This window comes from Zootoca vivipara, chromosome 6, assembly GCF_965207765.1.
Source record: "Zootoca vivipara chromosome 6, rZooViv2.hap1.1, whole genome shotgun sequence".
NCBI classification, from domain to species: Eukaryota; Metazoa; Chordata; class Lepidosauria; order Squamata; family Lacertidae; genus Zootoca; species Zootoca vivipara.
This window is the reverse complement of record NC_142589.1, coordinates 47,221,232-47,293,049: the sequence shown is the minus strand read 5'-3', so window position 1 is coordinate 47,293,049 and position 71,818 is coordinate 47,221,232. Positions and strand designations below refer to the sequence as shown.

General features: G+C 44.5%; 2 protein-coding genes across 2 annotated transcripts; one reads left to right on the top strand and one right to left on the bottom strand.

Annotated features, from left to right (window-relative positions):
• Positions 1 to 16,388: 16,388 nt before the first annotated feature.
• PLA2G15 (phospholipase A2 group XV) lies at positions 16,389 to 40,638 on the bottom strand. The gene is made up of 6 exons (XM_035119537.3): positions 37,453 to 40,638; positions 25,570 to 25,726; positions 23,699 to 23,817; positions 22,428 to 22,526; positions 21,519 to 21,743; positions 16,389 to 20,891 (listed from the first exon to the last, which is right to left on the bottom strand). Exons 1-6 carry the CDS (start codon positions 37,619 to 37,621, stop codon positions 20,380 to 20,382), a joined length of 1,281 nt encoding a protein of 426 aa, XP_034975428.1. The 5' UTR covers positions 37,622 to 40,638; the 3' UTR covers positions 16,389 to 20,379.
• Positions 40,639 to 52,581: 11,943 nt separating this feature from the next.
• Positions 52,582 to 55,165, top strand: LOC118086121 (leukotriene B4 receptor 1-like). Its single transcript, XM_088672040.1, has 2 exons — positions 52,582 to 54,489; positions 54,525 to 55,165. Exon 1 carries the CDS (start codon positions 53,007 to 53,009, stop codon positions 54,015 to 54,017), a length of 1,011 nt encoding a protein of 336 aa, XP_088528166.1. The 5' UTR covers positions 52,582 to 53,006; the 3' UTR covers positions 54,018 to 54,489; positions 54,525 to 55,165.
• The last annotated feature ends 16,653 nt before the right edge of the window (positions 55,166 to 71,818 follow it).

The window sequence follows — 71,818 nt, the reverse complement described above, 5'->3', positions numbered from 1 at the left end:
ACTGCAAGGGAATCAGCTTTTTTCTGGGACCAGAAATGTGAAATGCTTTAGTTTTGTATTTGCATTTTGCAGTCTGTATCGCCATCTAGTGTTGCCTTCCCATATATGCTGCAGAATGTGTTTCCAGTTCCCTTCCCTGTTTTCATCAAGGGAAAAGCAAGCCATCACAATGCAAGCAAGTCTAATTGGCTGATCTGCACAATGGCACAGAGGTATTGTGACTCCCAAAACGTTTTTCACGAGGAGATCCCTCAGCCCGTTATGATACCCACACCCGGTGGCATTATTTGTGTGTGGTGGTGCAGTGGTTAGAGTGTTGGGCTGAGGGTTCATTCTAATTTCTGTTTGTCCCTCCACTTTCCCTGGGGAAACCATGCTGCGTAGTACTCAATCGAAACAAATGGTAATTGGGTTCTCCACTGGTTTCTATTTGTTCCAATTTAGTGTTAAGGAGCAGAGGGGGAGCGGGGAAGCAAAGGCAAAACCACTCAGACTCATGCCAGAAAGCAATGTTGGTTGGAACTCGGAGCCTCTGTTCTGCAGTGAACAAAGTCTAATGAATCTTATTTGTTTGACATGAGATAGAAGAGGAACCAGACTCTTCAGGCTAGATCCCAGCTTGTTCCAGAAAAGCAGAAATCCATGCCAGTCCCTTAGCAATCTTTCCTCTCCCCAGCTGAAGTCTCTACCAAAAGAAATATGGGAAAGGGCTTCTTGCAAGGCTGAGAAAACCTATACTTGCAAACCTCTGATTTTCAAATATGCTGCACTCTAAGGGGCTAAATGGATAAGACTTTGTGTCTGAAAAATACTCCTAATCTGTTATAATCAGCTGGCCCACGCACTATAAATCTGAAGAGTAAACAGTCAATAAACTCCTAGAGAGACACAGGGAGTATTATGCAGAATAGATTTCTTATCCCGATACAGATAAGGCTAGAAGGGTGAATGGTTCATCTGCCCAGTCTTTGCCTACTTGGGGCTCTCTAGCTATTTTGGACTACAACTCCCATCATCAGCCTCAGCCAGCCCAAAATAGCCCAGCTGACTGGCGAAGTTACCGGTAGGTGTAGTTGAGAGCATCTATTCATCTTGTTCTTTGGCGGGGGGTGGGGCAAGACTTGTGGGTATTTTGGGATGAGAAAGGTGCTTAAATATTTACCTGTGAAGAGTTAACAGCTGAACAATCCAAAGCTTTCAGTTAATGTTATAATCAGCTGAAGGTTCTGTGAGGTTTCAAGAGGCACTTTTTTAAAAAGTCTTCTACGCATACACAGTGAATTGTTGCAAATGCAGGGAATCATTAGTAGTGTTTGAACTTCAGCAATTATGCACCTGAATTGTTAAAAGCGCGAAAAGAGCTAAGATGGAAGTGCTGGCAGCTGCAGTTACTACAAAGCACCCTAAATTGGTTTGCTAAAAATAAAAAAGCTATCAGCTTTTAGGGCTCTCCTTGGAAAATATAATGCGAACATCTCATTTGTATATCATGGTAGACAAGGGTACAGGCTGATATGCATAATTCATTCTTCTTTAGTGAACCAAAAAACCCACGCACGGTGTGTAGCTATTTCCTACATTACAGAGTTGCAAACATGGCTTAGCCATCAAATTTCCAAACCTCAGCCAGGCCCAGTGTCAGCAAGCTGCACCCCTAGAGTCCCAGAGCTCACACCTTCTCTGGGCTCCCATTTAAGCATTGCTTCCCCCCCCCCCAACACTCCAGCCCATTTTGCAAAATTAAAATGGCAGACCCCATGGCCTGTTGCCAATTGATGTGTTGCTGCTGCTCCCTTCTGTAATAAATCCACTGATGTGCAGTAGGGGGCACTGGCATGGGACTGGATCCACCAGAGTGTGGCCCCCTCAAAGCTGCAGGCAGCCTGGATGATGGTGGCCACATGTTCTATGTTACAGAAGACGGTCCTCTATTTGGAGGGCTGTCAAAGGGCAGCCTGTATTTGAAGGGATCCTCTCTTTGAAGGACTGTTTGGTCCAAGAGGAAGGGAGAGGAGGCCCATCTGTAGCACCCGGGAGCAGAGTGAGTAGGCTCACCTGGTCACAGTGTTTATCCCTGTGGCTGCTGACAACTCTGATTCCCTCCTGATCGTACCTAGTTCATATGCATGTTGTTGAGAGGACACTCAGCTAGCTTGGGGTGTTAAGTATAATTGTTTAATTGGCATTGAAATGGAAAATAATGCTGTATGTGTTTGAATGTTTATTGCTGAAGGTTTAACATGGAAAAAATCCATTGAAGTTAATGAAGAGCTCTCTGTGTACCTAAGTGGGTTGATAATTGACACAGGATATTCTCTGCTCTCTCACATGGTGTTTAACTTCAGATAGTGTGAGAGGGTTTTCAGTAGCAAATCTTTGCATTTTTCTCTCAAAGAACAGAGGAAGTGATAGTGAGGTCTGAAAAGAAAACAGCTCCAGGCTAATGGAGGCTGTGGGGATAGGCATACCTTTGATTTTAGGTCTGTTTGGAGTTACTTCAAATTTGAAAGAAGGTGAACCTGTGCTGAACATGGACATAATAATATACAACTATTTGGATGTATTTGTTTTTGTATCTGTTTTGGAACAAGTTCTGTTAGTACAGCTTTTGAATCATATTTATTGGTCTGGACAATTTTTTTATTCCAAGAGAAGTCAGTTTTTATTCATCCTATTGCTTCAAGCTGGGCAATATTAATATATACAGTAGGGCAGTAGGGTACCAGACATTTCAAAAAGTCAGAAGAAAAATGCAGAATTGATGAGGACCAGATTAGCAAATCCTTTGGTCATACTGAAGGCTACTGGGAAACAGGGTGGGGGGGGTTCTTGTGAGCTTCTTTTCTCATTTTGAATAACTCCATTTTTAATAGTTTCCTTTGTTAAATAGTTTCAACCAGAAGGAGATTGCTGGTATGCTACAGGGGCAATGCTTTCTGCACGTGGTGTTTGAATGCTGAAAGGCGAGATACGTGTGTGTGTGTGTGTGTGTGTTTGGTTGGTTGGTGTGTGTGTGTTGGAATTGCTCTTGATAAAAATAATTGCCTTCTCAGCCGGTGCTAATGTTGTCTGTTTTGCTCGGCAAAGCATGACTCACACTTTCTTCACATACCAGGCAAATAAAATAAAATAAAATAAAAATGTCACAGTATATTCCCTATCCCCAATTGCACTTTTAATTAACTTCAATCTCTGTACAAGTTTGCCTGACCGAATTGCTGGGGGTGGGGTGGGGAGAAGAATTAAGGACATCTGGATATTTATGCCTCAGTCCAAGGTAAAAGGTAAAGGACCCCTGGATGGTTAAGTCCAGTCGAAGGTGACTATGGGGTGTGGTGCTAATCTCACTTTCAGGCCAAGGGAGCCGGTGTTTGTCCACAGACAGCTTTCTGGGCCATGTGGGCAGCATGACTAAACTGCTTTTGGCGCAATGGAACACCGTGACGGAAGCCAGAGCGCCATTTACCTTCCCACCGCACCAGTACCTATTTATCCACTTGCACTGGTTTGCTTTCGAACTGCTAGATTGGCCAACAAAGTCTGGATGGCCACATTCTACAACCCTCGTCTTCCCTTCTCAGCCAATGAAACTCTTTCCCAACTTATCATGGGGGAGAGAGTGACAAATACGGTAAAAATCCTGCTGTGGCTTATTTTATGACTACGTCTTAAAATAGGGGAAACAGGATAGGAGAGCTCAAGGTGGAAAAGTAGATAGTGTGCCCTCTAGTGGTGGGAGAGGAAGGCACAGCAAGCTACCTGCTTCCCTGAAGCCAACACATCCCTCAAATACACTCTCACACACAAATATAGCTTTCTCTTCAGTGTGCAGTTTTGCTCTGTACAATAGAAGGGGGTGTTCCCATGGGGGGAATTGAAATATGAAACCCCCAACCTTTCCCCCTGAAGTGGTACAATCCAATAAATGTTTCAGCACTTGGTTTTGTGCGTAAACCCAGCCACATACATTTAAAATGTCAATTGACTTCCGCTGATGGCTCCTGTGACATGCATGGAGGTAAAGGAAGGACACTTTAAGGAGTTCATGCTTGCAATTAACTTCTTTGTAGCCGCATCACCGGCTTTGGTGCTGCCGCCTTATGCAGAAGAGAACAGGCAGGAGCGACTGAGCGCATTTCATCCCATTTAGACTTCCTTCAACTTAACACTGACCTCTCCTGGTTAAAGTTTTTGTGAGGTTTCTCGCTGTTTGACTGGTCTGAGTGAACCTCATCTGTTCTGAAGCATCCTCAAGCCGTGCATGTATAAAAGCCTCTAGAGAACCATTAAAGTGTGCTGTGTGTGCCAGAATGGAAATGGAACGGCGTCACTTTGTAACCTGCTTCATGGCCTTGGCTTCTGCCCAAAGTGGCCATGGGTCCGACATTCTGGAAGACAACCCTCTGTATGCAATATGACCACAAATTACATGGGGGTTCGGTTCCAAAGGTTCTGTGTATAGGTGAAAACATGTATACTCAAACCACCGTCTTCACATACTTTAATCATAGGCAGAGGGAGGATCTAAATTAAGAAGGGATCAAGAGGGAAGATTCATGTGGGTGCCACTAACTGAAATATGCATGTTGGTGGGAAAAGAAATTGAAACATGCCCCATGTTAACATAGGCTTTCCAGCTAATTAGCATCTCCAGAAGAAGTACCAGGGGGCAAGAGCTACAAAGGAAATTGTTTCTGTGCGCATTCTGGCCAGACTCCAGAACTGACATCATTCACAAGGGTCACACTGGAAATGGAGGGTGTGCAGATGTTGCTTTCCTGAAAGATAGGGACCAAGCATCCCATTGACTTGAGGAGACCCAAATTAAAGAGTGAGCAGATTTGCTTCTGAGAGAGAGAGAGAGAGAGAGAGAGAGAGAGAGAGAGAGAGAGAGAGAGAGAGAGAGAGAGAGAGAGAGAGATCTGATCAACTCTGACAATCAGGTGTTACCATGGTAATGAAAGACTGTTGAATGCTACCCAACAGGCTCAGCCAGATTTGTTAGAGCGCCCCCCTCCCTTTTTTCTTTTTCATTTTTTCTTCAAAGCATGTGTTTGCATTCAGATATTATTCAGAGCCGGCACAGCAGCAACTGATGCTGAAAAGTTCAGGCCAGACAGGTTTTTTAAAGTCTGGAAAAATCTGTGCTTCAAATGGGTTCTTGACCTACAGCTTAAAAAAGGAGGTGCTAGAAAGCTAGAAGCTAGAATACAAGTTGATACTGTTCAGTTTTCAATGATAAATATGTTGTTTGGGTCTGACACTTCTGTTTCAAGTGTATCTGAAGAAGTGTGCATGCACACGAAAGCTCATACCAAAATAAAAACTTACTGTAGTTGGTCTTTAAGGTGCTACTGAAGGAATTTTTTTTTCTATTTTGCTTCGACTCAGACCAACATGGCTACCTACCTGTATGTTGTTTGGGTTTTGCTCCCCCTCTCCAAGTAGCAACATGTTTAAGACTGAGGATATTCTGGGGTTCCTCTGCAGGGCAAGAATCTACTCCGCCAGCACTGCTCCTGATTTTTAGCATTTCAGAAATTCCAATGGATATTCCTCATGCCCTGATTTGACAAAGCTGCCTATGCTTTGTGAATGGACATTGCATTTCATCGCAATATGTGTATTCTGACTCTCTTGCAACATTAGTGCATCTTGCCACCTGCATTTCTGTCATGTTTCAATCTGTCTTCAACCTTGCGGTGGGAAAAAACACACACACACACGCATGGGGATTGCCACTTGCAAAGTGTTAAGCCTATAAAAACCATGATGCACTGAGGTGGCAACAAAACAAAGCATGCATATTAACATGCAGAACTTTTACTTGGAACAAGGACCTGATACTACAAGTGGGGTCTGCAATGAAATGTTGCAGCGCGGAATGCTCCTGTTCAGGATACTCCATTCCCCTTCCCAACTGTTCCTTGCCTCTCAACAGTCAGCCAGCATTCTGTGACCTCATTGGGTGGATAGAGGTTTTTCCCTAAGTATATACTGTGCTTCTGCAAATTCCAAGGTTGCTGATTCCTCCCTGTTGTATATGTGGGGCTGCTGCTTTGGCTACAGAAGCTGCGGAATGAGTTTTGGAAATAGAGGGAATGATTATGAAATGATCTGAGTGACAGGGAATGTGCTTTAAAATGTATGGTGTGCATGCATTCAAAGTTACTTAGTGCAGCTTCTACACTGAATGGCGTCTTATGCAAGTGTACAAGTCTTGACTTTTGTGTGCACCCCTTGCTATTAAAATGAACCTGATTTGCCTGCTCCTCTTTTGATGGGATATGCTAATTCAAAGAAAAAGGAAGCTGCGGGGAGAGAGAGAGAGGGAGTCAATAGACGTGCAGCTTTTAATTTCCCATTCCAAGGAGGACAATGGCAGGGAGATCAACATGTCAGATTGCTACTTTCTTTCATCACTAGCGATGGCCCCTCGCAAAATAAATCCATTGTCTGCACGTTGCCACACAGGCCGCGGAAATAATAACATTGGCCAAATCATCTCTGGGTTGGCACAAAAGAATTATTGGGCATAAGAGAAGCAATCTGTCATTTCCATGGAAGCATTTTAATTTTGCTTCTGCAGGCAGGCACAGAAGCCATGTCCGTGGTTCTGCAGAGCAATGGATCCGTTACACTGAGGGAGGGGACTAACTGAGGCGCACCCACTTCTAGCGGAGACTTCTTTCCAAGTAAGTGTGCACAATTTCAGCCGTGTCTTCTTCTCAGGTGTCAACCCAATTCTTTACTTCCAGGTGTGCTGGACTCCAGTCTTAATGTTGTCCAGGCTAATTGAAAACTGCTTCTCTTTCAGCCAAGGGATGGGGAACATTTCTTCAGCTCAAGGGACACATTTTCCATTGGTGGGTGGGTCTAGGAAAAAAAAGTGGGTGGATTTTCATGGCGGATGAGGATGTCATAGAGTTGGAGGAGACCACAAGGGCCCTCCAGTCAAACCCCCTGCCAAGCAGGAAACACCATCAAAGCATTCCTGACAGATGGCTGTCAAGCCTCCGCTTAAAGACCTCCAAAGAAGGAGACTCCACCACACTCCTTGGCAGCAAATTCCACTGTCGAACAGCTCTTACTGTCAGGAAGTTCTTCCTAATGTTTAGGTGGAATCTTCTTTCTTGTAGTTTGAATCCATTGTTCCATGTTCACTTCTCTGGAGCAGCAGAAAACAACCTTTCACCCTCTTCTATATGACATCCTTTTATATATTTGAACATGGCTATCATATCACCCCTTAACCTTCTCTTCTCCAGGCTAAACATACCCAGCTCCCTAAGCCGTTCCTCATAAGGCATCATTATGTCTGTGGCTTCTACCTCTGATAGTTCCAGGGTCAGCATCTCATGGGCATCTGGTTGGACAATGTAATAGTAACTGAGGTCACACGTCAATAGAAGGAGCCCCCGGATCACCTCGCTTCACCTTGTTATTCAGACCCCAGCAGAGCTGCTGCACCCCACATACCAGTCACTAGAGCACTATGTTCAATTTTGGGTGTTGTGCAGGAAGAAGCTGGCACACACTCCGAGATCAATGTGCAACAAAGAACACTTGGTACATCTTATGTAGCTGCTCTGCTATCACGAGCATCATCTAGTGACAACAATTGTGACTGCATGGTTTTCTACAACTCCTAGGTTCCATGTATTTCAGGGAACAACAGGGTGTTGATGTCCTGTTTGTGAGCTTCCTAGAGGCATCTGGTGGGCCACTAGGAAGGAGGATCTTGGGCTAATCCAGAAGGGATCTTCATATATTCTGAAGTAGAAGGACGTAGGGGGAAGCAGGAAGGGGCCACATGGGACACAGCAATCGAGCCACAGAGGGCCATTCCCATGAGCAAGATTCAGTGCCTATTCATACCCAAGGCAAGGGAGTCAGGAGATGAGGGTGCATGCTGAAGTTACTGTAGCTGGTCTCTCTGATAAGGAAGAGAACCAGAAGGGTGTAACTTAACAGCCAAAAGTTCTTAGGAAACCACTGAAAATGCATTTTAAAAACGTGCTTTTTTCCCATTGACTTGCCTAAGATCCAGGAAATTCCCCCCAGATGTCAATTCCACCTTTGAAATCCTGGTAATGTCCAGGAAAATCCAGACGTATGGCAGCCCTACCCCACACCCCAGACTCCCTCCCTTCCACTGGCCCCAACCTGCTTTTGTAGACACCGATTCTCCATTTCTGGCTGACTGGCAGCAGCAGAGCAGGTCCTCTCTCCTTCCAAAGGAAGCTGCAGTGCAGTCTCTCTTTCTCCCCACTCCACTCCACCCTCCCTCGCCAAAATCCCATCCCATGAAATCACTGGCAATATTTCTTCTTGCCCAGGTTCTTGTGTTTTTCAATATAGCATGCCCCTGAGAAGCACATCATGGCCGCTCTGCTGTCACAATGGCAGGTGAGTGTTTGGCAGGGACTGTTGTCCCCTTGAAAAGAAGAGCAGAGAGAAAGAGGAAGAGGAAGCAGCAATTACAGGAACAGTTTGCTCCAGAAATCAACACACAAACACACTTGCATTCTTCTGCCCCTCAAACCATCTTTATTTAATTTATTGCATTTCTGTCCCATCTCCAGGTGGAGCTCCAGGTGGTGTACATGGCTCTCCACCTCTCACATTGATTCCCACAACAGCCCTGTGAGGCAGGCTAGGCTAAGAGGCAGTGACTGGTCCTTGGTCACACAGTGCGCTTCATGACTGAGTGGGGATTTGAACCCTGGTCTCTCAGGTGCTAGTTGGACTCTCTAACCACTACACCAACAACGGTTTTAAAGTTACATGCATCCTGAGCCAACCAGAAGTTGGATGTAGAATCTTCTGATCCATAGTCAGACACATTATTCATCATGCTGCTGGCTCTTGGAGGCAGCTTTCCCCAACTTGCTTTGCATGCAGAACCCAGCTGATATCCAGTGCCCTTTTAAAATGTGTTGGGAGGGTATTGGGTTGTTCTTGTATTTTGACTATGAATTCTGTGTTTTCATATTATGATTTGATCCTGTGAACCACCCTGAGACCTGCAGGTGTAGGGCGGTATACAAATTAAATCAATAATAATAATAATATCTCCAAGCCCATTCTCATATTAATATCACTTTGCACAGAGACAATCTGTTGCCATCCCATTTACTTAAAAGCCTTGGGTTAGTTTGTGCCCTTGGTGGTATAGATGCTTTGCAAAGAGAAAGCCAAGGAGGCTTGGCCTTGAAGCAAGGAGCTCCTGCAATTTGTGTGGCAATGAAGACATGCTGTAGCTCCCCACTCCACCACCACCACCCAGTTTCTGATGCTGTGCAGAATGCCTCCCAGCCCATGTTTAGCAGGCTCCCTAAAGCCAGCAGGGCAATTGCTCTCCTTCAAGGCAGAAAGCTATTCCACCCGGCTATCAAAGCATCCACCAGTGATTCTCAATGACAGCTGAAGAGCATTGTGGGGAAAGAAGATGGCAATTTTGTTCTTGTTGCATTTATAATTTAACATTGCCATTGACTTGGGCAACCTGGGCTTGTTTGTGCAACAGCCTGAATGTGGAAAGGAAGAAAAGGTTGCAGATTTATGCAATTTACTATATATGCTCCATGCTGCACACAAGTAGTTTGCAAAAGTCTGAATTCCAATCCAATGCCCTCAAGCTGCAGAAAAGAAAAGAAAGGTTTGTGTCATGTAATCTGAGATCTTGAGGGCAAAACAATGAAAGAAATGGGAAACCAAAATGATCAAGGGGCTGGAGCAGGAAAGGTTACCATATTTGGGGCTTTTTAGTTTAGAAAGAAAGGGAAAATGAGGGAAATATTCAAGCAGAAGCTAGGCACTCTTTCCCTTCCCTTTGACGGCATTCCTACTTCAGGCTAGGAATTTGAATTGTCAAATGGTAACACTCCTGTGTGAGATTCTTTGTGTTTCCAATTAATAAAGGTAAAGGGGCCCCTGACCATCAGGTCCAGTCGTGTCCGACTCTGGGGTTGCGGCACTCATCTCGCTCTATAGGCCGAGGGAGCCGGTGTTTGTCAACAGACAGCTTCCGGGTCACGTGGCCAGCATGACAAAGCTGCTTCTGGCGAACCAGAGCAGCGCACGGAAATGCCGTTTACCTTCCCGCCGGAGCGGTCCCTATTTATCTACTTGCACTTTGATATGCTTTCGAACTGCTAGGTGGGCAGGAGCTGGGACCGAACAACGGGAGCTCACCCCGTTGCAGGGATTCGAACTGCCGACCTTCCGATCAGCAAGCCCTAGACTCTGTGGTTTAACCCACAGCGCCACCTGGGTCCCAGGATAACAGATAATCTATCTGTTAGTCCTGTTTTATTATAATCATTTCCTATAATGAAAGATGTGGGTGTGTATTCATGGAAAGAAACCCATAAAGTGAACTAGAACAAGCCCAGCAATAAAGAAAGCACCAATACCCTAACCACTGAGTTTCAAATTCTCAAGCTATTATGAGGCAAATGTAAGAACTAGTTTCTCTTTTGATTTAAAGGAGGTTCTAAAGCAGGGTTGGGGAAGAGGGTTCTGTGAGCAGGCTAGATACTGAGAAAGAGTGGAGGAACACTGGTGTGTGTGTGTGTGTGTCTGTCTGTCTGTCCCCTCTCATTGAAAACAATGGAGACAATGGTTTAGACGAAGGTTACTAGATGTCCCTGTTTCCCGGGGACAGTCCCTGGATTTACAAATCAGTCCCCGGACAAATTCCATCTATTTAGCAGGAAGTTGAAAAGTGTCCCCGGATTCATTGAAAAAAAATCTGGTAACCTTAGTTTAGAAGTGTGTCTAAAATTTCCCGTTTGTGGGGGCATGTTGGAGAGAGCCTCTGCTTCCTGTCATGTCCCCAGCTTGCCTCCTTTTGGTACTTACCAGCATTAGGACTACAGAGAAACCAGAAGACAGGGGGAGGTTCCAACATTGGGTCTCCCTCTTTCACCGGAGCCTTTTGTCTTTGATGCAGCACCTATTCTGTGGCCTCCTGGGAAGCCCTCCCAGAGACCACAGAACTGCAACTTTGCTTGCCTTGACAGATGCTATAGACTGTTGCATGTCAGCCATCCAGTACCTTTTACTGTCAAGCGTATAAATGTGCTACGTGTCGACTTCTAAGTGCTGTATTAGCAAATATCAGATGCGGAAATCCAATACCATTTGATAGTGTGTCAAATGCAGTCATCAAGTATATGCAGAATGTTTGGCAAGTGCATTCAAAAGAGTCTTCTGGAAAATGTCCAGCATCAACATTCACTGCAGAGATTTGGGAAGGGGAAAAGAATTTGCTTTTGTCCCTTTTTCCCATCTTTAACACACTCTTCTTCTTAGCAGTATAGACGAGAGAGAGAGAGAGAGAGAGAGAGAGAGAGAGAGAGAGAGAGAGAGAGAGAGAGAGAGAGAGAGAGAGAGAGAGAATGCGTTCCAAGTGTCAGGTGAAATAGCTCACACGGAACATAAACATGGCCCACTTGAAGCCCAACGTCACCTGTTATCTGGCAGCTCCCAGTGAGAATTGTTTCGCCTTTGAGTATCAGTCCTCACCGCTTGGGTAAACCCAGCTTCTGCATAAGGACAGTGGTGGCATTTCATTTCTATTCCCGTTCATTTTTAATCACACTGAAATTTCCTGAACATGCCAGCTGAGTTTCTGCTACAATAAGCTTCTATTAGAAGCATCAGGCAAGACAAGACAAGGCTGTCAGATGTACAAATTAGAGCTGGGAGGAACTTAGCAATTTTATATTGGTGTGGAGCCAATATGCCCTCCCATCCCCCAGGTTTCAGACTCTGTCAAACTCCCAAAGGAAGTTTTGTCTTACTGACATTCAGGTTTTAATTATTTCTGAAGAAATCCAGTCTATCCAGAAACATATGCTGCTCTGCTTTCTCCCATACTCCTTTAAAAATATTTGCCTCCTGTTTCAAAGCTGCATAAAAGATTGGATAAACATGGTTGACTATTTGGGATCTCTAACGAGACTCTGAGGAATGCTACACAATTCCTATTTGGGTGGACGGATTTCCTGGAATATTACATGCATTTCATATGGCTTGGTGTTTCTTTCTGTGGTGGTATCAGTTGTGTGGAACATGGTGTAGGCTGATTTGCAAGCTCCACTCTCCTGGCTCAATGGGAAATGGTGCAGTTTTTCTGGGAAACAGAGCAACTGGCTGATTCGTTCATTTTTAATGCCTGTGGGTTGAATCTAGACTTCAGTCAGGTATGGTGTAGATCTGCTGAAATCCATGGGGGTTAAACAGAGACATATACTTGGAACAATAAATAAACCAAAGGCACTAAATTATACATTATGTGAATATGCAGTGTAGACTGGTCTTCCGGAGTCTCAAAAGCTCTTGCCCTGTGAAAGAGGCTTCCATTTTGCTGCCTCCTTGAGAATTTATTTAGAATGTTGGTGGGTGTGAGGTTTTGAGCATATCTTACAGCTGCATGGTGGTCGATGGTGGTTTTTCTATTTGCAATTTCCCTGCAGCCTCCTGTGTGGTCCACATTTCCCACTCTGAAAAATCCCCATGGGAGGAGTTACCTGATTTTGTCTTCTCAGGGTGAGCTTCATGGCTGAGTGGTGAGTCAAACCCTGGTCTCCTAGGTCTCTCTCTCTCTCTCTAACCACTACACCAACCTGGCTCTCTAACTGCAACTGCTTTAAGGTAGCCACCCCAGAATTAAGGAATTTCAAAGAGAGGCTGCAATGGGAAACCACTGATTTGCAGCACATCTAGAGGTTCATTGCTTTGACATTTGTGGATTGAATTTACACCATGGATTTTCATCAACCAACACATGCTAATTAGCTGACTGTGCCAGGATATCTGTATTTCCAGCACAGCCGTTTGCTGTGAACAACCACAGTTAATTATGTAATTATCAGGTCAGTACTTTTCTGCATCTCATTTCATTCTGAACACTGTTTACAATCCCCCTTACAACTACCCATGTGTATCTGAGATACACATCTGATGAAGTGAACTATAGTCTACAAAAAATTGTGGTGTAATAAATTGGTTAATATTTGGGTGCTACCACTAGGTGCCATTGTTTCTGGGAAATCATTGTCCTTATTTTGTCCCTCAGAGGGATTTGGTTCGTGCCAGCTCTCTGCTCTGTTGAATGACTACTTTCTGTACTTCACTAACTAAGAGCTAGTGCCTGGAGTTTTCACTTTTCTTCCTCCCTCCCAACGCCTTTTCCTTTTATGTCAGGTCTTTTAGATTATAAACCTGAGACCAGAGGCCATCTTATTTCTGTTCTCTGTAATTCATACTGGGCTCCTTTTTCATCTGAAGGGGAGGGAGGTAAAAATGCTTCAAGTTCAAGAGACAAGGAAGAGACAAGAAACTTTATTTGTTTTAAAGCCCCACAAATCTTTGAGATATACTGAACATCTGATTTCCTCTAACCATGAGAAGAAACTTCCCAGCAGTAAGAGCTGCTTGACAGTGAAACTGTCTGCTTAAGAAGGTGGGGAGCTGTGTTTCACTGAAGATGTTTAAGGAAACACTCAATGGTCATCTGTCAGGAATCTAATTTTCTTACATTCATATCTCCCATATTGCCTTCTGCATTGAGTATGGGTTGGACTAAATGCCCTCTCAGGACACTTCCAGATCTATCATTTCCTTCCACCAGGTAGCCCATTCACTTTCCACCTTTAAGAAACACCTGAAAGCTGGTAATTCTGCCCTGGCTAGGGATGGAAGGACCTGTAAATTTCACTTATTTTGGTTTCTCATTCTTTCCACTAAATTTATTCTCTACATTTCTGCAACAATTTGCATTTTAAAAAAATCCTCATGAAAATTATTCAGCATTTTAGGGCATCTCCTAATAAACACATTTTTGTATGTAGTTTTGACTAACATTTGCAAACAATGTGAACTATTATAATGAATGTTTATATGCTATTTCCATAAAAAATTCATTTTTACATATGCATTTTTGCAAACATTGTTGAGATGGAGAACTGCATTGCAAAATTCGGATAAGTGCAAATTTCTAAGGTTGGCTGTGTTTCTATTCTCATATTGTTACAGAAGGTGCAAATTTGATCAATTCAGTTTTAAATGCTGAATTGAATAGAATTTATTCCCCATCTTCAGCCCAGCTGTTCCTGGGCTGCCTCACTTGCTTCATCCCCCCTGCACAGCGTTTGGATGTAGGTACAATATAAATAATAAATTTTAGCAGCGTTGCTCTTCACCTTGAAGTCTTTCATCACTCTCTTTCACCTGTAGAAGCCAGGGATAGAAAAACTACATCACCCACTTGATGAGAGATCGAAGATTCCTCCATCATTTCAAGTGAAACACTGCCCTCTACTGGCCACAGAAGCAAACTTATTTCAGCTATCCAACAGTTACCTTTACAAGTCAGAAACTGTATCTACCATTCCAATCAGCGCCCCCCCCCCCAAGAGAGGTTGGGTTGCTCTGTCCAGTGCCACCTCTTTGCTCTTCCCAGCAGTCCATTTTACATGAAGGAGGGAGATATAGTAGGGAAAGTGCTGTGAGCTCAGAGCCAGTCCAATATATTTTGCTACCCGAGGCGAAGGATACAATGGTGTGTCAGCATAGAAAGCTCCCTTACATTGAGTCAGAACAACTGGCCCATCTAATTCAGTATTGTCTGCACTGACTGGCACCAGGCATCTGGGATTTCAGGTGGGGCATTCCGAGTGTTACCTGGAGATGCAGGAAGCCAGCACCTCCAAGGTAGCTTTCTCTGAAATGTTACTGGTTCCACGCACAGGGCTAGCTAGACAGACACAGCTTCATTGAACCAAGATGGAACCTGACTTCCAAGATGCAAGGTGGCAGAGCAGCTTTTAAACTGATTGTGAGGGCAAAGCTGACAGGAGCCGAGGAAGGTTCTGTTCAGAACAGTGAGGGATCAGGTGCTCTTGAACATGACGCAGCTCAGAAGGGTTGCCCAATCTCTGTAGAAACAAGGCTCAGGTGACCACTTTTTCCTGGAAAGGCAGAGGACACAGCTGTTGTCTCACCAAAGGATTTAGCAAGCCCTCAGCTGCTGTAAATGATCACGTTCTGTTCCAAAAATGTGTCATGTTCCCCTCGGCTCTGGAACACCTTGGACAAAGAACCAAACAGATCCTGGCCTACACTGAAATGTGCTTATGTAAAATGCATAGGAGGAGCATCAGAAATGAGAAAAATGGCTTATTTCCCTCAATCCTGGCAGGGGAAAGAAGTGTTTTATGAGTCAATTAACCCAAAGAGTTAAAAGTGTGAGTGGGGGGGGGACTCAGCAGCTGACCTTAGAGATTCCTCATGAGCGAGATCAGCAGCACCTGCTAAAATGCTGGAAAGCAGGGATCCTATTTCACAAAACTGCTACCTCTCAAAGCCTGGTAAACCAACAGCCAAAGCAAACCTAAAACAGTGTCCAAGGCCATCCTAAGACATTTCACAGCCTAAAGCAAAGGACAAGATGCCACACTTGCCTCCCCCCCCCCAATTCCTCATATGGTAGCTGACTAAAATCCAACCCTTCTGGACAGCAGTCCTACAAGAGATATGCAAAATAACTAAACAGATATTAGAGCTCACCCAGAACTAGCCCTACTGAACATCTTCCAAGATAACGACAAAAGTCCATGGTGACCCCCCCCCATCCAAACACTGACCCCAAACCTCCTTAGCTTCAGCAAAGTTCCTTCATCATGTGCCCAGAGAGTCCTATGTGATGTAGTGGTTAAGAGTGGTAGACTCGTAATCTGGGGAACTGGGTTTGCGTCTCCGCTCCTCCACATGCAGCTGCTGGCTGACCTTGGGCTAGTTACACTTCTCTGAAGTCTCTCAGCCCCACTCACCTCACAGAGTGTTTGTTGTGGGGGAGGAAGGGAAAGGAGAATGTTAGCCGCTTTGAGACTCCTTCAGGTAGTGATAAAGCGGGATATCAAATCCAAACTCTTCTTATTCTCTTCTTCCTGGAAGGCCTGGTGCCAGCAGGCCCAATCTCAGTTGCTTTAGGAAAGCAGAGCCCTGGTTGACTCCAAGTGCAAGAACTTTTCCTGCTGCAGCTGTGTTGAGTGTATTTCATACTATGTTCCCTAAACTTGTGTTTTTGTTAGTATGGCTTTGTTGTACCTGTAGGTCAATCTGTTCTCTGTCCTTGTGAGCTGCTTTGCGCATGATTTTGAAAAGCAGCACATGAATAAACCTGATGATGAGCCTTCAGAGCATGCATAGGTAAAGAGTGAACCAACCAGTTGCCAGTTGGGTATTGTCCATCGCCTACAGTGCCCTTCTTTGTTATGAGCTCTCTGGGCAAGGTCTGTAAAGTGTATGCTGTAGAGCAGACGGCTGCTGTTAAATATTCTGTGTTTGAAAAGCACAAAAGAGAGGCACAGGAAACATTTAGCATTTGATTCACTTTATTATGTTATCAAAGTATGATCATCAAATTGTCAGAAATCTACTGAACTCATTCACACGAAGAGGAAGGTATATATAAAAACAACAGGCCTTCCCAGGCAGTGTTCTATATTAAATACTGTTAAGCAGAGAACAGCAAAGTAATTGCTCAGTCCCTGAATTTTTGAACACTTCAAACACTATGTACTCCACAAACTAGCTTCATGGCTAGAATTCTTGACTTTGGCCTGCAAACTCCTTTTCACTTATTGCTCAATGGTGAAATCTACTCTTTCTAGCAGAATCACATAGTAGCCCTAAAACCTTGCAGCAGCAGCAGCATCTATCTATATTTTAAGTAGTTGAAGTTCCGTCCAGCACTCTCTACATATCAGTTGTAGAGCATTTGGTCCTTAAAAGTATTTTGGTTTTGGGGAGCAAAGTTGCAGGGACATGAAAAATGAACACATTTGTAATAATTGGGGGTACCAAGAGAAAGCGGGAAGAGGCAAGCTGTTGGAGAATGTGTCTCTCATGTGCTTTCACAGATTGACAGCAGCAACCAGAACCCAAAGACACATTTTAGGATCGTCATGCCCAGTTAAAGTCTGACTTTGAACTGTTGATTCCCAAGATAAATAGAATGCTTTAAAACTCTAGTTTCAAAAGCAGTTTGAAAAAGGGACACAGACACATTGTTGTTTGAAAAATGTGAGCTTCGGGAGATTAATTGCACAATTTGTGACTCCCTGGCTATGATCTACAGGAAGCTCCAGTTCAATCAGTACTTCACCACTGAATTTATGAATAACTATCATTCACAATGTTAAATGGTGGGTAGAAATGGCAAAATCTAACCCAATATAACTTTTCCCATTCTGTTATCAGTTAAAGGATAAAAACATAACAAAAAAAGCCACAATATGATACAAAGCCAAATATAGAAGAGAAAGACTGACATAACCAGAAGAAGCCCCAGTGGGACAGCTAATGATGCTTGGCCATATTTAATTTTACAGCAGGCAGCTGGCACAAGCATTGGTTAATAAACCACCAATGGCCTGGAATCAACAGCGGGAGGCAGGTGTATGAGATTGATCGGGACAGATGAGAAGGGAGAAATGAAGAGGTGACATTTTGTATTAAGAATGAAATGCAGGTGGGACAGAAGTATTATAGGGCACATAAGAATGGGGCTAGAAGTCACAGCAACAGATGCCAGTTACCAACTACAACTGGACAATATGATGCAAGGCCAAAACATGGAAGGCACACATACAGTAGGAGCGTGCTCTGAATATACATGTGGCCTTTGGTTTAACCCCTTAGTCCTCATCCCCAACTGAAACTAAGCCTAAGCACAAGTAAATCAACACATTCTTGTTACCTTCACCTCTATCACTCCCCCAGCCTGGCACTCCCTGTGTTGTAATTTAAATTGGATCCTACTCAGGAATCAGAGACATGTGCTTTTGCTTATGTTCCACTGTTAAGTGCCATATGTATGTATGGATATGAAGTGTAAGTCTCTGAAGATCTGTCACACTCATTTCCTGTCCTAAACAGACCATTAAGGCAAGCCCTAGCCTTCAGAATGTTCCATGAAAGTGATGTTGTGCGGAATGTGGATTTCCCTGTGAATGTGTGAGGCCAAATAGTAAGAAATAACTCTGCAGGGAAAAGGAACCCAGTTTCACCCACATGGACCCAGCCATCCACATGGCATCAAGCATAATGGTACCTTGAGGCCATAAGATTGATATGGGTAGGATGGGGAACAACAGACAGGGTGGAACCAATCTTTGAGCTTAATTATGTATAGTGTCAGTTTAGCAAGTCAGATTTGCAATCAGAAGCATTCCCAAATGAAACTTGCAGCTACAGAACAAACAGAAGCAGATTGATGCTGACAATACAAAGACATGGCTTGAGGAGGCACTCTCAGAGTGCAAGGCGTAGAACAATGTCTGCTGGAAACTTTCAGAGGTTATGTTATTGCCATGCCCACAGTGACCACCAGTGGCCTTGTTTTTAAAATGGTTACTGGCATTACTGAAAAGCAGGAAATTGGATGAACAGGATTGCACATTCCATAAGGCAATAAATACTTTGATAAAACATTTTGTTTCTTGGAGGACCAATATTATGCTAAAACTACTACAATGTAGCAAAACACAATCTAGAAAACCTAAAAGCTTGACAAAGACTATATAAAAATGTTACATCATACCAGTCACAGGAAAATATATTTGCAGACTGTAAGCTACCACTGCAGATTCTGTGTGATCTCATTGTCTAGTTAGGAAAAAAGTCTGAAGATTAGAAAAATACGAATGGTAAAGGTGTCCACATCTGTCGCTCTGTGCACTTGCTTACTGAGAGGTCAGGCTCAAAATAAGTTCCTCAGAACAAAATTCAGATTTCCAGGTCACTCTTACTCTCAAACTGGAGTATTTGGCACAAATCTCAAGTCAGCCCCCTATTACAAGTGTCCCTTATGACATCAACAATTGACGTACTCCCCCTTTTGGGTGCTTTTAAAGTTTCAACACAGGGACTAAGCAGACATAGATAACGATGCAGCAACTTGTACCCCAAACGTATACTGAGCTCAAGGCAGGAGAGTTTAGTTGTGCCATGTTGGCTAGACACTTATGCTGGTTAGTTAACTGAGGAGATGGTCACAAGCTGTTATCTGGGTGGGCAGAAGCAGCAGGAATGAATACTGAACCATTTGCTCTGGAAGGAGGGATTGTCAATAGATGGCCAACCCAGCAGCTAACGGGCAATTATGGGGTCAGCTGAGCCTCTCTCTCTCTCTCTCTCTCTCTCTCTCTCTCTCTCTCTCTCTCTCTCTCTCTCTCTCTCTGCAGTCTGCCCAGCACTGCCTCAGATGAAGGTTGGTGCTTTTTTACGGGCACTTCCTGCAATTATGGTTGCACATTACACTCCTGAATCAGGAACGTAAGCAGCTTTGCCCCATGCCATTTTGTTATTCCATAGGGGACAAGGAAATAGAATTTGGAAGAGGATTACAGTACAAGAAAAGGAGACTCCAATGAAACACGACAACCAAGTTACAATACCAAAATTTCTGGGAAGAGTTAGCTTTACTATCAGCTCCATCCGTAAGAAGTCTCCAGTAACAAGAACAGTTTAGGCTGTTATTTTGCTCTAAAATGCTAAGCCTTGCTGAAAGGCAGCCTGTGTTTCAGACACTCCAGATCATGGAAGGAAGGCATCTGGCTAAAATAGCACTTGTCACAGCACTGGCTTCTGAACAAAGGTTGGCAAGTACTCAAGAGACAGCCAACTGATCACAACAAAACAGAGACCATCTCCTTAAGACCATTGTTAATATCTACCCTGTCAATTCTTAGGTCTGCAGCCAACTGGAAATCTCCAAGTTACAGCAGTAAAGAAAAGCTTGCTGTCTTCAGCCATTGACCTCCAACTTGCTCCAGCAAGAATCAAGTTAAAGGGTTCAGCTTGTGCTAGAAAATCTTATCTGGAGCTCAGGGACATACTGTATTTTCTTCATGAACAATACTCATCTGGCTGGATGTCATCAACTTAAATAAAACCAAACAGCTGCTGCCGGGACTTCACTTAATACTAGATTCCCTGCTGGGAACACTGACCCAGAACTTGTAACCCTTCAGAAAAGGTTATGTTATTGTTCTTTTATTTATATTATAGCTCAACTATGCCCTTCCCCACATCCCAGAGAACAAGCGCAACACATTCTTCACAAAGATGGGCACTGGGATTGCACTAAATACAGCTGGAATGAGCCTTTTGTATGTAGGACACCACAGTGTGTTATGAGCACTAATCAAAGAGACAAGTGATCATTAATTGACAGCAACATTTCCAACAAGGCCCAAACAAGCCAAGCAGGCTTTAAATAGGGTTGTCCAAAATAGCCATTCTTCCTCCCTGCCTTAAAAGGCCCTTCAAGTGTCATGTCAGAAGAGGGTATTCTGCATTGTGTCATGAGCCAAAGAGAACTTTTTTTACGTAGGAAATTGTATTAGCATCATAGAGCATTTCAATGTGCTCACTCCCTGGAAGCTCATAGAGTGTCACATTCTGTTTCTGCTGGCCCACCCACTTCTGACACTGCAAGGCACTTCGCAAATTCACTGTTCCATCACCATCACCATAAAAGATCTTAGGATCCTTGTCTGGAAAGGTGTCATAGAAGAATGACTCTGGGGTCTCCACCCCAGTACCATAAAGACAGTGTATGCGCACCCCTGGAGGAATCATATTGTAGACCAAGGATTCAGTCTCTGTTCTCATGAGCCAGCCATCCTCAAAGCCAATGTCTGTGTAAAACTTTTGGTAATCCTGAATAGTATAGTTAGCAAATGGAGTGCTGACAAGGATCTTCTCCGGAGACCAGGTGTAGTTGTAAGGGAGCAACCAGCTGGTTGACACTGCAGATCTCTGCTGGCCTCTGATCTTAAGGGAGCTGATGACAGGGATCCGATTATTGTCACCTGAGGCATTAAAAGTATTGTCTGGTTAGTGATCACATGTTGTCATATAAACCCATAATGCAGTAGTTATAAACTCATTACACAGACCAAAACTAAAGTATCGTTTGAATGTTGTCATTTTACACTTATTAGGTTGTACTCTTCAAGCCCTGACATGGAGGGAAACAGTAAAAATATTTGATGCCAAAGATGGCATAATCCAAGGAAAACTACTGTCGTATAAAACTGTCATACAATATAAATAACTTCATGTAATCCTAAAACCTTGCAGACTTACCCTGAGAGATTGCTTGATGGTTTCATAACAGATAAATATCTTACCTGCTATCTAAGGACTCTGCCTCTCAACCTTTAGAATTAGGCAGGAGTTGGCTTTGAACAACACCAGTACTTAAAACCATCAGTAGCTTCCCACAATTATAGAATCCAATAATCCTGGAAATTCAAAGATTGTTTGTCCTCCAGTGCCTGTTTCGGGCTGGTTGTTCTCAACCAAAAGCTGGTTTTAGGAGCCTGTAGCTATTTATTACAGTAGGGCATCTAGATGTAGCTAGACATGTTCAAGTTGCACCACAAACCCCTGTCCCTTTTAATGGAACCCTCCCTCTGCAAGCTGGATACATTTACCTGATGCTAAAACACGTAGAGTTTTTGCCACTCCTCCCCACGGGGCACCAAGTGAAATGAAGTCCCTTATGTATTTGTCTTTCCAGTCTTGAGGCTGATGGCTGAGGAAGTAGAGAACATACATATTCCCCATGCTATGGGCAATTAAAACCACTGGTTCATCATATTCTTCATACATTATCTCTATCAGCTTCCGGAGGGCCACAAAATAGTCTTCATTCTCATCTAGAAGGAGGAAGGCAGATAATTTATCCCATTAACTGAATGAGCTTATTCAGTATCTCTATTGTCATTTTATTTAAAACATTTAACACTGAACTGAAAGTTGTAGATCGTGCGCACCGTTTTGGATAGGTTTTCCCCCATTGCCCATAATTCCCTAACCCTTTCAGACTAGCTCCCCAACATTCAAGACAAAAGCTTCTCAGGTTTGTTTGTTTTTAATTCTATGAGTCTAAGTTAAAGAAAGTGTGTCTTGGTTGTATAATCTGACACAGGCTGCAAAGAGAATGACTTTGTTCACACATGCATGTACGCCACTTGACTTCTGCATCTCAATGACTGGGAACTAAAAATGTGAAATGGCCCCATTAAAAAGCACTGATTTGCACTGATGGTGGGTGACTTTAACAACACCCTGTATCAACATCTACCCTCCAGGATTCCAGCACAGCTCTTCAGTAACAATTTGGCTTGTTGCACCATCTTGGCTGTATGGAGTAGAAATGTCACCAAGACTTGTTTTTAAACAACCCTGTAACTATTTAACTATCAGGTGACATTCAGTTGCATCAGGGGCTAAATAGGTTGAACTTGTAAGCCTTGGAAAAACTTGATTACCACAAGTTGTGTGTTTGCATGAGCCACAGTTCATGTAACCCTAATCCCAATAGATGAAGATTTATTTACTTGGTGCTTTCCGCCAATCATAGGGAGCGCCTCTAATATCTTCATCCCGCTGATAGCCCAAGTCCACCAGAGTCTGCACCAGTGTATAGAAGTAGGTACCTATGGCCAAAAGAAGAAACTGAATTGCAATGATACCACAGGCCCAATTAACACTGCCCTTTATGTAACGTTAAAATTTCAGGGCCCTTTTAAGCCAACTCCCATATTGGTTACAACATGTTATCAGTTAATTTGTTCAAATTAATCAGTCTTCAGTTATAAACAATTACAGTGTCAGTTACGTTCATTAACAATTCTGAAATCACAATCTGGAGATGACATTCATTTTCAAGCCATCTGGGACAAGATGCTCCAACAAATGTTAATTCCTGAGTGGTCAACTTGCTCTATGTTTTCATCTATAAGGGTACATGACCACAGGAAGACCCTAAAGAACCTATGATCACAGCTGTTGGAAATGAGCTCTCAGAGATGAGAGCTTTGACGCAGTCAGGTTTTATTCCGCTTAAGTTTTATCTGACCTTCTAATGCCAGGTGAGATGGTACTGGCCTTAGCAGCTGGTAGAGTACTGAACTGTGTTTCCATAACTAACATAGTTTAACATGGTTGCCTCCATAATGGGCTGAGCACATTTCCACTTTGTTCCCAAGGAAGTGAAGGCTGAAAGTTAACACCAAGGGTGAGGGCAAGAAATGCCATCTAAATAACCCTGGCACCATGTGGCAATGTTATTTCTGTTTCTGATATCAGACTTGAATGTTACATTTACTACAAGGAAGAAGCATTCTAAATCAAATAGAGTGCACTACAAATGGCAATATGTACACAGGCAAGTTTGGGAACAGCCATAGCTCAGTGTTAGAGCATCTGCTTTACATACCGATGGTCACAGGTTCAATCTCTCGTCATATTCAGGTAGGGCTAGGAGACACACTTGTCTAAAACCCTAGAAAAATCCTGACTCAGTACAAGGCAGCTTCCTATGTCCCTTCCCAAATTACATACTTGGGCCTATGTATAATACAGATTAGTTCTTTTCCCATGCCTTCCAGTCAGACAAGTGTGAGGTCTTTCCATAAAATTCAAACAAAGGCACACAGAGAATAACTCTCAGGAACTATTCTCCATCTCTGTGATTATTGTGGTTTTTGTCCAAGGACATTTATGGGAAGGGACTGTTTTGCCAGTATGTTTCATGCATGTATATTTGAGACTTGACACTACCACTGCCAAGAGTCCAAATGAGATCAGATTAGGTAAAAATACATACCAACACTTCTTTTACTAGGGTCAAGGAATTCCAAGGAGAAAGTCTGTCCAAATCCAGGGACTTTGATATCCACCCCATCTGGTGGCCCAGTGGATCCACTTGTTCGATTGTATACTAGCCTAGGGGGAAATATCAGTATCAAGACCAAAATTTGAATGGGAGTCTATACATTTGAATATCAGGTACACAAAAAGTGCACTACAAATGGACTTTGAATACTTGTTTTCTGATGCACACAAACATACACTGATTAAACCAGTAAGGTGTTAAGTCCAATCTGCAGCATACTCTAGACTTCAGGTCTAGAGGGAAGAGATAAGCTTTCTTTACTAATATAGCCATAAGTGGAGTTTTAGCAAAATGGGTTAAGAGACTGGTAAGACAACTTTAAGTAGGATATTTCAACAAAGCTTCTTAGACAGACTTAATATAGCATAAGAACAATATCCACTTAGCTGCTAGGTACTATCTGAAGCAGCCCAGTCTAATAATTGCAAACAATTGGTTGGCCTTGTTCTTGCTGCCATACAGTTTTCCCCTTCCTGGAGCTCTCCCTTCCTCCACTCCCTGTAATGTAGATGAGTTCCAGCAGTTTGCCTTAAAATGCACCTGATGATTTTGGCTAATGTCCTCAACTTGAGTGCTGGACATATGTTCTTGTCATAAGCAAATAAGGTAATTAATCATTCTGCTTTGACTCTTCTGGCAGGTAAGTGGAGAAATGTTAACCAATGCCTTGGTAACATGAGGTCTACAGACTTGTGTCAATAAGAAAATGGATGCAATATAGCATTTGTAGTGTTTGCTCTTTGGGAGACCTCTGGGTCCAAGGAACCATTTAATTTATCATTAACTGATAGCTAACATTCTGATACGCAATACAAGACAGCAATGAAGTGTTAAAAAGGCATAATGCAAGTTGAGTAACAAGCAAATTCAAGGATAACAGTTTATTCATGTGGTCACATGGAAGACAGAGCAAACTTGTTTTCTCATGCTTGAGAGGATAGGACCCGAACCAAAGGCTTCAAGTTACAAGAAAGGACATTCTGATTAAACACGAGGAAGAACTTTCTGACAGTAAGAGCTGTTTGACAGTGGAATAGATGCCCTCTGAAGGGGCAGACTCTTCTTCTTTGGAGCTTTTTAATCAGAGGTGGGATGGTCATCTGTCATGGATGCTTTAACTGAGATTCCTGCACAGCAGGAGGTTGGAATAGATGATGCTTGGGGTCCCTTCCAACTCTATAATCCTATGATTCAACAGCTATTTAAACTTTTATGTATGCAGGTAGTATTTCATGACTGGATTCCTGCCAATTTCAAACTACCACCTTTTTAATGCTGGCTCAATTCCTACAGCATATCAAGCCACAGACTTTGCTAACAAAATTTAGAACACAAACCATGTGAGTAACTGGTAGGGAATCACCATGAAAATTGTTTCAGAGGGACAAGGGTTGAACTAAATGATTCTCTGTTTCACACATAATCAAATTTCCTATACTGCAATGGGAAATTGTGAATCCATGTAGTTCATGCATTGCACGTACACATATTTTGCACTGTTTGATTGTAGCCTAAACCTGCTGCCAATTACTGTAGTTTCCTGCTGTGGATATGTGTTCCTCGAAAGTGACAAACTGCACTACAGACTTCATAGTTTTCTGGCTGCTACACATAGTTGAGCCAGGATTTGAATTCTGATCCCTCTGACTTTCCTACATTGCCTTCTGAGTGGTTTGGGATCTCAGCTTGAATGTCCACAGATCTCATACAATTTGGGTACTTCTTGCTACTCAAAAAGAATCAAAGTATTTAAGTCCCATTTTTACACAGAACCAAGTCCTTTTAACAATGCTATGACCCACCTGATATTATCTATCCAACAGTCAATGATAACAGGAAGCAGCAGTTCTAAGTTGAGCCACAATGTGTAGTAACTTTCTGTCTTCTTGGAGCAGAGGTAGTGCACCACAGAAGGTTTGTCCAACTTTGCTTCTAACTGGTTACCCAAATCTCCTGGCACTGTAACAGTAAAAGGAAGGGAAGAGTTACATCAAGTACTGCAGTTTTGCTCAGGCATTTTTTTTACTCCCACCCCAAAGCTACACTTGGTTTTAAAATGCATTGAGGTTTTATTACTTAAAAAATGCTACACTCTGTAAAGCAATTAGAGCTCTGTGGAGAAATGGCCTCAGCACTATTGTAAAGTAGCCTGGAAATTACGGTACTCGGTTTCCAAGCCTGTCAGCTGACCGTAGCTAGTCACCTGTAAGAATTATCGCACTCTTGTGATGCTTGATATTCTAAGAAATGTAAATACTTCTGAGTACAGATTAAGTTTGGTGGGGGAGAGACTTGTTATCTCAACAAATGGGAGTTAAATTGACTGTTTCAAACTATTTTAGCACACTATGCATTTTTAACTATGCAAGGGAAAAAAGTGCCTTCAAAATTATTATTAAAAGATTTTGCAACTGAGAGTCCTTTCATGGAACCTCCTACCGACATTACACAAAACCTATTTGTCAGCTTATTTATCACAATTTTTGTTTGCTTCATATTTTCCACTATTATGCACATCAACTGTGCTTTATGCTAATTTTATACTATTTCTGACCTGAAGGAAAGGAAGAATGCAAAAAAGATCCACATTCATTCATTCATTCATTCATTCTTTATATTATTTAACTGTGTATATCACCCTTCACCCAAGATCACAGAGTGGTTTACAGTATAAAAACACAAAAATACACAACATAAAAACAAAATGAGTTCTAGGCACTTCTGCATATGCAAGACAGCCCCTCCTCCTCATGCTTATCCCAGGCCTTTCCAAACATTTACATTGCCCAAAGCAAGCAGCATTCATGTCAGATTGGATAGAATTTATGGAGAATGGAATTCAACAGTCATGAAACTCAGCTTCTTTTCACAGCACAATGTGATATATTTTATCATCTCAATTGCTTCTGAAATTAGGTTGAATGAAAACTGCATGGACAAGTGTATTTGGCATTGCTTTGTATACGTACAGACCATTATAGCCACTTCCCTCAAAACTGATTTTTCACTTAATATTGAAGATGAATACAGGAACTTCAATCACATTGGACTCAATGTAAGGAAATATGCTTGTTTCCTGTAAAATAGCTGCTAAATAGGCACTTCTTCAATATTAGTTTGCATTTCCATCAAGACTATGATAACTCCATTAAATGAGAACACTTTTTTCTTTTCATTTACTTTTCACTAGCTATTTTACAAGGAAAACACATTTTTAGGGGGGGGGATTCTTTGTTACTTGTTCCACAAATCACTCCTAGTGCATGTCTAGCAGATGCAAGAGCTCCCAGCAACTCAAGCCATGTCAGAAGGTAGGCTGCTGCAGTCTGTGGTCCCTGAGGCTTCTGGAAAGTCACCACGGCAAATAAGCCTTAAATATCTCTTCAACGCCCACCACCCAACATATGCATTAATGGATGCTGACTAGCCAGCCTGCAAGGCAACCTTCTCCTAAAAACATTCTCAAGGTTTCATGTATTATCTAGACAAGATCACATGCCAGACAGTTTGACTGCTTTCCCCATCTCTGTTTGCTGCTTTGACTCAGACGTCTATCCAGGGCTGGAAGACACAATCAAATGCATCTCATGTGTTTACTAATAGTACTATTCTTAGAGCAGACAAAAAGGTAGATGCAGAATTACCACCCTAGCAAAAACATTTTCTTTCCAATGTTGCAATCTTGAAGGTTTTCCCACCTAGAAAGAAACTATATAAACCAAAACTACCGTAGTTTCAAGGAGCTGAAGGAAGAATTGGCATAAATAGGGGGGGGGGGACAGATGGAGCTACCATTCATTAGGCATTTAAAAATCTGATAGAAGTAAGTGTCTTAAATATTTGCACTTGGAAACTGGATGGGGATTTAGAACTTGATTCACCCTCCCTCCGCCTGTTATATATGGATTTGAGCATGTTTTCTTCATGGTGGGCAGTTCTCAAGTTTTCACCTCTAATTCCAAGAAATAGGACTCTTTATTTTTGCAGCTTCTGTTTCCCAGGAGTCGTGGAAAAGTCTCCCATTACTGTTGAACAAGATGAAGAGTTTATAAAACAACTTACAATCAGAGGCGTCCTTCCCATGGGGGCTAGTGGCTCGTTGCGCCAGGACGCTGGCCTCTCAGGGGCGCAACGAGCCACTAAGCCCTATGGCTCCTCCGCCTCCTCCTCTCCCTCGGCTGCGGGAATCCCCTGCCTGCCGAGCCGCTATCGCCTGAGGGAGCGACAGGAGTAGCGGCGGTGGGAGCGGCTCCCGAGGGACGAACCTTTAGTATTCTCTGTGCAAAGTTGGTCTTGGGGCCCTGGAAAATGCCCAATCTGGTTACCCCCTGGAGCCAGCCTTCGGCCAGTGAAGTTGCAATGGGTTGGGAGTCTGATTTCTTCAGGAAAGGGCAGAGGAGAGACAAATCCCCATGGAAATTCAGTGAGTAGTACCTGCAATGGTTGGAGGGGGCGGGACGTGGGTCTTTTCCATACATTCTTCAGCAGGGGTGGGCGGGTCTTTACTTAGCCCAGCAGCCCTTTCAGGGCTCCCAACAACACAGCAGGAGTAACTCTGGATTTGGATCCGGACTAACAACCCCTCCCCACCCCGCCAACCCAGTCCGAAACCTCTCACATATCTGCTGCAAGGTATTTGAAATGGGGGCGTGTGCTTCCGTGGGTGCGTAAAAAGCTCCTGTTTCATCTGAAATAAGCGTTTATGAATTCCAACACCCTCTCCCTGCTCCCCCCCCCAAAGAAAACAAAATAAACCACGTTCATGGGTCAAGGCAAAAGAATGATCAACTTCCAAGCATGCTCCTTTCCTGCCCGAGTAAACGTTTAATCTCCAGCTGAGAATTAGTAGCTGTTTTAGGAGTAGGAACTCACGCCTCCCACTGTCCCCTCCACCAGCTAGCGAGTCTAAACCAGTTAGGGAAGAAGTACCCTGCCACCCCCCCCCACCCCCCAACTATTTTACACAGCCTCTCTCTCTCTGCTTAGTTAGCTACCCTGGGAAGGTGCATTGGCAGCTATCAACAGATGGGCTCAAGAGGGAAAAGTCAGGCAGGAGAGCAACTCAGGAACTTTTCAAAAGAGCTTGAAAGAGCCACTGTAGAGTTCCCCACTCCCCCCCTTTTGCTTTTTGCAAGGGAGGGTGGCATTGCTTGGGAAGCGAAGGTGGCTCTGATTTAATTTGACCGCTGCCCCACCACCACCACTCCTGGGGCACAGGCGGCAGCGTGGCAGGGAGGGACCTTTGCGCCACGGCGCTGGATGTGCTTAAGATGGCCCTGCTTACAATTCAGGGTTATTTATTTTGCAAGAAGCTTCTATGTTATAATTAGGACTAGACGGGCAGTCACATGATGTGCAGATTCCTCAGAAGAGTGCACGAGTAAACAAACCCTGCCACAGACACCCAGCTGCCAACCTAAGTCAAACAACAGAGTAGGAGCTTAAGAAAATGAATACCCAAATAGCTTTGTTTAGGGGCAAACTACATCTGACAGTGACAGGCCAGAGTCTAAAGAAGATCGCTGATCAATTGTTACAAAAAGCACATAAATGTCAAGTGAGTGCTGGGCCCTTCCTGTGCTCTCAACCCCCCATTCTAACCACTTGTTCTCAGTGTTTCATCTTGAGTAGCAATCTAAACCTCAAAGTTAAAAACAGCTGAAATGAAGCTAGGGAGGTGTGGCGTTTGCCCATTCCTGGGGAAATAAGACTGTGCAGGAGGGGGGAAAGGGATAACAGGCTGACCAATAGGAAGCTGGAGGTGGAGCTTAGGGGCTTTAAGACACAGCCCAGGGAGCAGTTTGGCAGTTTAGAGTTGGCAGTTGGGAGTGGTGGTTGTGAGGGTTGGTGTGTGGAAGTTGGTGGTGGTGAGGTAGAGGAGTTAGAGTGAGATAAAGACAGGGTTGAGATTGAGAGGATAACGTGTAACAGTGTATCTAATACCTAAAGCTTGTTGCTGTTTAAAATAAACGCTTGATTATTTGTTTTAACTTAAGTCCTGACTGAGACTCAGTTATTTACCAGGGGATCCTGGTGGGTGGCAGCGGAGCAGTGTGACACAGGGTCAATAGTCACGACCGGGGGCCCTGTGTGAACGCCACAGGAGGGAAACGTTAAGTACCCCACCCCCATCCACATCTGGCCCACATCATATTAAAACTTGACCATTGGGCTGGCTTCCTAGGAACTGTGCATGGTCAACTGTGGATTGTGTTGCATTGCTGTCGCATGTAGTTTGGCCCTTAAGTTCTTAAGATTTTAGCAAAAAGTCAGTTCAAACCTTTGTAAGTGATCCAGCAAACCAACTCTGACCCTAAAATGTACTTGCTTAAACCCCCCTTAGGAATTAATGTAAATGAAAAGAAAAACAACAAAGCTGAACGGTTTGCTTAAAAGCACTGAAGTTCCTTTAAATAAGTAGTACATAGCAGAATGAGCAAAGAGATCCTTATGAATGTTTATAAATGGTACACTACCCTTGATACGAGTCCAACCTACTTGCTTACCCAAGAGCAAAGCTTGCGTTAGTATAATTTGTAGCAGGAGTTATAGACTGAAAATGGTATTGTTTCAAACGAATGGTATCAAACTGGATCTGGATCTACATAGATTATGCACTAATGTGCTGCAATAAGCTTTTGTTTCCAGCTGCTACAAAACTTGGCACTGTACTCAAAAGTCTGAAATACTTGCCCGTCAGGCATTTTCCTTTATGACTAAAAAACACTATGTCCAAGCATGCTGCCCTGCGACGAAAATTAAAAGCAAATATTCTTGAGGTCAAGTTCCAGATACAGTTTGATACAACAACTAGCAAATTGCCTGAGAATAAGTCCTTCCCGCTTGCAACTGTAACTATATTATAATAATTTTAAGGTGCACACACATAGCAGGCCCACTCCACAGAAAACAAATCTTTCACCTTTCAAAAATAGGAAATATTCCCTGAAAAAATAAATACACTTCAGCTGAGTACACATAGCAATCCCAAACTCATCTTGACTCTCTTAATGACCTCAAATATTTCTTCTGCAGTAGAAGTGTCTTGGAAAAACCTTTCCATGTATTTCTATTCAATTACAGATCCTTCAAAATCTGTCAAAAGAGCATATTTTGTGTATAAATAGGGGAGGTCTGTAACAATGGTTTCAGAAACTAGGTTATTTACCATTTTAAAAAACAGCCCAGGTCAGGATAATGCAATCAGCAAGCATTATCAGGTACAGTATTTTGATTAAGAGGTGACAAGCCACGCTCTCGAATTTCTGTTGTAGACTGATGCTTGTACAGTCGGACCTTGGTTGTTGAATGCCTTGGTACTCAGACATTTTGGCTCCTGAACGCCGCAAACCCAGAAGTGAGTGTTCCAATTTTTGGAAGCCGAACGTCCAACGCTAAGGGATCAGGAAATTTCTAAAGCCTTTAAAAGCTGTTACACACCTTTGTTGTGGGTCCTCACCTCCTTGCAGCAGAGGAAGGGGTGGGGACACTGTTGCAACAGAAAACTAAAGATCTTCCTTGCTTTTCTTCTACTGGTTCCTGCACAGGGCAATGGAGGAGCTTGCAATGAGAAATTATGAGCCCCTAGAATGTGACCCAGGACTTTTTGCCAAACTTATACATTCCTTGGCAGACAAGTTAGTATGGATAGTGCTTCCTAACTGTAGAAAGTAGGAAAATAACAGGTTTGGGTCATGTGAATATTGCACAACATCAATAAAAGGACTTAAAAGTCAATGAATAGTACAACAGTAAGGAAGCATATGGAGAAGGAAGCTACAGTTCCGGTAGACAATATCACTGGAGCACAGCCTAACTTTCTATTCTCCTGTGCAAACTACATGAAGTGTGGGTAAATTATATTGTTTTTAAAATGCAAAAGTGGATGTATTCCAAGGACATGTATGAAATGGGAGGAACTGGTGGTGGTAACAAGATTGTCCACTACAAAATGATGCTCAGCATCTCATACTAAAAGTTAACAACACTTTAGCCATCACAAATGTGCTGTGGCTATACATTAATTCATGGGGCAATCAGTCAATAATAACTTTATCACTGAAATTAATCTTCCTAACAAGGTGTTCTGTACCTCCACCTGCAACTACCTCCATGGCTAACTGCCAGTTTGAGAGGCAATGATTTAGTTTCAAAGAAGGAAGAACAGACCAAGTGGATCACAGAAAGCTTCTTATCCTACTAAGTCAAGTAAAGAGATTACAATTATTCAAGAGAACGGTGGTGGCCAAGAAGCAGTTACCAAGTAAAAAAGAATGTGGCTCTACTCCATAATATGAGATGGGCATGGTTGTTTATGTAAACAACCTGCTACAGGAACAAATGCACTTGCATGCGTAGGTTATAGATGACAGAGATAAAACCTATGCAAAGTGATGCAAGACAGGAACCCAAAGAAACGAACACAAGTAGTGTGTTTTAACGAACACAAGTAGTTATGCAGTCGTCGTCGTCCCCAGCAATTCCCAAACTGACTTGGGGTACCATGAGACATTTTTTCTACCCAAGTCAATTTAAATATGTTGGTGTGGCAAAATGTCCCAAAATGAAGCCATGTGTGATGTTATCTGTTTCCCTGGGCTGGGTTTTGTTGCTTTTTGGGAGGAAGGTTTGGCTTGGAAAACCACATGGAATATTTCTCTACCCCAACAAGTTAACAATGGACAAAAGGGGGGGAAAGCTCAGTTGCAAGAATCTATAGATTTTGTGGGATTTTTTGTCGCTGATGTTTTTCATTTCACAGGTGTTTTGCAGAACAAAACTTGTAAATAGTAAATGGCTTAAATTTTGGAAAACAGTTTACTAAAACTATGTTGTAGGCCTACTATGTAAATTCTGCAATGAACAGTGACAACAAAGATGATCAAGAGTCTGGAAACCAGCCTTATGAAGAGTTAAGGGAGTTGCATATGTTCAGCCTTGAAAAATGAGACAGAGGAGATATGATAGCCTTCTTCAAATATCTAAAAGTCTGTCACACAGAAGATGGAACATGCTTGTTTTCTCCTGCTCTGGGGGTAGGACCCGAACCAATGGCTTCAAGTTACAAGAAAGCAGATTCTGACTTAATATTGGAATAATTTTCTGGTGGTAAGAGCAGTTCAACAGTAGAGTGGGCTCCCTCAGAAGGTGGAGCAGAGGTTGGATGCCCATCTGTCATGGATGCTTTAGTTGAGATTCCTGCATTGCAGGAGATTGGACTAGATGACTTTCATGGTCCCTTCCAACTCTACAATTCTATTAACAGCAGTGAAAAACAAGAACTCAAAGTTACAATAAAAATGCTCAAGTGTTACTTTCAAGCTCCCTTTAAGACACGTGACCACACCAGAATACTCTATCATTTTCTGTTCAACAAAAAAACTGAAAATAAATACATTTAGATCTTGCTGCAAAGCAGTGACTAATGAATGCTTCAGCGTGCACCTGAACTTCCAACTCCAAACTTGGTAGCAAAAAGGCTAAACAAAATTCAAGAGCAATTTCCTAAGAAGTTATAATAGTGTCTAATAGTATTAGCTGTAAATGTATATGGGTTCCTCCATATCTACTTTTTCCTTTAAATTAACTCGCAACTTGTGTGGGAGCTGGGTTCTGGTGGCTGCACGTAAAGGTGAAATTGCATATAGCCAGAACAATCCCAGAACCCCACCTGCATGACCATCTCTACTTTTCTGGAGCTGGCATGCTGAACAGCCCTTGTCCCTCATGCAACGCAGAACACTTTTAAGCTGGGTCTTGCTTACCGGTCTCTGAAAGGCTCTCACACAGGCTCCAGGTGGCTCCCAGAGCCTGTGCAAGATCTTCCCAGAGCCCAGTAAGCAAAGAAAACAGCCTAAAAGCTCTCTCCATCATGGAAAAGCCAGCACAGAAAGAGAGTTTAAACTCTCCACCTTATGTCTATAGATGATCTTCAGGGTCCCTTCCAACTCTGATTCCGTGATCTGTGATCTGCATGCTGGCCAGCCACCAAGCACATAAAGCTGCGATTGTACTGGTTCATAAGTTGTGAGTTGATTGTATTGCATCTGAGATCAGACAGTCATGGGAAGACACAAAAAAATAGTAACTGGTGTGTTCCCAATTCTGATAGAAACGGGAAATTAATGCTCCCATAAACAAAGGACCAGGGTGTTGTTTATATTATTTTAATTTTCATATAAACAAGATATGTTAATTGCCATCTGCTTGCCCATATTGGATTTATTAGCAGCTGCATTAAAGCCTCATAGTGAGCATCTGTCTAGCACATGACTTATTTTAACTCATTTACTTCTCATGTGGCTGAAGCCTGATATTAGATCTGCAGATATTTCACTGGTCGCTTTATCTCAGTTGATGCCAGCCCTGGATTAAATGTCAAAGCACATTGTTTAGCCTTTGTGGAAAACAAGTAAGGAGAGAGCTGGTAAAGGCTCATCTCCATAAAGAGATAGATAGGCAAACTGTTTGCCACTCCACGACCTCAGAAATTCACACATGTAAATTCATTTCATTATTTGATTCTGCTAATCAGGTCTCTCAATATGACATATCCTTTTAAACAATAGTGAAAATTATTAAAAGATAATCGGCCTTTGTCTCAATGACACCATAACAGCTAATCTCTGCTTTTGGCTGATCGCAATGCAACAGTTTAAAGAGCTATTTATTGTTTCTATTCTGTGAACACATACCTGCATGATTAAATTCTGCAGGAGTCAGAACACTGCCTACATTTAATCTGTCATTCTGCTCTACACAAATAACAGAAGTACTATAAATAAGATTGTGTTTCATTTTGAAGCAGGTCAAGATCTAGTCAACAGGCAAGGTTTCCCAATGCCAAAATAAACATAGTATACACTTTTAGATGTGTGTATTTCCTAGGTCCTGCCAACCTAGCAGTTCGAAAGCACGTCAAAATGCAAGTAGATAAATAGGAACCACTACAGCGGGAAGGTAAACGGCGTTTCCATGTGCTGCTCTGGTTTGCCAGAAGTGGCTTTGTCATGCTGGCCACATGACCTGGAAGCTATACGCCGGCTCCCTCAGCCAATAATGCGAGATGAGCGCGCAACCCCAGAGTCGGTCACGACTGGACCTAATGGTCAGGGGTCCCTTTACCTTTACCTTTATTTCCTACTTATAAAACTACAACAATTTGTGTATGTGAAGAACACAGTTTGGTGAAATCCATGGACTTTATATTAACTGAATTGAGCTTCTTTAACAGAGACCTATGTTGGGCTAGTATTACTTGATCTCTCAATGGCTTTTGATTCCCTTTTTGCTCCCACCCCTGCCCCCAGAGTATATTGTATAAAACAGAGTAATTCTATAAATTCAACAGCTCATAAAATACTAAAACACAAAATACCTCCTTCCTGGTGCTTCTACTATTGGTAGAATCTTTACCAAATGAACTGCCACCACATCCTTTCTCAGGGAATACTGGCACCTTCCTTGCACACAACTCTTCTAAACTGTTCTTAGGAATAAATCCCGTAGATATTAAAGACACTTATTCCCTGGTAAATATGTGAAGGGTTCCAGTCAGTGGGATGTTAGGGTTATAGATTATTCACTGCAGGTTTTATCCCACAGCATAAGAAAAGCCATAGTTTTTCCTTAATATTGGTATCAAGTGTTGGCATCACTGTTGTAAATGTTTGTTAAAAATAAATGTCGCCAATATATATACCTGTGTGTGTGTGTGTGTGTGTGTGTGTGTGTGTGTGTGTGTAAAATAAATGTCGCTTAGGCCAAATATCTGAAGAATCAAATGAAGAAAAACACCAGTAACCTGCATAGGACTACAACACCTCCTGTTATTTATCCATTTAGTCTAGGTAGTATTCTATTAGGCCATACAGAGTAGACACTGAAATCAATGTACATTACTAACTTAAGAAAGACCACTGTTTTTCATTTAATTGGATACAAACCACATTGGCAGAAAGGAGGTTAAAGTTAACATTACCACAGTGGTACATAGCTTTATAGGGACGTGGGTGGTGCTGTGGTCTAAACCACCGAGCCTAGGGCTTGCCGATCGGAAGGTCGGCAGTTTGAATCCCCACGACAGGGTGAGCTCCCGTTGCTGGGTTCCAGCTCCTGCCAATCTAGCAGTTCGAAAGCACGTCAAAGTGCAAGTAGATAAATAGGTACCGCTCCAGTGGGAAGGTAAACGGCATTTCCGTGCACCACTCTGGTTTCGCCAGAAGCGGCTTAGTCATGCTGGCCACATGACCCAGAAAGCTGTCTGTGTACAAATGCCGGCTCCCTCGGCCAATAAAGCAAGATGAGCGCCGCAACCCCAGAGTCGTTCGCAACTGGACTTAATTGTCAGGGGTCCCTTTACCTAGCTGTTAAGACTAAGTTATAGTTAGGATGCAGGGTGGAATGTAGGAAACTGCCTTATGCAGTGTCAGATCATTGGTCCATCTAGCTCAGTATTGTCTACACTGAATGGCAACAGCTCTCTACAGAGTCAGTCCGGGAGCATTTCCAGTGCTATCTGGAGATGCCAGGGATTGAATCTAGGACTTTCTGCATTCAAAGTAGTTAGTTGCTTAAGATCCCATTTGGCTTGGAGGCACGGGGCGTTCTGGACATTATGGCAGCATAAGTCTGGCAGGCCCCTGGAAGACTGCATGCCAGTTAACCTAAGGTTACCAGACATCCTTGTTTCCTGGGGACAGTCCCCGGATTTACAAATCAGTCCCCATACAAAATCCATTGTAGTTGAAAAGTGTCCCTGGATTCATTGAAAAATAATCTGGTAACCTTAAGTTAACCCTCCAATGCCCTGCACAAGTGTACTCATCTGCCTGCCCCCTACACATGCCTGTCTAGGATAGCACCAAGCAGTTGGTTTCTCCAAGTGAGAACATTGAAGAACTAAAATGTGTGCATTTCCAGTTCTAGATTAACACAGCCTTTAAAATACAGTACATCATGTTTGGTGGTTTTAATCCCAAATCATACCATTAGTCCATCTAGTTCAAGACTACCTACACCTAAGGTGGTGGTGGTGGCAGCAGCTGGCTTTCCAAACGCTACCTGGAATTGCTGGGGACCTACCTACAGCCACAGAGCTTACTGCCTCCTCTCAAAGCTTATCCCCAGGCTCCCTAGTCCCTATAACTTTCATCCCAAAAGACATGCAATTCCAGGATGTTTCAAGCCCTCCTCTCCCCCTTCACTCTTAAAAGTCCAAAACGCAGGTCACTGTGCGGTTGGGCTTGTGATGCAGCGGGGACTTGGGATCCGTGCGACTTTCGGCCACAATTAACCTGTTAGCCCACGTTAATAAAAAAAAAAGATCAAGTGCAAACATAAGGCATGAACAGAATAAGCCTGCATATCTTCCCCCACCCAATAAAGCCGAACTTACTGCTTCCTCTCTGGGCTCGAGGGTGACCTCCAGGCTCCCCACATCCCCCCTCGCCCACGTCTCTCCACATCGCGCTCTCTCCCACAGCCGCTCCACCATGAATAGCCAGGGGGGCTTTTGAAGGGTGCCTCCCTCCCTCCCCAAACCCCACGGAAACTTCTCGTCCCAACCATGTGGGGGAATCTGGAGCCCTGGCAACCTTTCCTCACAGGTGCCCGTTTTTTCTCTCCAACCCCGACACGGACAACGCGCGCTTCCCCCCCCCCCGGCCTTAGGGGCCAGTCCTTACCCAGCACGACCGGGGGGCCGGGGGCGCGCCTTCCTCCGCGGGGCAGGCAGCAGGCGCCGTGAGGCGAGCAGAAGAGCAGCAGGAAGAGAAGGGCCAGCGAGGGGTAGGTAGCCCCGTCCGGGAGGAGCCACTTCCTCCGACCCCGCCTCGAGCCGGCCGGCCGCATCATCGCCTCAGCTCATGCCCCTCCTCGGAGGAGCAAGCCGCGAAAGCGATCAGAGTCGGAGTCCCAGTCCCCCCGCCGCCGCCGCGAGACAAACAAAACGGCCCTCTCCCCGCTCGAGCTTCCTCCAACCGCCGGAGCCTGTCAGCTGAGCCGGCGCGCGAGGTGTCAAGGGGCCTATATAAAAGCGGGGGGACGGCTAGCCAATCCGCTTCTCACCGGCTGTTTAATAGCCAATGAGAGAGAACTAGGCGTTCCGGCGCTCCTCCTATTCCTTCCCTACCCTCGAGTTCAGTACGGGAAGTTGAAAGCGGAGATGTCGATTGAAAGAAAACACACACAAAAACAAGACGTTGAAGAAAACACGACCCCCCTTTCTTCCCCGCGGCCGGGGAAGACCAATCGCAGATCGAGAAGATCCACTCCGTCTCAAAGCATAAGAGTTGCATATGCTGCAACTTTACAAGCGAGGACGGGTGCAACGCGCTTTGTTTTGCAATGTCCACCCACTCGTCTCGTAGTGCAAGGATCAGGACCCGGTGGGTGCCCAGCTTTGCAGCTGCCAGTCCTCTTGATCATGGACCATGCTGGCTAGGAGGTGTTGGAGGATACCAGCATATTGTGGGTGGGGGGCACTGGTGCCCCATCCCTGCCGTAACAGAAGTGCTCCTGCTCAGGACGCTATAACAAGATTTAAGGAGCTTAAAGTGGGCCGGGCCGGCGGGGGCCTCATTTTTTTTCTTTCCCAGCTGACATTCAGCATTCTGCGAATACTGAATGTATTGGGCTGTTTGGGAGGCAAGCAAAAGGCATCTGGGTTCAAGGACACATTTCAGCCTGGCAAAGGCACTAAAGGGTGGGAAGATCCCCAGGGGGCAGATGCAGAGGCTTGGAGTTATGTACAGTATTTGACACACGTACCCCCAGACCTGTGGTTCCCCCTCCCTTCCATATACAGGTGCAAGGACTTTTCTGTTATTGTCAGAGTAGCGAAATTGGATTTCTACTTGATAAAGGAGCTGCATTCTACCTTATGGTAAAGTCAGCTCTGGGTGCGACTCAAAAAAGTAGGATGCACCTAAATACCACTGACATCAGTTTATCATATTTATGTGTGCCTGATCACAGTGTAGGAGTGTAAACCCATCCGTAATCAGTTCTGTACTGTTTCCTGGAAGCCAGATGGGTTTTTCCCCACCCACATCTCTCCCAGTTCTATTCCTGCCCCCAAACGCCACCATTTCCTCCCCAATCCAAGCATTTCATATAACAGGAAAATGAAATAATATTCATTCATTCATTCTATGCATGTGACTTATTTCATAATCTGCTTGCTGAGCTGCTTTGTGTTTAACTAGCAACAGATAAAGTGGAATCTGTTCCTCTTTTTTGTTTCTTTTTCTTTTTCTTTCTTTTTGCTTTTTTTTTTTTTTTGTCCAATTCCTCCTGTGGGGTAAACAGCTAAACCACACTCTGTCATGTGACTGTGCCTTGAACGGGTCACTGATAGCTACTAATCAACCCAGAAGGCCCTTGCTGAGAAAAAAAAACTTTTAAATGACAAGACTCTATCTTGAGTTGAGCAAGAGCTATGCCATTGTTAGTGGAGTCAGAGGTGAAACTGCAACATAAGAACAGAGTAAGCACGCCCTAATTTGTATTTGGCAGACTGGCAGGCAGGCAGGCAGGCACTGGTCTTTGAATATTCAATTTACCTCAGCCCCAAAGGCCTTGCTTGTTACCAATGTGGCCTCTGCCAAAGACAGAACAGGGAGCAGGCCTTAGAAGAGCCAGTATGGTAAAAGTGTCAGACTAGGACCTGGGACAGCAGGGTTCAAAGCTTCCCTCAACCTTGTAGCTCACTGGATGACCTTGGATGAGTCACTGTTCTCAACCTAACTTTACCTCACAGTGTTGTTGCATGGATAAAATAAGGAGAGGGAGAGCCACATGCGCTACCTTGAGCTGCTTGGAGGACAGGTGGGATAGATATGCTATAATAAATAAAATAAATAAAAGATCTAGCTTAGGGCAGGGCCCCCATGCTGATTCTTTGTGAAAGGGGAGGGGAGGGCAAACCACACTGAAATGTAGGGTGGGCCAAAGAGATATGAGAAAGCCTCTTCTAAGGTGGTGCTAGATGTATGTAATTTTTAAAAGCTAGTCTTTTTAATTTAAAAAATAATAAGGGAATCTTTCTAGACAATTTAAGAAAGGTTTACTCTGTTAATCTAATGAAAGAAATGGAATTCATCTAATAGGAAAAATGGAGAGAAAAACTCCCTAAGCTAGGGATGGAAAATCTGGGGCAGGGGACAATGGAAGAGAGCATCCCGGAAAAGGTGAAAGACTGGTCAGGATCATTCCATGATGTGTCAACTTGCTGCAAGGACTTACTCATATTCTCTTATATAGGAACTCCTGACTTCAGTCTGATCTAGAGGAGAAACAACTGCCGTTAATGTTTGTCGGAACAGGTTACCATATGGCAGACTTTGCCAACCTGGTACCCTCAAGTTGTTTTAGACTAAAACTCACATCCTGTTAGCTGGAACTGATTGGCTGACATATGGCTTCTGGGAAGACTCTTCCCCTGACTAGATGTGGTGAAACTACTGATTGGAAAAAAAATGAGATGGTTGGAAACCACTGAACTTAGAAGCAGCTAATGAGGAAAGATGTTTGTCTTTTCAGCTGTGGTTGAATTTAGAGACTGCTCAGCATGAGACATTGAGGTTTTTTCCTCAATCAAGTATTTATTAGCTCATCAACTCCAAGTTTCAAACAAGTGCATGTATGCAATCTTCATTATGTAGCCTAAGAGCTGACTCGTGCTGTTCTCCAAACCAGGATATAAGCTGGTGCTGGAAACACGGAAAACTGATTTGAATTTCCTTGCACCATAACCCTTTGGCTCAGCTTGTGCTAAGCATGATTGCTTTCATCCAAAGTCTCTGTCTTTAGGCTTCTCCGTGTTTGGATGCTGGAGTTGTAGTCCGAAAGCTAGTAAATTTTCATGGGGACTGTTTTTAATTGCAAATTGATCTGGAAGGGTGGAGGACTGAATTTAAGATTGGAAAATGAGCCTGAGAGAAACTACATTTGAGGGATCCACCCATTCCTGGCCCTTGGTCAGCCCTTAACCAGGTGGACCCATCACCCTCCCTTTGCCTTGGTGGCGGCAGGTGGGAGCAGCAAGAGCAAAAACAACCCGGTCAAGCTGGCAAGCAGTGATTTTGCTGACACCTGCCATTTCAATTCACCTGCTAAGCCCTTAGAGCCTTAAAAAAGCATTGTTCTGGCGTGATGCCATGTCAGATTCCCAGAGGTATTGTGTGGGGAAAATCAAAAAAAGGAGGAGCTAGTCACATTCACCCAACCTCCAGCACTGAGAGGTGGCACTCTGGGTTGGTGACAGAGTAGTGTTGAGTACCAGCTTCTGATGCCAGGCCTGCCCAGTCCTATCACACATTTCTGGAAGCTCTTGTTTGTCATCATTATCATCCTCATCATTATTTGTGGAAGCCACCATTTCCCCCCACAGACACAAACACAACACCCTGTAATGATTGTAGTTCTGAGGCATTGTGGTAAAGAATGCAAAATGGTGGGAAGGTTGTCAATACAGCTGGTGGCCTCTCCCCATCCTGGAGAAATGCAGTAAAACGGTCCCATTTCCCTCCCCCCCCCCACAGCTCTATGCTGAATGGTACAGTCCTGAGAAAGGTTAGTGAAAACTAGGCCGAAATCAAGTGGCCCAAATTGCTATCCAAACAAACAACAAAGCCCAAATCAGTTCCTCCTAGCTTTGGATTTAGTCAGTCATAAACCATGTGGTAACAGTGGAATGGAATCCAGTCCTGACAAAACCAGCAAACCAACAGGAGAAATTCAGTGCTATGTTGGTCAACAAACAAGAGGGACAAAGTGTACATACCATATGCAGGGCAATAGGTCTATTGAGTAAGATTTTTTGTGCAAGAAGGTGACTATTAAATCTACAGCTACCATTAGTGGATTCATTGGGGACAGCCAAAGGTCCATCTTTTGCTGTGAGCCATGTGGCCTCAAATTTGCAAAGAGCACCAGAATTTGCTTTCAAGTTTTTCACATGGTAACATTTGCAACCTACTTCAAACCTACTACCCAACTCTCAAAAAATATAAAACATTCATTTCCCCTTGAATGGGACTTTTTAACCATCAAGACTGTTCTCATTTGAGCCTTTATATCCCACCCCATCACTGAGATGTGGAGGAGCGCTGTCTGTTGTTTCCCATGTTCTAGAAGCTCAAATGGTTTCAATTAGAAGTCAGACATTTAGGGGCACTGGTCCCATGCCGTGAAATACCCTTCCAGCAGTGATTTGGCAGGCATCCCCACTCCACATGTTGAGATTCCTGCACTGCTGGGGGTTGGACTAGATGACCCCCAGGGTCCTTTCCAACTCCACAATTCTGTGATTCTATGATTCTAACTCAGGCATCCCCAAACTTTGGCCCTCCAGATGTTTCAGACTACAATTCCCATCATCCCTGACCACTGGTCCTGTTAGCTAGGGATCATGGGAGTTGTGGGCCAAAACATCTGGAGGGCCACAGTTTGGGGATGCCTGTTCTAACTCTTGGAACCATTTCCATGTGAGGGAGACATAGCTGCCAAGTTTTCCCTTTTCTCGCGAGGAAGCCTATTCAGCATAAGGGAAAATCCCTTAAAAAAAGGGATAACTTGGCAGCTATGGAGGGAGATGCTGAAGACTGGGTGGGGCCTGCTGGTGGTGGTTATTTTGATTGGCTAGAGCAGGCATGTCCAACAGGTAGATCGTGATCTACCGGTAGATCACTGGACGTTTGTGGTAGATCACCGGTAGATCAGTGGCTCCCCCCCAAAGAAGCTAAAAAACTTTGGCTGCCCTAAAAAAAGCTCAGCATCTTTGTCCTGCACCCCTAAAATGACCTGAACCACAAAAAACAGGGCTTTCCTTCCTTTAAAAAAACAAAGCTCAACATCGCTTGCTTCCCTAAAGAAGCTCAACAACTTTTACATGAACCCCCCAAAACAGGGCTTTCCTTCTTTTAAAAAAAGGCTCAACAACTTTGACCTGAACCCCAAAAAGGGGGGTAGATCACTGCCAGTTTTTAACTCTGTGAGTAGATCGCTGTCTCTTGGAAGTTGGCCACGCCTGGGCTAGAGGAAATGGGCAGAAGCATCTAAGAAGCCTCTCAGTCAGTGGAAATGTATTAATAGTAGCTGTGGGTGACAGAAGAAAACGACTATGGCTTCGGAGATGTGTGTGTGTGTGTGTGTGTGTGTGTGTGGAATAGAGGTGTGTGCAGAAAAACTATAACAACCCTGCTGTACAAAGATAAACATTTTCACTCATTGCTGCTCCTGCTTTTGCATCTGACACTGCCCCACCACTTGCATGTGGCCCCCAGAAGGCTTCCCTGACAGGAATGTGGCCCACAGGCTTAAAACCACAAACCTGCACTAATATTTTCATATAAGGGTGCTGTTCAAGGAACAGGAGGATGAGCCTGCCAGAAAAAGTTGGCAGCACTGGCAATCACTTTTGAAGCATGCCGAAGTTGGCTTTACATTTGCAGCCAACTCATTTGGGTACCCTCCTTGCTCTTCTCATGTGCTAACTTGCCTTGCAAACCTGTTTCTAGCTGCTTCCCACCCCCAGGAACAGTGTGGGCAAAGCTAGAATTCGGAGGGCGTGGCTGAAGCATCCCACCTCACACCCTTGGGCACAATAAAGTGTATTCCAGATCAAGAGAGAACACTATTCCCTGGGCAGGAGATCAGATGAGACCATTAAGAAATGCTGGGAAGGGAGCACAGCTAACAAAGCAGTTGAGAAATCCCTGTGAGAAAGTAGCAGAACATTGCAAAATATTGTTGCATGCCACCCTGTCAGAGGGTTGTCGTGGCTACTCTAGAGTAACTCCGCCTGAGTCCAGTTTGTCTTCAAAAAAGTTTATTGTGCTATCTATTTACAGTGTAGAGACAGCTTAAAACATGACCCCTCATCCCGAATCAGAATCCGACAATGGCGTACGTCTGTTCCTATGCCAGCAAAGTAGCCTGGGCACTCCAAAATGCCGCCCCCTTGACCTGCGTTGCGGTGCTCTCCTCATTTCTGGCGCCGGAAGGTTCCCTGGTTCTGCAGTATCCCCAAGCGTCTGCCTGCATCCCTCCGCCTCCGAGCTTTCCCATTGTTCCTCACTCTGATTTCTCTCCCCCTCCGAGTCTCTTCCTCCCCCTCTGGCTGCTTCAGAACCACTGGTGCTCTCTGTACTTGATGAGGTGGACGTTAGGATGATGGGGGCTGGCTCCCGGTAGGGAGTCCCCCTTACACACCCCAATCTCCAAGCAGTGTGAGATTCCAGGAGTCATGGCACTAGTCCAGGGTTTGGTTTCCTTGGAATGAATGTACAGTAAATGGAATCCGTGGTGTCTTTATGGCTTCATTTACACATATGTACAACCTGAGCATAGGGTGGAGGGGCCCAAAGCATTTAATATCCCCCGGTCTTGTTTCACCATTAGGTTTTCAGGGAAACTCCAAGAAACAGCTTTGGGTCCAGCACTGAGCAGACATGCCTCTGTGTTTCCCAACTTCCAGCATCTTCCAAAGACTCACACACATAGCCTTTGGCCTGTTGTTCTTCATCCTAGGGTGATGTGGCATCCAGGCAGGTGAGTAGGGTGGAGAAAATCTGTATCCTTCGTAATCTGGGGAACTAGGTTCGCATCTCCGCCCCTCCACATGCAGCTGCTGGGTGACCTTGGGCTAGTCACACTTCTTTGAAGTCTCTCAGCCCCACTCACCTAACAGAGGGTTTGTTGTGGGGGAGGAAGGGAAAGGAGAATGTTAGCCGCTTTGAGACTCCTTCGGGTAGTGATAAAGTGGGATATCAAATCCAAACTCCTCCTACTCCTCCTACTCCTCCTCCTCCTCTTCTTCTTCTTCTTCTTCTTCTTCTTCTTCTTCTTCTTCTTCTTCTTCTTCTTCTTCTGGACCATCACTTAGTTGTCACTAAGTGGCATAGCTCTCTCTTAGAGATGCTGATGGAAGGACTTAACTGGCCAGCTAAGGACATTACCTTAGCAAAGGAACTAGAATGACAGGTTCACCAGGTTTCCTCCCAGAGGTTCTAATGTCACATACAAAGGATCACAGGTTTGGAGGGGACTCACAAGTATCATCCAGACCGACATGTTTTTCTGCTGCATTTCAGCATGGGATAAGAACTAAGGAGTTCTGCCCAAAATTTCATGGAAATGATGGGTTAGGAGGAAAGTCTTGAAAGAAGACCACAGGTCTGGCGTCACTACTTGGCATACTGAGGCAGCTGTAGAGGACCCCCAAAACATGGAGCTGGGTCTGGAAGAGAGGGGTGACACTGGTGCTCTAGGAGCATTCTGTAACCCTAGCTTTGGATTCGAGCTTTTTGCAAGCATAATCTGAAGTAGGTACATGAATAAACAGACCCTACCCATAGGCATAGCTGCCAAGTTATCCCTTTTTTAAAGGGATTTTCCATTATGCTGAATAGGCTTCCTCGCGAGAAAAGGGAAAACTTGGCAGCTATGCCCATAGGTTTATGATCTAAGAAGAGACACGGAAAAAGGAATGTAATGTAAAAAGGGAGGCAGGGCTATGCTGGCTGGGGTGGGTGGCATAGCTGCCAAGTTATCCCTTTTTTACAGGGATTTTCCCTTATGCTGAATAGGCTTCCTCGCGAGAAAAGGGAAAACTTGGCAGCTATGGTGGGTGGGAACTGTAGTTCAAAACATCTAGAGGGCACCAGATTGGCAAAAGATTGTCTATTGGGTCCATGCCTTCTCCAAACATTGGGCCCCCTGTATAAGGTGCTCTCTGTGCAAATCCTACTCTCTGAATTTATTTATTTGCTTAATTGCATTTTATTCTGCCTTTCCTCCAAGGAGCTCAAGGTGGCATACATGGTTCTCTTCCTCCCCATTTTATCCTCACAACAACCCTGTGAGGTAGGTTAGGCTAAGAGACTCCGACTGACCCCAAGGTCACCCAGAGAGTTTCATGGCTGAGCAGGGATTTGAACCCTACCGGTAGTCTCCCTTGATCTTAATCCAATACTCTCACCTGCCACCATTGCCCATTCATTTGGCCTCTCCCTCTGGGCCCAATCCATATCACTGCCCAGAAGGAGAAAACACTACTAGTGGAGCTTCTTTTTGCGGGCGCATTGGAGATCGTGTCCCAGGACATTTCTGGTCCCGCTTAAAACATGGCAGTTTGCCAGCTGATGCAATCAAGCCTCACTCAAAGATAATGGAATTAACAGAAGCCACCATCAGCTAATGTATATGGTGTGTATGATGCTCCATATACATCTTTCCAATTGATTTCATTTTAAGCTCTACTCCCCCTGGAGATCTACATCACAAGGGTTTGCTGGAATTGATTCCATTATTGCAGCAGGAGTCTTTGTTGCCCACCCCAAGGTCCCAAGCTCAATTACCGGTAGCAGCATCTTCCCAGCAAGTAAAGAAGAAAGGGAGAAACACCAGGCCTGCACAAACTTCTGAATTACCAGACTGGATGCAGCCTATCACTTGTCCTTAAGGCAGCCACTTATACACTCATCACCAATAAAAAATGAGGTCAAATGTGTCACATAAAGTTTGCATATAGTGATGCATGCAAATTTAAAAGGAATTACGGTACTACATTTTAAACAGATATCTTAACATTAGTGAAGGCTGGTCCACTGGGCCACAGCCCTCCCCTGAAAATCTCAAGTGAGTGTTTTTTTTTAAAAAAAAAATCCTTCCCAAAATCTCAAAGCCACACACTCTTTCCTGGTCCACACACATTTTATATTTCATTGAATTTAACAGGGGCACTTCTGTCAACTTCCTGTTTTTCGACACTGCACCACTCAGCCAATCCTAATCCAAAAGCATCATTTTGGCAAAGATGACCCTGCCTCATTCAACGTACGACTCAGATCAAGACCATCAACTCTTTTTTTAAATAATTATTTCAAAGTTACCCAAAGGGGCTGATCTCCAACATAGCCTCTCACACCACACCTACCGGTATCTCTCCTACTACTCCTAATTCCCCCACTTGACACCTCTGGCTGGCAATTTTTATGCCAGTAGCAAGTGATGTAACCCAGGAGGGTGGGCCACAGTTATCTTGACAACCCACCTGCATTATTCCTCCTCCACCATCTTGACACTGTGTCAGAACGTTGAGGCACCTGCTGTTCTGTCTACCGGCTTGCTGCAACAGCTGTCTTCATTTTTACCTCTCTGTTTCTCTAATAAAGGTGTTCTTCATTAAGCAACATTTCCAGAGGGAGGCCACCCCAAACTCCTTTTATATGCAGTAGAAAACTCATCCTTCCCAAGTTTAGGAGGACTGTAGTTCCATGAGACACCATCTGCTTTGCCTGCAAAATGTCCAAGGTTCAACCCTCGGCATCTCCAGGTAGGAGACTTCATAAAATACACCCAGATAGGTAGGTGCTGGAAACTTCACAAGTCTCAACAACTTTGGAAGGGCAGGGGAAACAGCCTCAGGTACTGTTTCATTGCAAAAAAAACCTGACCTTTTGTTGAATTACATAGTTCTTCTGAATGATGTTCTGTAGTTAATATTTTTAATGTGTATATTTATGCCATTTTCAACCTAGTAAGGCCAGAAGGTTGCTAAATCCAAAGAGAAGGTCACTTTGGAAGAGGTGAGAATTATTGACACCATTCTTATTAGGCTGCCAACACACAATACCTTTAGAACACATTCAAAACACAGTCCTTCCCTCAAAGGGTTCTGGGCACTGTAGTTATCCTGCCACAGTTAAAATTCTCAGCAACCCTTAACAAACTACATTGCCCAGAAGCCCTTGGGGAAAAGAGTGTTCTTCGAATGTATAATGTGCACACAGCTGTGGAAAGGAGCCACCATACAAATGAAAAACAGAGAGGAAGGTTACTGTATATCAGAGCTTGGAACAACCAGGACCTTAAGAATATAGAGAATTTTGTTGCTACTGTATAAGCATAGTGAGGAGGGCTGTGATTTGGTTACCTGTGTGCCTGCTCAGTGTTCTGTCCAGGTGATAACTGTGGATGGGCAAGTTCAAGGCCCCTGCAGGGACTCAGCTATACAGCTGCAAATAAAACGTTTTAAATGTGTTGTAAAGATGTGTTTTAAATGTGAGGTAAAGATGTTGTAAAGGGGACGCAGGTGGCGCTGTTTGTTAAACCACAGAGCCTAGGCTTGCCGATCAGAAGGTCGGTGGTTCGAATCCCCGCGATGGGGTGAGCTCCCATTGCTCCTGCCAACCTAGCAGTTTGAAAGCACGTCAGAGTGCAAGTAGATAAATAGGTACCGCTACAGCGGGAAGGTAAACGGCGTTTCCGTGTGCTACTCTGGTTCACCAGAAGTGGCTTTGTCATGCTGGCCACATGACCTGGAAGCTGTACGCCGGCTCCCTCGGCCAATAATGCGAGATGAGCGCGCAACCCCAGAGTCGGTCACGACTGGACCTAATGGTCAGGGGTCCCTTTACCTTTAAAGATGTAACACTAAGTGGCAACACTGAGCGATGCAAAATTCTATGAATGTTCCAATGTATTTTTCAAAATGTTTTTTTAAAGTATTTTCACAGCATTTTTTATACCGGTATGTTTGTAGATTCCACCCAGGTCTCCTTTCACAGGGTTCTTTCACTTTAAACAGGACTTCAAGTAGCAGACTTTACAGACTGTCCTCTGAATCGTAGGCAACATGGCCACCCTAGCCTCAGGGACCTTTCCCAAACAGTGCTGTCTGTGTGACATATTGGGAAAGTGAGATAGCCAGCAAGCCTGGGCCAGCAGTAAGCAAGCAGTGCAGCCAAGGCACTAGCTGAAAAGGTTGGGAATAGACAGGAGACTAAGGAGAACTATCTGGCGAGGGACTGCTGCCACTGCCACCCACACTCACACCAGCCATCTGTGGTTGGCTGCCTCCTTCTCCCATTTGGTAGGGCCTGTCCCAAGGGTGTACCCTCAGTGTGCAGGCATCAACTGTTTTTGTGCCAAGCTATTGCTTATGCAGATAGTACATCTGGATCTGGCAGAACTTGTTGTTGTCTGAGGAAATCTTGTCCAGATGGAGCAGACCTGGCAATGTATTTCACTGTCCTTGAACATGCATTGTTCCAGCCATATATTTTAAAAAGATGCACAGGCCTCTCTGACTCAGACATGTGCAGTCCAGAAGAAAATCCTTTTCTATTTGCAAACCAGAGGACATTCCACCCCATCCCTCCGTTGGCAGGATCAACTGCAGTAGAGGAGGAAAGAGTTGAATTCTTCCTTCACAGCCATCCATGAGGTAGAGTGAGGCAGCTGCCTCAGGTAGCAGAATCCAAGAGGCATCTCCATGGGGTCCCTCCCACTGGTGCCAGAGAAGTGGCTGTGGCAGCGAAATCTCACAAGAACCTGGAAAGTGCAGCTGTGCAACCCCAGGAAGCAAGGCAGCCCATGTGCAGGAGGGCAGCACCTTCTCCTTTCACCTCGGGGGGCAAAATGGGATGGGTCACCCTATTCTACACCAACTGGGATCCTGATTCTTACCATTCGCCCCCACCATCACCTGATGCTATTATGAAATACCATGTGCAGTGCGAAAGCATCATTTGGTTCTCTAGAACTCATCCTGTGGAACTCGCTTCTGACCGAGATGAAGCATGTTGGTGACCTGTGGAAATCAGTTGGTAGCTCACCACACCCCAGTCAGTGTGAGATATCAGCAGAATGTGCGGAGCCCCAGCAGAGTCTTCAGAGGTTTCCTGCCCCCAGTGGAACAGCTTCTTCCAGAGTCCCCAGTTAAGGGGGAAAGGTCCTCTCCTACACAGTTCAAAGTAATAAAAGTGTTTATTGTCTCCAGACACAAGGCAGTGCTAAACACTGCTGCCTACTACATATATGCAGTTCCTCTGCTCTTTGAAGTAAAGATACTTATGTACAGATCCACCAACACTACCAGCATGCTGGCTAACACTGCTGTGTAAAGCCCACAGCCTCTTCCCCTGACTGTCACAGATTCAGAGTCAGACCCTGACAGCATCAGGACAGGACAAGACAAGTTTAAACATTAAAAAGAAAACTGGAGAAAACATGATAATGACTCCTCCTCACGTTTGTGCTGTGGGTTTTGTTGCTTATGCAACTGAAACAGCATCACCCACACACAGGAGGGATGTTTCACCAAGCTTGGGGGAACATAAAGATTAGCACTGGCATGCTTAAATCCTAAAGAAGACCGAGCACTTTTAAGTGCTAAGGGCATCCAAGGCAGGGGCGAAACTAGGCTTTATTTCGCCTCAATGATGTCCCTCTGAAGGCTTCACCTGGGGCAAAAAACCCAGCTAGCCCCCCTCCCCCTCTGTAGCTGCAGCTCTGTCCAAAGGTCTTAATCCAGCCCTGACTCTAGTCCACATAGCAACTTTTGTTCCTAGTCTTAAATCCCTCAAAGAGGCTCAAGACCAATAACAATCCAAAATCTTATACTGATTTCCCAGAAGAGCTTTTTTGGTTGATTAAATGTATTGCTCCTGAACAGAAAATGACTGCCACTACAATTTCACATAAATACGTCCATCTGTACTTAGTTTGGATGTATAAAGAAAATCAGCTGGAAAAGATTTTTAGAAAAGGAACTTTGGGAGAAAGGGCATGTCTTATCAATTCTGTTTTTACAGTAGCAACCTCTGTGAATCCACATTTTCATACAAACTGCTTCTGTCGCAATACTGTACTAGATAAATTTTCCTCAGATTTCTATGGCTCAATAGTTTCACCATTTTCCTAATTTTATCATGGCCATTTATCTGAATGTAATAAATGAGTACTGCAACAAAAGAAAGAAAGAAAGAAAGAAAGAAAGAAAGAAAGAAAGAAAGAAAGAAAGAAAGAAAGAAAGAAAAGAAAATGACTGCCACTTCGATGATGCATAGTTAATTATCAGTTAAGTGTAGCTGTTAGGTTCAGATTGAGCCTCTCGGTGGCAGCACACATCCATTCAACAAATAATGAAATCTGCTGTTTGGCAATGTATTTGTTTATTGGGACCAACCAAAATGCCACAAAAGTGTGGCAAGCTTCTGAGTTCTCCAGGAGCCAGGCAAGATTTTACACAGTGGTGATTTTGTTGGGGCCCAAAATGTCATAGCATACCTAGGCATTTCATTTATATATATATATAAATAATTTTTATTGAGTTTTACATAAAGAAAAAAAGGAAAAGGATAAAAAGAATTTTTTTAAAAGAAATACAAAAATACAAAAAACAAAAATAACAATATTATCACACCTTATCTCTTCAAACTTCTTCACTTCCCCTTCTTACAATCCTTGTTGATAATTAACTCTTACCATTTCCAGATCTTAGCTAAACATCATAGAATTACGTCCTATCTCCCAATTCATGACCTTATTCTTATTCATTTTATATAGAAAAGTGGAAGAAAAATATAAAGAAAAAACAAAAAAAGACATAATCACATTATCCAATTTCTAGTCTAGACATTTCGGACTTCCTCATTTCCCCTTCTTGAGTTCCTTATTAATAACTAGTTGTTGCAGTTTCCAAATCTAAAATTACATTCTTTCTCCCAATTTAAAACTTCTTTTTAACCGTTTACCCTTCATACTTCTCTTTACCTTTATTACCCAATAGTTTCTACCCAAAAATATTCATAATTAATTTTTGAAATCTTTTCCCCCTTTTTATTCCCACCCTCGAAACTAAATCTACCCCCTTTCCTTGGAATCGATGTCTCCAGAGATTTCAGCCAGCTCCTTAATACTTTCTGAGTTCAAACCTTGTTTTATCCACCTATAAAAATCACCCCAATTCCTCCTCACCCCACTCCTGCTCTGTCCCGGTTTAAACTTTGTTCAGCCCTCCCCCCTCCCCCCCCACTGTATTCCCAACATGTTATCTTCAATCTCATTCTCTTTCTGTCCCCCACCTGCTTCCTTCTCCCCCTCTCTCACTGGGGTAACAACCTTTTTGTTTTTCCCCTTTTTGGGGATACCTAGGCATTTCAGTTCCAAAAGATATTTCTCAAATGATTGAAATGAGCTAAATAGGTTGATAATGGAGATTTCTGGTAATTTGGAAAGATGGGCATCACTTAGATTTAGTAATTGGGGACAGACCACCTAAGATGAATATTTTGCCATGGATAATATATGCACTTTGTGCTATTTCTTTATATATCTCCCAACTGCATTTGCAAAAAAAATAAGATTTAAAATTGAGACTGATCCAGAAAAAAAATTAATGTTTCACGGGAAGGCACTATTTAATAGAGAGAGATGCTGAGGGTGTAATGCTGATAATCCCTTGTTGCAGGCATGCTCAATGATATATTCTTTTTGGTCTGAAGCTGGTGTCCTTATCAATTTTGTACTGGAGAAATCCTTGACATTTGCAGGTGTTCATGTGCTTTTAAACTGTACACCTCTAGCATGAGGATTAATGGCAGGACAACAAAAGTGGATTTTACGAACCCTTATGGTTGCTAAGGAACTTATACTTCAAGCGTAGAAGGATAAATGCCCACCTATTCAATGGTTTGAGGACCTTACTACCCTCTTAACATATTTCTTATTAACACCAGTCTGGAGATTTGCTTGCTTTATATGTTTACATTTAGATGAATATATTGGATTCACAATGATGGATTCATAAGATGAATTTTATTGTACCCATAACGAGAGCCGATAGTTATTTTCTTCTTCTTTCCTTCTTTTTTTAAATTTGTGATAAAAACAAATACTGTATTTTCCTGTGTATAAGACTACTTTTTAATCCAGGAAAATATTCTCAAAAGTCGGGGGTCGTCTTATACGCTGGGTCGTATATCTTATATGGCGAGTATATCCCAAACTCTATATTTTAACTGGAAAAGTTGGGGGTCGTCTTATACGCCCAGTCGTCTTATATGCCGGAAAATACGGTGATGGGGGGATCTCCTACATCAAGTCTGGTTTTACCAGCTCTCCAGAAGAAAACTGGTGTCTGCCTACACACTTAAGAGAAGCAGGTAAATACGATCATGCTTCCACTTCTTTTTAACTATAGCCATGTTTTGCTTGGGTTTTGGTGACCCAATGTGGACAGTTTCTCAATATGTAAACGGATAAAGCTCAGCAGAAAAAAACAGGATATGAAACTATTATCTGTATAGGCAGAAGCTATCTTTTGTGGTCATGTTCTCTTCCAGTCTGATTCAGACAGCCATTGGAGGGTCAGAAGCAAAGTAGCGGGCATTCACCGCAGAACTTAGAAGCTGCAACCACTAGCAGAAGCTCAGCCAAGGCTCCAGTCAAAATGGATCCCTCTGAAGAAAGCAACGATCTCCTGCCTTTGCCCCTTGCAAGGTCTTTGGTTTGCACGCTGTTGAGTTTGTCATTCATCGTCGGGGTCCCTGGGAACTCCTTTGTCATTTGGACCATCTGTGGCAGAATGACCCAAAGGCCTCCGACAGTCATGCTGATCCTACATCTGGCCATCGCTGACCTCCTGGTTCTCGTCACCTTGCCAATCTGGATCTACTCCTTCGCCAACACCTGGCTCTTTGGGCTCGTTGCTTGCAAAGCCCTGACATTCGTCGTTTATTTCAGCATGTACGCAAGCATCTTCCTGATCATGGCCTTGAGCTTCGAGCGGTTCATGGCTGTCTTTTACCCCTTTGCTGTCCAACGCTGGAAGAAGAAGATGACCACCAGGATGTTGGTCTTTGCCATATGGTTCCTCGCCATTGCCTTTGGAGCAGTCATCATCCCGTTTCGGGAAACCAACAACACAGAGGCAGGTCTCCAGTGCACAGATTTCAGTTATGATACTAACGCTCAAATGACTGCCTGTCTCTTGCTGGAGACTCTTGTGGGCTTTGTCGTGCCCTTTGCCTTCATCTCCATCTGCTACATGCTGGTCGGCAGAAGAATCGGCAACATGACTTCTCCATCAAAGCAACGCTCTGCAAAGCTGATTGCTTCAATAGTTGTGGCCTTTTGTCTCTGCTGGCTGCCCCATCACATCTTTAACTTGATAAGCATTGCTTCAGCTCTGATGGAGGAGTCCTATCCAGGGACATCTGAAGCTCTGGAGAAGATTTTAGCAGTGGGGTCCTACATTACAGGCTCGCTTGTCTTCGTGAGCAGCTGCATCAACCCTCTCCTTTATGCCTTTGCTGCCAGGAACTTCCAAAGCAGTGTGAGGTTTACCAGGTTATCTAGACTGTTTGAACAGATGAGCCCTTCAGAGAGGACGGAAACTGTGAAAGAGGCACCAAACACAAACGGAAAAGAGGAGAGTTTGACAAGCACAGAGATGATCTAATGAGGGCCAGGGGAGAAAATGAGGTCGGTCTCCATAGCGGTGGCTGCACTGTTGTTACTTACTATGACTCCTATGCTCTTTATCTGTTCAAGCACAGCTATGCAGACCAGCTCTTCATCCAGAAACATGACTCTTCAAAAGCAGTTATTCTAGACAAGCTAACTAAACTCAACTCCGGCAGTTCATGTTGGCTGAACAAAAGCAAGCAGCAAGTGTGCCAAAGACCCAAACTGAAGAGAATAAGAAGGAACAGAGGAAGCTGCCTTGTACAGAGTTGGACCATCTAGTTCAATATTGTCCATACTGACTGGCAGCAGCTCTCCAGGGCCTGAAACCCCGAGGGGCAGTTTAGTGAAACCTGAGCTAGATAAACTTATGGTCTGATTCAGCATAAGGCAGCTTCCTATGCCCCTGAGACAGAAAGCAGTGTTCAAGGAAGGCATTTCGTGTAGAAGGGGTAACCTGGGTGAAGGTGTGGTGTCTTATAAGCAAGCAGGAGACAGACAGTCGGGTGGTTTGAGGTGGTATCCCTGTGGAGGAACATAGAACCACAGCAGGGAGATGTTTGGGGATAACAGAGGAGAACTTTGAGGGCAAAATCAAGGGCACTTAGGAAGCTGCCTTATACCAAGCAAAACACTAGCTCAGTGTTGTCTCCTTGCAGGGTCTTTTGCATCCCTATTTGAAGGAAGCAGAGCTGAACCTGGGACCTTTTGCATGCAAAGCATCCACTTTATCCAATGAGCCATGGTCCTTCTTAAAGGGACTACGGATGGATGGATATGTCCATTTTGGTTTCTCTCAGTTTCTCATTTTTCCAGACTTTAGTTCCCCCACACTTCCAGATCAGGCTTTTTTTGTACCGGGGTGTGTGTGTTATCATGAACATACACCAGTATTTTAGTGTGAATTTCTCCTAATATGCACATTTTTTGCATATTTCCCCTCAATACACACATTTTTGCAAAGCAGTTTTCTCTAACATAACACCTTTTTCTTTGTCAAAGGATTGCTGTGACTCCTGCCATTTTATTTTATTTTATTTTAAGTTTTGTTGTATTATTTTAATTTTTACGGTTAGGTAATTTGCCCTGGGAACTTGTTGAAGGGCAGGGAACTGATCTAAATAAAACAGGTGAATTAAAGTAGTTTTGGGTCTACTGTGTGGGCTTTATAGGCTGTTTTGTCATTTTTATAAATGCAAAAATGGAACAACATCATTAAATATGGGTTGGCAAACCAAATTTCAAATGATGTTTTCTTTCGCCTTCTTCATTTTTGGGAGATAAAAACTTAGAGCGTGTGCCACCCTAAATCAAACACTCTTAGAATGCAATGTTATGCATGTCCAGTGTGAGAGACAGTGTGGTGCAGTGGTTAGAGCATGGGACCAGGATCTGGGAGACCAAGGTTCAAATGCCCATTCAGTTCTCTGGGTGGCCTGGGCCAGTCACCACTCTCAGCCTAACCCTACCTCACAGGGTTGTTGTGAGGATAACATGGAGTGGGGAAGAACCATGTACTCCACCTTGGACTCCTCAGAGTAGAGGTGGGAAACTAGCGAAATAAATAAATGTCTACTCAGAAGTTCTATTATGTTCTGTGGGACTTCCTCCCGGCTACATTGTGACCCACCTCCTTTGCAGAATTTATATTGCTTTGTTCCATTTTGGAGGAGTTTTTCATATTGTTACCAAAGTTGGATACCGCCCCCGCTCCCAGCCGAGTGGTAGCAAGTTTCCAGGAAGTTCCAGGCGCTCACCCAGAATTTGTGCTCCTTTGGAGAATTGAAGACACGGCGGAGACTGTCGTAGCTTTAAGAAATATGGTTTGCGTGGACAGGCAGAGTCCCCCCAACCCTAGGAGACCCTCCAAGCGGAATAATGACTCAAGACAATGTGCTATGTGATTAAAATTGGCCACAACTTTATTAAGATGTAGGGAGACCTTGGCTCAGGCATTGGGCGTTTATCCTTCCCAGTCCCCAGCCAGGGATCTGGGAGACATCAGGGTTATCCAGAATATGTGGGGATTGGGGTGGCTCCGAAGAACATATGTTCAAGCAGAGAGCCTCCCCCCCCCCCCCCGTTTCACTGCTGTTGGAGGGGAGACCAATGACAACCTCTCGGCGTATGGCCAAGACCTCTTTAACGGGGAACCCTGGGATCAGCACTGCAAAGGGGGTGTGGGTTACCCCTTCACTCACTCACTCACTCCCTCCCTCTCTCTCTCTCTCTCTCACTCACACACACACCATTTAGGAAAGTAGACTAAAAGATTCCGCCCAAGGCCTGAAACCGCCAAAGTTGTGACGTTTTGCTACGGGAAAGGCGAAACCTGCCAATGCAGGAAAATTCCTTTCTGCCCTTTAACAGCGACCTTGACGTAGCAGCGCCTGCGTACCTATGAAGAGGTTAACCTGCAAAAGAAGACTTAACTGAGGGAGGGCAGGGTGGGAGCAGCTCTGGAGCCAACTGATGCTTCACAGGTGAGATTCACCTTCTGTTGTGTGGGCAGGGCGGTCCCTCCCCCTACCTGGCCGATCCCCTGGCAATGCCTCCCCAGTTGGGATTGGGTGATTGGCTGAGGTATCCAGGCTGGGGAGGGCAAAGCCAACTTGTACTACCGGGAGCCGCACTGGGATCCGGGGTGGTGGTGGTGGTGGCTGTGCACGACCACTCAAAAGCCCCCCCCCCAATTTGATGTTGGGAGCAGTCATTTTTCATCTATTTACACTTTGAGTATGCATGGAGGGAGGGAGTCCAGATCTTATAGCATGGTCATCTCAAGCAGGACTTGTTCCCTACAGCAGTGCAACACTGGAGTCAAAGGTAGGTAGGTATCTTTCCCAGCCAGCCTGCCCAAGATGGATCCCAGCCTTTTCTCTCTTCTGCTTCTTCCCAGCACACCTTGCTAAAGACAGTCTCCACTGGGTGTGGTTTGGTGTCACAGGCTGGTTGGACACAGAGGAATGGTGGGAGGAACGAGCTGGTAGGCATCTTCCTGTGGCTTTCAAACAGCCTCCACCCACTTCGTTGTTGTTTAGTCATCTTAGTCATGTCCAACTCTCCGTGACCCCATGAATCAGAGCATGCCTTGGAAACTCTCACTTTCTTCTCAAAGCTTCTCCTATTTTATGTCCATGGAGTTTTACTAAGCCTGATAAGGATCTGGCCCATGGAGCCAAAATGGTTACCTACCCCTGCTTTAGAACAGGTGTCCCCAAACTAAGGCCCGGGGGCCGGATGCAGCCCAATCGCCTTCTAAATCCGGCCCGCGGACGGTCCGGGAATCAGTATGTTTTTACATGAGTAGAATGTGTCCTTTTATTAAAATGCATCTCTGGGTTATTTGTGGGACATAGGAATTTGTTCATTTTTTTCCTACAAAATATAGTCTGGCCCCCCTCAAGGTCTGAGGCACAGTGGACCGGCCCCCTGCTGAAAAAGTTTGCTGACCCCTGCTTTAGAATCTTAAATGGCCTGGGACTAGAATATCATAAGGCAGAGCTGGCTAACCCACAGGCCACATCTGGCCTGCCAAGCTACAGGAATATGCCTCCCAGGTCCTGATCTGATCGGGAGAAAAAGCAGAGAGCGTCTGGGAGAAACAGACAGATCACTTAATCTTCTGATGGGGGAGATAAATAGGGTTAACCAAATCCCGAACCCATGCAGGTTCTTTCGGGCCAATGATCTGAAGCAGCCCCAGATCGCCCAAGGTTGAATTGGTCCACACAGAGTGACCCATAGGTGTCTCGGGGTGGAGGCATTCAGGTGGTACCAGTGGAGACGTTATTGCTCTGATTGGTTGGACCCAGCTCATGGTCTCAGTCACTGCTGCCACCACATCCTTCTCTGCCTTCCTCTCCCCTGTGCCTCCAGATTTCCCATGTGCAAGGGGAACTGTAGTCTTCTGCCAATGAGTGTCCCCTGAAGCCACGCCTACTGTTACAAAAGTTAACACTACCTTCCACATTGTTCTTCTTGACAGAACCCACTGCCCACAAATCAGGTGGCCTGTGCTCCTTGGGGTGGGGAAGAGGCAGCAGGTTATCTCCCATTGGTTCAGGTGGAATCCCAATGCTTGTGTAGCCTCTGTTTTTAATAAAACCCCAATTAAGCATCTGGTTGGGAGGGGGTGGCTAGCTACATGTGCATGCATGTTCAATTAGGATTTTAAACCCTGTGCAAGACCCCTTTTCAATTTGGGTCCAGGTCAGGTTGTCCCCGATTGTCCAGGGTTGGAGCTGTTCTGAAGCACTGGGAGGACAGAACGCTTCAGATCAGGGGGTGTCATCTCTAAAGAGCAGGCAGAGGGATTTCTTTCTCTCTCTCTGCTCTTAGCATTAAGCACCTGCTAACTAGTCATCAAGGGACCCAGGTGGCACTGTGGTTAAACCACTGAGCCTAGGGCTTGCTGATCAGAAGGTCAGCGGTTCGAATCCCTGTGACGGGGTGAGCTCCCGTTGCTTGGTCCCAGCTCCTGCCAACCTAGCAGTTCGAAAGCACGTCAAAATGCAAGTAGATAAATAGGAACCGCTACATGTGCTGCTCTGGTTTGCCAGAAGCGGCTTTGTCATGCTGGCCACATGACCTGGAAGCTATACACTGGCTCCCTCGGCCAATAATGCGAGATGAGCATGCAACCCCAGAGTCGGTCACGACTGGACCTAATGGTCAGGGGTCCCTTTACCTTTTAACTAGTCATCTGCCTGCTTTTTAAGGGTAAAAGGCAGCACCCCTCTTCTCCTCCAATTCAGTGCTAAAATTCCTCTCTGAAGAGCAGGCGGAGGAATCTTTTAAGAAGACCCAAAGACTGACTTATTGTGAAGGAATGTGTGTTCTCTCTTAAGGCATCCTACCTTCGTGAACAGGCAGGTGGCTGAACATGACAGGGACTTTTGGGTGACATGCTCACACTGTAGAATTTCCTCCTGCAAGAGACCCACTTGGCCCTCTCTCTCTCCTGGGCTTCTGGCAGGATGCAGGACTAGATAGTTCTTTGACCTGATCCCCCAGGACTCATATTAAATTCTAAATACTACATTCACTCCTGTGGGGATTTTGTCATGATTCCCCCCCCCTGCTGTTCTGGTTTTGTTTTTGTTTTCCTACACACACACACACACACACACACACACACACACACACACACACGGTTTTAGTTTGGGACAGAAAAAGAAGCAGCACCAAATATAGAAGAGAAAGACAAAAAAGAGGCAAGCCTGAGAATGGCGCTGAAAAACAATGAAATGGCAAATTGCCTAACAAACCTTCATCTGAAGTACGAGAGTTCATTTTGTTCGGTTATTCTGGGAAGCCCATTTCTTTTATTCTAACAATATCTTGTCAAAACAACTTCCTCTGCCCCTGAGAAAGGTTTTATTTTGAAACCTTTTGGGCAATTTACTGTTTTATGAAACTTCCCTATGGTTTCTTAGTGTAATATTCAGGCTTCTTCAAGACCTCTTACATTTTACTGTAACCTTGGGAGCTGCTTTGGATAATGCTGCTTTTAAACAGAAAAGCAGCTTATTCACATTTTAAAACGATTAACAGGTGAATCCAAGACCACATGACTTATCCCTTTCATTGCACATAAAGCATCATAAAGGGACATTGACCAAACTGTGGGTAGCAGCCAGGATAGAGACAGACAGAAATAATGAAAGAGTAATGTAAAAAAAAACTCATGCCCAAGCTCCTGCAGCAACCCCAGCACCAGCTAAAAGTTTACACATGGTGGGCTGCTGGGAAGCCATCACTTTAAATGTCCCACAATGCTTCAGGGCAGCCTTAGATTGGACACTCTGGGGCACTCTGGGAAATTTAAAATGGTGGCTGCACAGACTTATCTGCCTGGTGCAGACAGTTCAGGGCAGGCATTAGCAGCAGTGGTGCCCTCCTGGAGTTCTGGGACCCCAAGGTTGGCACCGCCCCATGGAGACAACTGGCAATGCTGGGCCTGGCCACAGGTCTTGTCAAATACCATTTTAGGCAAAGGCATGCAGAGGGGCAAGGGCATTCAGCGTGGTCAGACAGACAGCTAAGAGTTAAAATGGGAGCGGACAGTGAATGCTGGTTTCCGGGGCAGGGCTTGACCTGGATTAACCTTTTGAACATCTCCTTGAACGTAGCCATGGGGAAAAGAATGAAAGGAATAAATATGTCACTTCCCCACCCTACCCCACCCACCACTTCTGCCTACTAACCAGGCTATTGAGACGTTGTGCGGAAAGAAAGGAAACAAAAGAAGAACTTTTATACAATTGATGTCAAGGTTGTCCTGCTTGGTGGTGCAGTGAGAGAAGCCAGAGCCCATCCAGGGTGCTTCAGCAGCAGTCTTATGATCATGAAAACATACTCTCCAACATTTCTCTGATGAAAATAGGGGAAAGCAGGACATTCCAGGATCAAATCAGAAACTGGGGCGGCTTCTGTAAATCTCTGACTGTCCCTGGAAAATAGGGACACTTGGAGGGTCTGTGAAAAATCCACCCTCTGTCAGGGAATGTTTTGAGTGAGTAAAGTCTAGGGGGTTCTTCCTGATGAGGCTTTTGCTGTACACTCACTCTGTCTTATTCACTGAATCGTTCAGAGGGTCCTATTCTTATATCACTCCCATTCTTAAAGTAAGCAGTCATTCTTTAAATATGGGCTGTCATGTCAGAACTTAGAAAGTCAATTTAAAAATAATAATAATGGGGGCAGGCACTCCTTGGGGATGGGGGTACACCCGTTTGCCTACAGGGCTGGATCCATTCGGCTCCCCCTGCTTGGCTTATAATAAACAGTTTCCTTTCTTTTCTTACTTCTCAGAATTGGGCACAAAGAGGCAACAAAGCATATGTTGCTGTTTTTCATTTTCAGGAATTGAAAGTTGTGTCTGCCGAGTCCACTCATCTAGAAACCAAGAAACTGGAAATCGTATTCAATAAAGTGTTCTTCTTTTCAGGAATTGAAAGATGATGTCTCTGGTGGATGCTGGATTCACCCAGCAGTCCTGAAACTCTTGTCAGCCCTCTGCCCTCAGCCCTGTAACTAGAGCACAGGCCATCTTCAGAACATACCTTCAGTGGTGTTATCAGGGTAGGACCTTGGGGCAGAAACTCAGGACTCCACTTACACAGGAGCCCCCCACCCCGCCCCAGCAACACACCAGGGCTGGCTTACCACATTTCAAAGGAAGTGAAGTGGTTTGCATTTCTAAAGAGCAGCTTGTAATGCCATAAAGTCCAGAGTCTAAAATTGCCTACCTGCACTGCATACCCTCTGAGCTATAAGTGCAAAAAACTTTTAAAAATATGATATTTAAGATTCTCGTGAAACTGCATTCAGTAGTGTTCAATGCCAAGAGTCCCGAACAGATAGTTCTTCCCTTCTGTTCTGTTATGATATGCTTAAGTGTTTGGGCCAGCAGAATTTGCACCGGCTGAGAGCCTCAGGCTGACAGCCCTTCAGTGCTTGCCATTTGGCTCATCATGCCAGAGGCGCACTCCTCGTCTTCCCAGCATAGATTCACCCACTGAGTGCCTTTGCCGCTTTCCCACAAACTGGGTGCCAGCTCAGGAGTATGCATGCTCATCCATTGGCCTGACAGAGCAATGCCTCCTGGGTGTTATTTTTAAGAATCACCTCCCTTCCTCCTGACAACAATGGTGGTCGTCTGACTTTGGAGCAAGGTGCTCTGCGCATGGGTGAGAATGCATTGATCCTGATCGTCACCTTGTTCAAGCCTGGATACAATGTGGATTGGATTCCAACCACCTCTGTTGAGGCCTATTATCCACGGGGTTATTGACACAAGGAGCCATAAAGAATGACCCATCCCATTTTCCAGGTCATCGCATGCCTAACGAGTCCTCCATTTGCTATTCATTAATGCAAGAGGCGGCTCTCAACAAGCCCTCCTGCTCCCCTGAATAGGGCAAAGTTTCTAACGCCATCATTAAAACTGTATCCTGTGTAGCTGAATCCCTATAGGTAGCGATGCTTCGTATATTTGTAAAGTAGATGGGCAGAAGGAGGCTTCTCTTCAGTTAAGTCATTTCAGTTTAGAAAGAAGGGTGGGTTATCAGGGGGTGGACATGATAAAGGTGTATGCAATTGTGCATGGTGAAGAGAAAGTTCTGTTCCCTTTTTGTTCCCTTCTCAAAATATAGAACTCAGGCTCACAGGAAGCTGCCTTATACTGAGTTAAGTCATTTGGTCCAGTGTATTGCCAGCAGTAGGGACCCAGGTGGCGCTGTGGTTAAACCACTGAGCCTAGGGCTTTCTGATCAGAAGGTCGGCGGTTCGAATCCCTGTGATGGGGTGAGCTCCCGTTGCTTGGTCCCAGCTCCTGCCAACCTAGCAGTTCGAAAGCACATCAAAGTGCAAGTAAATAAATAGGAACCGCTATAGCGGGAAGGTAAACGGCGTTTCCATGTGCTGTTCTGGTTTGCAGGAAGCGGCTTTGTCATGCTGGCCCCATGACCTGGAAGCTGTACGCTGGCTCCCTCGGCCAATAATGCGAGACGAGCGCGCAACCCCAGAGTCGCTCATGACTGGACCTAATGGTCAGGGGTCCCTTTACCTTTTACCTTTATTGCCAGCAGTGGCTCTTCAGGGTTTCAGGCAGGGGACACTCCCAGCCCTACTTAGAAATTCCGGAGATCAAACCTTGCGCTATTTGCATGCAAAGCACAGGTTCTCACGTGAGGTGTTGGGCTCTACTTCCATGTTGGTTTTAAAGCAAAGACTGTTTGGTCATCTGTCATGGATGCTCTAGAGATGATATTCCTGCATTGCTTGGGGTCCCTTCTAACTCTACAATTCTATGATTCCACTGATGTTCAGTGTTGCTCAGGGCCAAACTAGATATGATATTAAATTTCCCCTCTAGTTTGCAAATAGCCTAACTAAGCAGCCTCCAGTCCATGAGGGTTGGGAAGGGGAAGTTAAACATTTTGCTTGCCATTTGTGGGCCCGACAAAAGTCACATCTCCTATTTTGTATTTCAAGCCTCCTCTTACACCAGCAGAAACTTTTGTGCTTCCCCACAAACTGTGGTTGGATTCAGCCCCTGCAGCACTAGAAATCTGCATTCTCAGCAAATGCAAAAAGTCCCAATTTGTTTCAATGGGCTCTTTTGATACAAAGCAAAATGAAGGCGGGGAAGGGGGCAATCTCGATCTGCACCGCAGGCAGAATAATAGAACTGTAGAGTTCGAAGGGATTAAGGGTCATCTAGTCGACAAAGGTTTGAAGCCTACTATCACAGTGATGCAGGTTGGGTGCTTCGTCCTGGAAATCTGTGGTAGGGATAGTGCCCTGCTCTCAAGTACAGAACTATAGATTTATGACCATGTGTAGTTTGCTCTGACTTCACAATAAGTGGTGGCCAGAAATTATAGCAATGCAGTAAGGCCTGCTTCCTGCAGGTGGCGAAAATAAATTGGTTATCACAAATGCCTATTAGTGTGCACCCAAAAATTTTCTGAGTGATGGCACCCACTTGTGGAATTTGCTCCTTGCCTGCTCCCCCCCCTCCCACATAGCAGTTAGGATATCAGTGAAGAAATGGTTATTCTGTGTTGCAATGGTGTTTGGATTAGTTATTTGATGTAAATCACTTTGGGGACCCTGACCCAAAAGTGGTATAACGTGCGTTTTCCAACATAAATCGCAAAATCCATTTTAGGGATTAGGCTAACCAAAATGTTACACAGTTATGTGCAAGCTTTCAGGCTATCCCAACCCTGACTTATTGATCATTTAGCTTGATGAAGAATTCTGAAGAGCGTGAAAGCTTGCAACCTTGTTTTGTAACATTTTTATTGGCCAATCCCTAACGGGGATTTTTCTTATGGATCAATATGGCTATCTTTGCTCTTTTTAAAAAATATGCTCAAGTTAATCTGTTAGTATCTCCTATTCCTGTCAGGTGAGAAAAACATCCCAACTCACCCTTTCTCTGTTTTAGGAGTGCAACTGAAACCAACCTACCACAGTTTCCATATTCAAAGGCAGGGCTGCAGCAATTTCCACCTTGGGGCAGGGATGGTGGCTCATCAAAGGTATGAACAAGTCAGCTACATCACAGGCTTAACAGCTGCCAGGGAAGACTGGTTCTTGCTTCCAACCGTAAGCTTTACAAAAGGCCTTTTATCTCCCTCCTTCTGTGAACCAAGAGAAACTTCCTTAAAGCCATAACTCCAAAAGGAAAAGGAGGGTCTGAACCAGAGGTCGGCAACCTAAGGCCCATGGGCCGTTTCCGGCCCATGAGCTTCCTAGAACCGGCTCACGGCCGTTCCGTGGATCAGCGTGGGGATTCCGTGCTCCCCCCCTTTCTTGGCACCATTTTTTTCCTCGCCACGGGGACCAACTTCCAGGTCGGAAGAGCACAGGAAATAACTTGAGGTCTGCCAGGAAGTGGACCGGACCAGCCTCAAAAAAAACGTTGCCGATCCCTGGTGAAATTGTTTCCTTCCAGGCAATTTGATTTCAGAAGGAAGAAGAGCTTTAAAAAAAACCCCTCACTTTCAAGGGATTGACTGCTTTGGGTAAAACAGACTAATTGTCTGATAGTGACCCCTCCATGATGCAAGCCAGATATACTTCTCTGTGCATTTTCCAGCAACAGCAACCTACAACACCAGTAAAAAGCAATGTGTTGTTTTAAAAACAAAAACAAAAGAAAACATTTTGGAAGCAAATTAAGATATGAAGATCACAGATTATTGTTTTTTTTAAAAAAAGAAAAACAACAACATGGTTTGTTTAACATCACCAACATACATAACACTTTACAGCCAACATGGCTTATGGTCAAGGATGATGGGAAATGTAGTCCAGAAATATCTGGAAGGCCACAGGTTCCTCATCCTTCTAGTAGCAGAGGAGGAGGAGGAGGAGGAGGAGGAGGAGGAGGAGGAGGAGGAGGAGGAGGAGGAGGAGGAAGGCCTCTGCTCAAAGATAGCTAGAGTTTTTACTTGTGCAGACCATTCTGTTGCATATGAGGAGACCAGACCATAGTGAGTAATGTGGGTGAGATGCTGTTTCTTTCCAGCAAGCTGTACCAGACTGTTCCCACTGGCTTTCTTCGCTGTGCTTCCCACGGTTTGGCAGGGCAGGAAGTTCCTCGCAGGCACACCCAGGATCACTCAACTCCAAGGGCTCCGGGCAAGATACACGATCTCCTTGTACACAAAATTTGTATATCTGCACGTTTATGAAGCCAAGTTTCCAGACCCTGCTCCCCTCCCAGGAGGACGGTGCCAAGGTGACTGGCCCAACCTGATGCCATGGGCTCAGCAAGTACTTCCATTGGGCAAGGATTGCCTTTTAACAGCACTCACCTGTCTAGCTTATAATTGCTTGCAAGCGGTAGTTTCTAGCCCCATCTAGAGTAAGTCTTGAAATATATTTGCCATGGTGTGGGATGGGAGATTGACTTATTCCCAGAGTATGGTTCCCCTCAGGAATGGGGAAGCTGTGGCCCTACAGATGTGGTTGGACTCTAGCTCCCATCACCTCCATCCAGTATAGCTTCTGGTCAGGGATAATGAATATAGTCTAACCACTTCTGGAGAGCCATAGGTCCACCCCAAACCCTGCCTAAAGGAACACAATGAGGAAACTAAGCAGGTTTAGGCCTGGTCAGTATCTGGACAGAAGATTGTTTTATGCCCTCTTGAGTTCTCTGTTTGAAGAATGACAGAAACCTAAATAAATAAAATAGTGTCATGGACATATAATAGAAGCTGATGTGGTGCAGTAGTGGAAGTGCTAGACTAGGACCTGGGAGACTGGGGTTCAAATCCCCACTTGGCTACAAAGCTCACTGGGCCAGTCACAATCTCTCAACCTAACCTACCTCACAGGGTTGTTGTGAGGATAAAAACAGGTATAGAGAGATTCATGTGTGGCACCTTCAGCTCTCTGGAGAAAAAGGTGGGATATGAAAGTAATTAATAAATACCTATGATATCAAGGTAGCATCATAGAGTATCCTCTTAAAGATCAGCCCCTCCAAAAAAAAGAGAGGGAATGAATCATGAAAAGAGGAAGGGACAAAATGAAGAGACCAATCTGCATTTAAAAAAATACAGATGATCATTTTACCTGTAATTTGGAAATAATTACTGTAATACATAGCTGGGAAGATAGTGACCAGTCTGCTATCCAGGTACTAATGGGTGTTGAGTAACGTCAAGGACCCTGTTCTCCCTTTTAATGGCTATTTACCTTTAGCACATACTTGGGCCAGAGGGACAGGCTCCAGAGAGTATGCTGGTTGTCATCTGGTGGGTTAGTAGGGTCCACTAGTGGGCTGTGACCTGACTTAAGGTGGGCTGCAGCAACAGCAACACTAGCACTGTACAAAGAGATGGTGTAAAATTTTATGCACGTTGGATTCAAGGCGAGTCCCTGGTGTGGAAAAGGTTCTGGGATTGTTGAAATAGAAGAGGCCTTCAAAGAGGGGGCTGTCCTCTATAAAGCTGGACCCGTGGCCAGCCAGTCATGATGGGGATTCTTGAATCTCTGACCTGATGCTGTGAGCCCTTCCCTTCTCCTCTGCTAGGTTTGCAGCCCACAAATAAGCCTGGCTAGCTAGGCAGAGAGACGGGTGGTGGCAGTGAAGGGAGAAAATGGTGGCTCAAACTATAAGATCAGCCCCACCTACCTCACAGGGTCGTTGTGTTTATAAAATGGGGGAGGGAAGAAGCATGTGCACCACTACGAGCTCCTTGGAAGGATAGGTGGTATATAAATGCAATACATACATATAAGTTGCTGGACTACAGTTCCCATCACCCCTTACTGTTGACCATGTTTTCTTCTACTTCTTTACTTATTAGTTATAGCAGGGATGGGGAACCAGTGAAGTTCCAGGCACCGTTGGATTCCAGTTCCCAGAAGTTCACAGGCTCCTCATCCCCGCTACTGTATAACTAATAAGTAAAGAAGAAGTAGAATAAAACGCTTCCTAGATTTAATTTAATATTTGCATCTTTTTAAAAAGCCTGTTCGGGTGAGGCAAGGAAACACCTTGATTTGGGTGAAATTAAGTCAGCATGTTTTGACAAGCGCCTCACCTGATGGTGAAAGAGGCAATAAATACTGTAATCCATCCTGGATCAGTTTATTTGCTTTCAACGCTGCCTGAGAGTTTAAACCAGCCTCCCAAATCTGGTGTCCTCCAGATGCTTTGAACTATAGCTCCCATCAGGCTCTGCAGCTGGAAAGGCCAATGGTCAAGGATGATGGGAGTTGTAGTCTAAAACATCTGGAGGGAATGATGTTGTGGGACCCTAGTTTACACAATGGCAGGAAATGCCAGCCAACAACATTTACCAGGTTTCAGGGATTTGCACACCTCTAGCAATCTGCTATATATTTGGAAAGTATTTTGTCCATTTGTTCTCTACAGATTTGGATGCCTCTGGATATATTGTTGCCAAACTTGGCAGGAGGTTTCCTATGGTGGGGATAGTGCTCTTCCTCAGCATTTGGACCTTGGCAACCATTTGTAATCAAGGATGGTGGACTGAAACATCACTTTGGTGTGTGTTTTGACATACGTTCATGGGCGTAGGCAGGGGGGGCAGGAGGGGGCAGCTGCCCCCCCTAGAAGCAAAAAAATTAATGTATTTTACAGACCATAACCAGCACTTTTCCCCTCCAAAAACTGAAGTGGAAAGGGCTTTGCTTTAGCAAGAGCAGCTAAGTCTCCGCTTGCTGGGGGGGGGGGAGACACAGCAGTAACAAAAACACATCAAATAAATAAAGCAAAGTGGCTACCAGTAGTTAAGCAGTTAAGACAATGGAGCATATATCCCCAGGCAAGATTCGATAGCTGAGCATTTCACCCTATTGTTCTTAAGTGGGAGTTGTTAATGAGCATTCAGGAGCATTAAGAGTTCTATTGGCGATTTAATGAGGGTGCAGACTCAGAGGATTCAATTTGACTAAGGTGGCTCTGCAAGGCTAAAAAGAAGTGAATAAGAAAGGGGGGGCTGTAGCTTTGACAGACACAGTGATGTTTATAAAAAGCATTGGTGTTCCAGTCTGCCCCTCCTCCTGCATCTGTATACTGTAAATCAGGGGTGGCCACCTCCCAAGAGACTCAGATCTACTCAGAGTTTAAAACTGGGGGTGATCTACCCCCTTTTGGGGGGTTCAGGTCAAAGCTGTTGAGTTTTTTTTAAAGGAAGGGAAGCCCTGTTTTGGGGGGTTTAGGTCAAACTTGTTGAGCTTCTTTTAGGAGGGAGGGAGGCCCATTTTTGTTTAGGGCTTCAGGTCATAGTTCAACTTTTTTGAGGGAGGAGGAAAATTTTGGGTGAGCTTTTTTTAGGGGTGCCAGTGACCTACCAGTGATCTACCACAGACATCCAGTGATCTACTGGTAGATCACAATCTACCTGTTGGACGTGCCTGCTGTAAATCAAGCAGAGAGAAAGCTGCTTACAAGGCTCCTGTACATGCAGAGTTCCAACATCACAGCGTCACCCAGAGGCACCCACAAATATGAGTTATCCCTCTCTCTATTTCTTCCTTCCTTCCCTCCCTCTTCCATCCTTAATAAAATACGGGGGGGGCAGATAAGCCCCACATAGAAAGCCCATCAACATGGGGGGATGACTCTTTCAAATACGGTATTTACCAGTAATTGGGGGGGGGGAGAGGCATCTAGGCCTCTAGGAGTTGGCTGCTATGCCTAGGAGTAGGACAATTCAAGAAAGCAGAACGATGCATATGGTATGGTAATATATCAATAGAATCGTAGAATTGTAGTCGGAAGGGACCACAAGGGTCATCTAGTCCAACCCGCTGCAATGCAGGATTTTTTCCTAAGGTGGGGCTTGAACCATGGTTGAAATATTATGCTGATATGCAGCAACACCTCGGAGCCGTCGTGGCTGCAGCCATGCCTTGCCCCGCCCTCGCCCGCCCTTCCACCCCCTCTCCCCTGCCCGACCCTCCTGTCCTCTTGCTGCAGAGTTCCAGCATCACAGCGTCATCCAGAGACACGCACAAATATGAGTTATTTCTCTCTCTATTTCTTCCTTCCTTCCCTCCCTCTTCCATCCTTAATAAAATACGGGGGGGCAGATAAGCCCCACATAGAAAGCCCATCAACATGGGGGGATGACTCTTTCAAATACGGTATTTACCAGTAATTGGGGGGGGCACCTAGGCCTCTAGGAGTTGGCTGCTATGCCTAGGAGTAGGACAATTCAAGAAAGCAGAACGATGCATATGCTATGGTAATATATCAATAGAATCATAGAATTGTAGTCGGAAGGGACCACAAGGGCCATCTAGTCCAACCCCCTGCAATGCAGGATTTTTTTCCTAAGGTGGGGCTTGAACCATGGTTGAAATAATATGCTGATATGCAGCAACGCCTCTGAGCCGTCGTGGCTGCGGCCGTGTCTTGCCTCGCCCTCGCCCGCCCTGCCACCCCCTCTCGCCTGCCCGACCCTCCCGTCCTCTCCAGCCAAGCAGGGTAGCCGCCAACGCTACCAGCCCCAGAAGCACAAGGTGGCCGCTGCTGCCACCGCCACGATGTCATCAGGCCCGTTGGCCCTTTAGCCCCGCCCACTTTGTGGCCCCTCCCCTTCTGTGCCTTGGCCCCGCCCCTGAACAACCATGGCTTGCCCCCCCCCCCCTAGTTTTGATCCTGGCTACGCCCCTGCATACGTTCTACTGTCTCTTCAGATATTGCAAAACTCAGCACGAGGGTTCCTGAGGTGGACATCTACATTGCTGTTTGGGTGTCAGGCACCATTTTGAATCAGATAGCAGACCAAAATGTGGCTTTGCTGTGACTACACATATTTTTCATCATATATTGTCACCAAGCTAGGCATGAAGGTTCCTTTGTCAACACTTGGATGCTAGGAGCCATTCTGAATCAAGACAGCAGACCAAAATGTGACTTGGGGGTGATTACACCTGTCTTGGGGTTTGGATGCCTCTTAAGATATCATTGCCAAACTTGGCCCAGGGGTTCCTGAGTTTGGGGATGGGAGACGTCATTGGAGTTTGAATATCAGGCACCAATTTGAACAAAGACTGTGGACCAAAACATGACTTTGGTGTGACATCACCCAATTTTTGGCATGATAGGTCCAAACTCACCAATTACACTATCCATTTAAAAATCACCATATTTGGGGGGTTATCAAAATTCCCAGGGAATGCGCAGTCACCGCTAGTATATAATTGATAATAGGGGTAGACATGAGATGATAGATTAGATAGATAGATAGATAGATAGATAGATAGATAGATAGATAGATAGATAGATAGATAGATGATAGATAGATATGGATGATAGATAGATAATAACAAATATTACAAAATAATAGAAGTTAAAAGCAGAAATCTTTTGAATCAAAAAGCCTGGTGTTATATTGCACAACACAACCAAAAATCTCATTCGTCCTCTCATTTTCATGTTATCCTATGTGGGCTATGTACCCTCGCTAGAAAGCAGAGGCAGTGCACCAAATTTCAGGCTCCAGAGATTTACAATGTGCTTGTCTGGGTCTCCTGCCAGCCTCCTTCATCAGCAATGGATTATCCTTCTCTATAACAGAAGTCTCGCCTTCATCGTTTGTGGAGGAAAAGAAGGAGCCATTAATTTGAGAGCATGGCAACAGCTGCACCAGGCTCCCCGGAGACCCTGTGTATATTATTAGAGCCCCTCCGAGGCTTAAGCTAAGCCTGGTTTCAAAGCCGGTTGCAGGCGCCTGAGCTACACTTAGGTTTTGTACCTGTCAGACTGACTGTTTATAAAGAGAGGGGGGATGGGTCCTGGGGATGAGGTGGGGGGATGAAATAATATTAAAAGAGAATTCAGGAAAAAATGGACAATATGTAAAAAATAAGATTGGGAAGTTGGGAAATAGAACGGGGATTATGAATAGAAAACTGCTTAACTGAGATTTTAAAATGCAAATCTGGAAGGGGGGAGGTAGGGGAAGCCAATATAAAAATGTGCATGAAGAATGAATATATATATATTTCTTTTCGTTTCGTTTCTTTTTCTTTCTTCTTTTGTGGGGATTATTTTTCTTTTTTTCTTTTTAGGGCGGGAGAGGGAGGGATGGGGGGGCTTTTTTTTTCTTTTCTTAGTAGAGACGTATGGATAGATAGTGGGGTGGATACTCTTCTCTGTCTTGTCTTGTAACCCGGGGCCCACTGGTGGCAGAAGAGGACTCTGGGGGAGGGAGGGAGGGGAGGGGAATAAACCTCAACTATAAAAATGGATCACCTTCAACTATCCGCCCGGCACGGGACCTTCTCGTGGCAGGAGGGGGCTCGTGGGGGGGTGGAAGAGGGTGGAATGAATATTATTTGTGTCTCCTATGTTTATTTTGTAAAACCAATAAAAATTATATATATATATATATATATATATATATATATATATATATATATGGGGGTGGAGTGGCAGGGAGTGCGCAGGTGAAATTCAAGAGAATTTTCAGGACAGCTCTCTTGCAAAGAGAAAGAGAGAGAGAGTAGCTAAAGAGGCCAGGCCATGGATGAAGAGAACTAGGATTGACTGCAAACATCCTGCCACCTGAGTGATGCTACAAGTGGAGCCTGGGCGAGTAGGAGAAGCCTGGAAGACTCAGGTGGATGCAAAAAAAATTCCCTTTCTATTTTTGTTGATGGAGTTGACAAGTAGATAGAAAGGTGGCCACAGGCAGTGACAGTGGTTGCTGGTGTCCACTGGGGACTGATAGGGCAGAAAGCAGAGAGACAAAGAAGAGGTGGAGGCAGAGACAAACTAATTCTAGT

Excerpts from the sequence above, each read along its gene's own strand:
- PLA2G15 (XM_035119537.3), bottom strand. The coding sequence starts at position 37,621 with ATGATGCGGCCGGCCGGCTCGAGGCGGGGTCGGAGGAAGTGGCTCCTC. Across the intron at positions 22,527-23,698 it reads CCCTAGTAAAAGAAGTGTTG|GTACCTACTTCTATACACTG; the intron begins GTATGTATTTTT and ends TTTTGGCCATAG. Across the intron at positions 20,892-21,518 it reads TCTACGTGTTTTAGCATCAG|GTGACAATAATCGGATCCCT; the intron begins GTAAATGTATCC and ends TTAATGCCTCAG.
- LOC118086121 (XM_088672040.1), top strand. The coding sequence starts at position 53,007 with ATGGATCCCTCTGAAGAAAGCAACGATCTCCTGCCTTTGCCCCTTGCA.